The sequence below is a fragment of the Pituophis catenifer genome, unplaced genomic scaffold (assembly GCF_029215685.1).
Source record: "Pituophis catenifer annectens isolate HBS135680 unplaced genomic scaffold, rPitCat1.0.hap2 SCAF_2, whole genome shotgun sequence".
NCBI lineage: Eukaryota > Metazoa > Chordata > Lepidosauria > Squamata > Colubridae > Pituophis > Pituophis catenifer.
In genome coordinates, this window is record NW_027256882.1 from 171,484,364 (window position 1) to 171,556,452 (window position 72,089).

General features: G+C 39.4%; 5 protein-coding genes and 1 pseudogene across 5 annotated transcripts; 4 read left to right on the plus strand and 2 right to left on the minus strand.

The window, feature by feature from the left end:
- The first annotated feature begins 4,995 nt into the window (after positions 1 to 4,995).
- On the plus strand, positions 4,996 to 23,360 carry LOC139310279 (olfactory receptor 5AR1-like). Its single transcript, XM_070934441.1, has 3 exons — positions 4,996 to 5,183; positions 16,556 to 17,080; positions 22,913 to 23,360. Exons 1-3 carry the CDS (start codon positions 4,996 to 4,998, stop codon positions 23,358 to 23,360), a joined length of 1,161 nt encoding a protein of 386 aa, XP_070790542.1.
- Positions 23,361 to 25,338: 1,978 nt separating this feature from the next.
- Positions 25,339 to 33,574, minus strand: HTATIP2 (HIV-1 Tat interactive protein 2). Its single transcript, XM_070935041.1, has 6 exons — positions 33,521 to 33,574; positions 31,818 to 31,992; positions 29,981 to 30,088; positions 28,932 to 29,069; positions 28,074 to 28,135; positions 25,339 to 26,552 (listed from the first exon to the last, which is right to left on the minus strand). Exons 2-6 carry the CDS (start codon positions 31,989 to 31,991, stop codon positions 26,336 to 26,338), a joined length of 699 nt encoding a protein of 232 aa, XP_070791142.1. The 5' UTR covers position 31,992; positions 33,521 to 33,574; the 3' UTR covers positions 25,339 to 26,335.
- A 6,984-nt stretch (positions 33,575 to 40,558) lies between these two features.
- LOC139310810 (1-phosphatidylinositol phosphodiesterase-like) lies at positions 40,559 to 41,422 on the plus strand. Its single transcript, XM_070935042.1, has one exon. It carries the CDS (start codon positions 40,559 to 40,561, stop codon positions 41,420 to 41,422), a length of 864 nt encoding a protein of 287 aa, XP_070791143.1.
- Positions 41,423 to 44,871: 3,449 nt separating this feature from the next.
- On the plus strand, positions 44,872 to 45,815 carry LOC139310811 (olfactory receptor 10Z1-like; annotated as a pseudogene).
- Positions 45,816 to 51,135: 5,320 nt separating this feature from the next.
- Positions 51,136 to 52,071, minus strand: LOC139310813 (olfactory receptor 13H1-like). The gene has a single exon (XM_070935043.1). The coding sequence runs from the start codon at positions 52,069 to 52,071 to the stop codon at positions 51,136 to 51,138; it is 936 nt and encodes a 311-aa protein (XP_070791144.1).
- Positions 52,072 to 70,349: 18,278 nt separating this feature from the next.
- LOC139310814 (olfactory receptor 10Z1-like) lies at positions 70,350 to 71,309 on the plus strand. Its single transcript, XM_070935044.1, has one exon. It carries the CDS (start codon positions 70,350 to 70,352, stop codon positions 71,307 to 71,309), a length of 960 nt encoding a protein of 319 aa, XP_070791145.1.
- Positions 71,310 to 72,089: the final 780 nt, after the last annotated feature.

Consider the following 72,089-nt stretch of genomic DNA (forward strand, 5'->3'; position numbering starts at 1 on the left):
TGAATAAGACACCGTATGAGGTGATGTACAATAGGAAACCTAAATTAGCACACATGCACATATTTGGAGTCACTGCAGATGTGCACATACCTAAGCAGTTGAGGAGAAAGGGAGAAAACGTATCCAGAAGATTAAGATTTATGGGATATGAAACTGGAACCAAAGGGTACAGATTCATTGATAATAATAACAAATTTATAGTCTCCAGAACAGCTGTGTTTCATGAGCAGGCCAATTGGTCTAAACTGCACCTTAATGAAATATTTCCAAATAAATGCAAAGATGCGATATCTTGCGAGGAAGGGACAATAGAAAATCAAAACATTAACAAAAATAAGAACAAAACCAAAACTTGGACAAATAGTCAGCATAAAATAAAGACAGACACATTAACAAAAAAGGAAGCTAGATATTTGCACGACAACCATAGCAAACCTGAAAGAGCTATTAGAAACAATAGAAATCAAATACCAAGTAAATACAAAGATTACATAATGCATATGAATGGAGAACAAATAACACCTAATACATATGAGGAAGTATTAAAACTCCCTCGTGAAGAAAGAGAAAAATGGGAACTAGCTATGAAAAAAGAGATGGAAAGTTTGCAAGGATTAAATGTATTCACTCCTGCGATCGCACCTAAGGATAAAACAATTATAGGTACCAGGTGGATTTATAAAATTAAGAACCTAGAAGGAGGCAATACTTTATACAAGGCTAGACTAGTTGCACAAGGTTATGCACAAAAATATCCAGAAGATTATACTGACACATACTCCCCCACGGTGAGGACAGAGAGTGTTAAAACTGCTCTAGTAGTAGCATCTGCACTCAATCTGGACGTATTTCAATATGACATACAGACTGCGTATTTACACGCAAAACTAGATAAGGAAATATATGTAAGAGCACCACATAGTCAATACACTAATAAGAATGAAATTTGGTTATTAAACAAGAGTCTATACGGATTAAAGCAATCTGGCAAGAGATGGTACGATTGCTTGGTAAAAGTACTAAAGACCATGGATTTCAACGCTACCACTGCTGATAACTGTTTCTTTGTAAAAAAGAGTGATGATCACATTGAATTTGTATTAATTTATGTGGATGATATTTTATATATAGGAAAACACAAAGAGAGCAGAGAAATCTTTGTAAATAAGTTAAACGAACATTTCTCGTTGAAATCTCTAGGTAAAGTGAATAAATACCTTGGTGTACAAATTAACAAAACTAGAAGGGGATTCAAACTTACTCAGAAAGATAAGATCATTGAACTTCTAAACAAATGTAATTTAAACAATGCCAAAACCTGTGACACTCCTATGCAAACTGATTTCCTTAGAAACACTGATGATTCTTCCCCTGAATTTAAAGATAATACATTTTACAGATCAGTTATAGGCTCACTCCTTTATATATCTAATTGGACCAGACCAGATATTGCATTACCTCTCAATTTATTGTCAAGATATGTTAGCAAACCAACCATGTATCATTGGGAAGCTGTCAAAAGAATTCTAAGATATTTGAAAGGTACATTAGATTTTTGTTTAGTATTAGAACCTAATAATGACAAAGAACCAAAAATTACCTGTTATGCGGATGCAGATTGGGCTGGTGATACATCATGCAGAAAGAGTACTTCTGGTTATATTTTTCTATTGAATGATTGTCCAGTTTACTGGTACACTGGTAAACAAGAGCTGGTAGCCACTTCAACCACAGAAGCGGAATATGTTTGTTTATCCAAAGCTGCAAATAACCTTGTATGGTTCAATGACTTGATCTCAGATGTTTGGAAAAAACCTGCATTACCTTTTGTTGTGCATGAAGATAATAAAGCAGCCATTGAAATATCCAGATCCGATGCCATTGGACAAAGGTCCAGGCATATTGATATAAAATTTAAGCACGTAAGACAATTATCTCAAGATGGATTCATCAAAGCAATACATTGTGATACTTCTGAACAATTAGCTGACATATTAACGAAGCCTTTACCTTCTAAACAGCACAAATATTTAACTTCTAAATTGTATGTATTATATTGTCCTGAATCTGAATGTAATTGGTGTTGTATAGCGAACCGGCATTTAGAGGGGGATTTGTCAGATGTAAATGCCTTATTCTCTATTGTGTAAATAATGTATATATGGGACATCAGGGGTTAACTTATTCTTTGGATTTTAATGTATTCATAATTTACCACTCCCATTCCTGGCTCCACCCCTTGTATATATAAGGAGCCACCCTCACCATTTTCCTTGCTTCTATCTTGAATATTCAGCGAATATAGAATGCCTATTATTATTAAAGAGAAATATATTTAAATCTCTAATTCTTATTATCTTTATTGAGTCTGATCCTGAAAATATTGCAACAATATATATAAGTATAAGCATGAAATTGAATACATAAAATGAATACAATTAAAGGGAACATTAGGACAGGGACGGTAGGCATGCTGGTGCTCTTATGCACGCCCCTTACAGACTTCTTAGGAATGGGGTGAGGTCAGCAGTAGACAGTCTAAGGTTAAAATTTGGGGGTTTGGGGGATGAAACCACAGAGTCAGGTAGTGCATTCTAGGCATTGACCACTCTGTTGCTGAAGTCATATTTTCTGCAATCGAGTTTGGAGCGGTTCACTTTAAGTTTGTATCTATTGTGTGCTCATGTATTGTTGTGGTTGAAGCTGAAGTAGTCATTGACTGGTAGGACATTGTAGCAGATGATTTTATGTGCTATGCTTAGGTCATAACCGAAGGCAGCATAGTTCTAAATTTTCTAAGCCCAACATTTCAAGTCTGGTGGCATAAGGTATTTTGTTGTGAGCAGAGGAGTGGGGGACTCTTCTTGTGAAATATTTCTGGACATGTTCAATTGTATTAATGTCAGATATGCAGTGCAGGTTCCAAGGTTGGTGGATAGTTGTGACAGAATCCATTAAACTAGTGTTCCCAAATGTTGGACTTGGACCCTTCAAGTACCGTATTTTTCGAAGTATAAAATGCTCTGGACTATAAGACACACCTATCTTTTTTGGTGAGGAAAACAAGAAAAAGAAATCTGCCTCCCAGCAATTTTGCCTCATTGCAGCAAACAACAAAAACCTGCTTTACTTTCATTTTCGTTTTCAGCATAGCTTGATTAGCACAAGAAAAAGAAAATCTGCTCCCAGCAATTTATCTCCTTGCAGCAAGCAGCAGAAGCCCACGCAGCAATAGGCAATGGCAATCTCTTCAGCCTGAAACAGCTGAGAGTCGGGAGGCCGATCCAAGGACAATCAAATTGTGCTAATTAGCCTGTGCTAAAGCTGAAATGGGCTGTTTCTTCTTGCTGCTTGCGGCTAGGAGGTAAATTTCTGGGAGGCAGAGGCCAAAAGGTGGGGGCCAGTGGGTGGGCGGGGCTACATTCGGTGTATAAAACACACCCAAATTTTCACCCCCTTTTGGGGGGGGAAAGGTGCGTCTTATACTCCAAAAAATATGGTAAATTGGTCTTCCATTCCAAGAATTTCCAACCTATATATTACCCAAAGCCCATAAAGCTGGAGGGAGCTAAGCTGGCAAAGGATGTTGGGAACTAAAAATAGTGGCACAGAATAAGTTCTAGTAATGTCATGATGGCATCGCTGTGAGCAGGGGCCCAGTAATTACTTTCTAGAGCTCACAGGACCTTCATTTACTCTTTAATGTTATTGCTGATCATTTGCAATATTTATGCCATGACCAAGGAAAAAGCAACAACTTTTTATTGTGGACCATGGTGCGTATTAAAGAATAGGGCAAGGAAATGGTTAATGGTAAAACTTTTTTCCTTATTTCTGGTCCTCCCTGAGGGCTTATCAAAAATCAAGTCATAGAAAATATATCATGGTGGTTGTTGTGACTCCGACCCCCGAGCCCGTCTTATCGGAGGGAGAAGACTCTGAAAGTGAAGGAGAGGAGTTGGCAAGGCCTCCCTCTCCAGGATCCTCCTCTCTGGCAATGCCTCAGGTGTCTTCCGAAGGAGAAGAGATAGGCCAGGAGCCAGACATCTCCGAGCAGCCGCAGTTAGACAGCAACGGAGATAAGTCTTGGCTGGATCCCCGCCAGCATCGGAAAGACAAGCGCCCGCAGCAGAGAAGGAGGCATGCCAGAGATTAAGCTGAGTCACTGGACCACACCCCACAGGGGATAAAAGGGCGCATGGTGGCCATTCAGGCTTTGTGACGGACAAAACTGAATAGCTAGCAAGTCATACTGTGTTCCTGAAACTTCGTTATCTGCCTTCCTTGGATTTATTATGGACTGGACTTGACAATTCTTTGGCTTTGTGAATTTATTTTGGTTTATCTGACGGAGGAGGAACACCTCCCTTTGTGAGTAAAGATTTTGGCAAGCAGCTACTGGGTTGCTGCCAATTCTGTTATCAAAGGAAATTCCTGACTGCTGGTTTTATTACCTCCTGGCTGACTGTTTGTGTGCGTGTGTGAGACGGGGACAGAACAGTGGTTGTGAAAGAAGAATTATGCATAATCTAGGACAGCGGTCCCCAATCTTTCGGACCTCAGGGACCACTAAATTCATAATTTTAAATTCCACGGACCACTAATATGATCTGCCTAATGACTGGCTGGGTGGGCGTGGCTAGGTGGTCATGTGACTGGGTAGGCATGACCAACTTGATGTCACTCGTGTCGAGGGGCGCCTCACTGGCCTCTACTCGCCCCTTCCCTTCCAGCCACTCCTCCCCTCCCCGCCCAAGCTCCTTAGGGCCCCAACAGGAAGCAGTTGTTGGAGCTAAGCAGCCACCATGAGAAAGAGTTGACAAAACAGCTCAGTTCAAATTGGATCTGGCCGACAAGAAGGCTCAGCAGAAGCACCTCACTGAGGACTACGAGCATAGGCTTTCCAAGCAGAGGGAAGACCTGTGGGAATGCAAGGCCAGGTACCGGCGCCTGGAGGCTCAGTGGGCTGAGATGGTTAGCCAGTTCTAGGCCATGATGCAGTCCCACTGGAACAAGGCCCTCTGGCTTTTCACCACCAGCGGCACTTCCCTCCAGCCTTCGCTGAAAGCCCTGCACCAGGAGGCTGAAGCAGACCCCACGTTGGAATTTCTGTCCTTCTCCAACCCGCACAAAAAGACCCTGAAGGGGGCAACTCTCTGCAGCAACCCAAACGTTCATTGCATGTATTTGTCCTAGGGGCCGTAGTTTGAGGACTCCTGATTTAGTGCAATATAAAAAATTCAAATATTTTTTCTGAGGACCACCAAAATTTTCTCAAGGACCACCAGTGGTCCATGGATCATCGGTTGATGACTGCTGATCTAGGATGTAGGACATGTGTAGTGTGAGGGGTCCTTGGTGCTCTCTGAGCTTGCTTGTTTTCTTGCAGACGTTTCATCACCCAACTAGGTAACATTATCAGTGCTTGTACAAAAGTGCAGCTTGCTGTCAGTTTATATTCTGTCAGTGTTGGTGGGGTTGGTTTTAGAGATTCTTTGGTTGAGCTGTTTGCTGTTGGCTTCTTTAGCAGTTTCTTGATTGGGGTATTGGTTACTTGATTATTGATCTGAAGTTAATCTTGGAGTTAATCTATGCTGATCTGGGTGGTGATTACTAGTGGAGAGGTGCTTGGGTCTTTTTGTTCCTTTTTGGGCTGGGTGATACTCTCTTTTGCATAGTCTATAGATGTTGTTAATGTCTATGTGTCTATTAATGACTGATTTGTCAGAATGCCAGGCTTCTAGAAATTCCCTGGCATTTTTGGATTTAGCTTGATCTAGGATGGTCATTTCCTCAATTGAAACTATGGTTAAATCTTTCTATATGTTGTGAAATAAAAAAAAAAAATCATCATGTCTTCTGGCTGCCAGTTGGTGTTTGTGGATGCTTTCTTCCAGTTTTCTGCCTGCTTGTCCTACATAAAGCCAACTAAAGCCCTTCAAAACATCGAAAGTAGAACAAAAGACCCAACAACCCCAGAAGAAAAAACAGGAGTCATCTACAACGTACAATGTAAGGACTGCAACCACCACTATGTAGGAAGAGTTGGGTCCCAGGGAGGGAGGAGGTGCATTCCAGAAGAGAAAGAGGCAACTCAGCCAAGATCTTAGATGTGAGAGAAAGAGGGTGAAGACAGCCTTTCCCTAATAGTTCATAGGATATTTTGTAGATGCAGATAGTAGAGTGCTCAGTCTTGCAAGATTTTGTCTATACGTAAAGAACTTTTAAAGAACTGCTATATATTGTTCTTGTTTTGGTGACTGACATCAATCTTGCCAGACTGAAACTGAATTTGCCCTCTTTTCCCTATATGTGAATTGTTGTCATTTGCTGCTGTTCTTAAATAATAAATTAATCAGACCTGGTACTTTTCCTAGAATTTTCTCTTGGTCCTTCCTCCCACCCCCCCAGTTCCTATGAATCACAAACAAACACTCATAGACACATCACAATTAATGGAGTTTTCAGGACAGGTTACCCTCCCCCAGTTCCTGTGAGATCATAAATAAAAGCTCACAGATGCATCACAATTAATGGAATTCTCAGGCCAGGTTATACATCACAGATTTGTACATCTGGCACAGCTCTTGCAAATGACCAGAGAAGTCAAGGTCCAGAACCAAACTGTCTTAAGTGCATTTGTTGCTGATATGTTGCCCATTGGTAGCTCATTGTAGTTAGGGTAAGTCTCCTGAGTAGGGCATTGCTTTAAGAGCCAGAATATGTTGAAACTGTGCTCCTTCTTAAATATTCTTTCACCATTGCCATAGTCACATTATTATACTAAACTCTCTTTCATACTCTTTCTTATATATCCCATATATATATATATATATATATATATATATATATATATATATGCACTACTATTAATCTTCTCATGGTTCCCACCACCCATCTCCTTCCACTTATGACTGTATGACTGTAACTTTGTTGCTTGTATCCTTATGATTTATATTGATATTGTTTCCTGATTGCTTATTTGTACCCTATGACTATCATTAAGTGTTGTACCTTATGATTCTTGATGAATGTATCTTTTCTCTTATGTACACCAAGAGCGTATGCACCAAAACAATTTCCTTGTGTGTCCAATCACACTTGGCCAATAAAAAATTCTATTCTATTCTATTCTATTCTATTCTATTCTATTCTATTCTATTCTATTCTATTCTACTCTACTCTACTCTACTCTACTCTACTCTACTCTACTCTACTCTACTCTACTCTACTCTACTCTATTCTACTCTACTCTACTCTATTCTATTCTATTCTATTCTTTGTGGGAATATTAACATGGGATAGAAGAACAGTAGGAGAGCACTCTTTATGTACCTGAAGAAATGTCATACAGAAGACCATTGCTATACACATATCATTCCAGAGTACCAGACATGGAATACTTGTCTTTATAATAGAAAAGGAAATTCCACTTGAAAAACTTCCTAAAAGAGGAACGGAGAATGATTAAACATAAACTAAATTTAATAACCCAAGAAGAAGTGGCATTAAAAACAAAGATCACAAAACAAAATTATTTTGAGCATGCAAACAAGGTGAGCAGATGGTTAGCTTATAAACTAAAAAAGGAAAGAGACAAAAGAATGAAACAGCATTTAAAGGATGAAGAAGGGAAAATCCAATATAAAAGGGAAGATAAGAAATGAATTATACATACTTTCTTTTCTAAATTATACACACAGGAAGAAACAATAGAAGCAGAAATTAAAAATTACCTAGAGGAAACAAATGTATGTAAACTTACGGAGGAACAGAAAGAAATACTAAATCGATCAATTTCTGAAACAGAATTTGGAATTGCAATAAAAAGGCAAAAAAACAATAAACCGCCAGGACCAGATGGAATACCAGTTGAGTTATATGGGAGTATACAAGAACAGATAGGAGGATTAATGCTGGAAATATTCAACGAAGCATTAGAGCAAACAAACATACCCAAAACATGGACAGAAGCATTAATCACACTCATATATAAGGAAGGTTCAGACCAGCAATCAATACAAAACTACAGGCCTATCTCTTTGTTAAATTCTGATTATAAAATATACATGTCAATTATAGCTGAGAGGTTAAAAACAATTTTAGATAAACATATACATTCGGATCAAAATGGTTTTTTGCCAGGTCGACAAATTAAAAACAACACAGATATATTAGAGTTTTATGATGTGCACGCAGAGAAACAAGTTTCACTGGTTTTCCTTGATGCCCAAAAAGCCTTTGATAATTTGAATTGGAGATTTATGATACAACAATTGAAAAAAATGGAATTTGGGTCAAAATATGAAAAAATGATTGAGAAAATATATTCAAAACAAATTGCAAGGGTAATTGTAAATCAAGATATGACTGATAGATTCGAGATAGCAAAAAGTGTGAGACAAGGATGCCCACTTTCCCCACTTCTCTTTATATTGTCACTGGAACCACTCTTAAAAAAAATTAGAGAAGACCGAGAGATAAAAGGATTGAAGATAAAAAATGAAGAATATAAATTGCAAGCCTTTGAAGACGACATGGTTTTCATAATAGAGGAACCTTTAAAATCAGGCCCTAAATTGATCAAAAAAATAGAAGAATTTGGCGCATTGGCTGGATTAAAAATTAACAAAAATAAATCTAAATTGCTAACTAAAAACCTTACCAAAAAACAAGAGATAGAATTAGAAAATAGTATGATATTCAAATAACTAAAAAAATAAAATACTTAGGGATTTGGCTAACTGCAAGAGGTTTCTCAATCAAAAAGGACAATTATGATAAATTAATACTGCAAATTGGAAAAGATCTGGAAAATTGTAAAAATCTACAAATTTCATTGATGGGAAGAGTTGCTGCAATAAAAATGAACGTCCTGCCCAAAATTCTATTCCTCTTCCAGGTTATACTGATAAGATTAGAAAAAAGCTTTTTTGATTTATTAAACAGTTTGATCTCAAAATTTATATGGCAAGGGAGAAAACCTAGAATTAGATTAAAAATTTTACAAGATACCAGGGACAGAGGAGGAGTAGCCCTTCCGGAATGGGAGATTTATTATCAAGCAGCATGCCTAACATGGTTAAAGGAATGGATGGAATTGGGAAATAAAAGAATATTAACAATTGAAGGACATGATCTACAGGTAGGATGGCATGCGTTCCTATGGGGTGAAAAACATAAAACTCACGGATATTTTAGAAGATATATAATTAGGAATGCATTATTATCAATTTGGATTAAAATCAAAAAGCAATACTATATGAAAATACCAATTTGGATTTCGCCAAATGAAACATTAATACATCCAAATTTAATAGACTGGACCAAGATAATTAGATACAGGGATATTTTAAACGATTTGAGAAAATTAAAAACAAAGCAAGAATTGGAACAGGATTTGAATAGGGAAGTTGAATGGTGGACGTATTTACAAATAAGATCAAAATATACAGAAGATATAAAGATAAATGAGGTACAATTGGAGCAAAATGAATTGGATAAAATTGTATATGGGATGGAACAGAAACTAATTAGTAAAATATATAAATTCTTATTATGGTATAAAATGGAAGAGGAAATAGTGAAAGATACTATGATTAAATGGGCAAGGAACTTCAATCACACAGTAGAATTAGAGAAGTGGGAAAAGATGTGGCAAATAAACATGAAATTGACATTATCAACGGCATACAAGGAAAACCAGTTGAAAATGTTCCATAGATGGCATTTACCTCCAGCCAGAATAGTGAAGATGTTCCCCAGCAACTCACCGAAATGCTGGAAGTGTAAAAGTAATTATGGAACATATTACCATCTCTGGTGGACTTGCCCAGTGGCAAACAAATTTTGGGCCAAAGTCAAAAAGTGGCTAGAGAAAATAACACAGAAATCAATAAAGGGAGAACCAGAGACATCCCTTGCTAGGGATTTTCATAGAAAATTATACAAAGAAAACACAATATTTAATACTACACATACTAACAGCAGCCCACATAGTCTATGCGCAAAATTGGAAAAAGGAAAATCCACCAACAGAAGAAGAGTAAATTAAAAAAAAATTTTAGAATGCACAGAGATGGACAAACTGACAAAAGAACTCAAGGAGAAAGAGGATACAGAATACTATAAAATTTGGCATAGATGGTATGAGTGGTTGGAGAATAGGAAAAATGGGAAAGAGGAATAAAGGAGAGAGAAAGAAATGTTAAAATTAAGGGGGGAAATTGGTAAATTACAATATAAATGACTGAAATGTAAAGATCAAGTAAAATATAGATGAAATAAAGAAGATAGATAGCAATATGAAATAAGATAAAGTTAAAATATGTATAAATAGTAAATATTAAGAAAGGATCACTATGAAAGAGCTGTGAAAAGAGTTTATGTATATAAATGTTGTATGTTTGTGTTTTGTTTTAATGTGTTTACAATAAAAATTAAAAAAAGAAAAGAAAAAGAAAAACTTCCTAACATTAAGAACAAATCAACAGCGGAAGCAATTAGCCATGACCAATTAGAGAGATGGTAAACCATCTTCATTGGGTGTGTTCAAGAAGAAATTAAACAGCCATCCGAGACATTTTAATTTGGATTCCTGCACTGAGCAGTGCATTGCATCCTTCCAAATTCATGATTTTATGAATATTGCCTGAAAACCAATTGTTGGTGAAGCAAAGATTGCCTTATTCCAGGTCTTCATATATGGATGGTCTAATTTTTACACTATGTAAATAACCCAACAAGCAAATAATTGAAATATTATCTAGCTTAATGCATTATTAAGTTAATTTGCTTGTTTTATTGTTTTTCATTGTTTTACAATGTTTTTAGTATTTTAATTGTAATATATTTTTTGAATTGCAAGTTGCCCAGAATCATTGACTGAGATGGGTGGTTATAGAAATGAATGAATGAATGAATGAATGAATGAATGAATGAATGAATGAACAAACAAATGAATTGTTGACAGCTAGTAATTGCTGTGTCAAAAATTTAAAACACAGCTAGTAATTGCTACTGTCAAAAACTTAAAGGACTGAAAGTAACATCTATTTCTTTCACTTCTAAAATAAAAGGCATCCTCTCTCACAGAGCCAAGGATTAAACCTGTATTCGTCAGCCATTGTCCAGCTACATCTTTTACCACATTTAACTGAAATGATTTATGACTAGAAATGAGAGGAGAAAGTTATATCCTGAGCATCTTTACTCCTCCCAATCTCCAATGCTATGATTAAGGAGAAGGTCTTTCAGAGTTATTTAATCTGGACATTTTTTTTTACTGCTGAGGGATTTCAGGACCCAACATTTAAAAAGTCTTATTCTGAGGTAAAATATTTGAAGAATAGTTCATGGAAATAAAACAAACCATCCTCAATGGAAACTCAAGAATGTGTACACTATTCTTTAAAAACCAAACACATTAATATATGTGAAAACTTCCAATATGCCAGTGCTGGCTGGCGAAACATTCTATCTTTTGCAAATTAGCATCATTATCTTCTCAAATGCTGACATCCACCTGCCCCTTTTGTTTCTTGCCATCAGTGATCTGATGATTCTTCTTTTGCAGCTTGCTGATAAATGTTCAATGAGAAATCATGGACAGGTGAGTCAGTAAAACAACTTTATCTTACAGAGCTTAGCTGGAATGTTTTGTTTTGTGTTACACATTATTAAAATTTAAAAAAGATTTTTAAAATGTTAAATTTTTCCAGTTTGCTCTTGATATTTATAAGAAGAAATTGATTTTAATGCAATCAAATAAAGACAGTTAAGAATGCAATCCTATAGTCTCTGGGAGGACATAGGATCCACTTAGATTTTCTGTAAAAAGGTTTCTCCTTTACCATGATCAAAAAGCTCCATTCCTCTCACAGCCTTGTTATTGATTGGATTTATTAAAAATGAAAACAAGGTATGCTAGAAACACACAAAAAATTGAACAGGTTTCAACCTGCTAGAACTAAAGCCTCATTAAATTTTGAATGTGATCCCCCAAATAGGGGAGGAATCATATCAACTCTGAAGCTGAGAAGTTAATTTTTCTTCTTGTTGGAATCAGATCCAGAAATACATTTTTGTTAAATTTAAATTTATTGAATTAAACCCATCCTCCCCCTTATAAGTTGGTGCAAGTCTTGTAGGATTTCTGATCTGAAATGATCCACCACAGATACTCCCCTTACTCAGTGGGTTTGTGCGGGTTGCTACTGCCACTCATTTAAAACAAATTCTAAAAACTGTGATTAATAGAGTTTCAAGGAATCAGTAGAGTACCCATATTATCCCTGGTTCTTTCATTTTTACTTTTCACTGGAATGAAATCAGAAGGCAGACAAGAGTGATAACTGGATTTGGGGAAATAGTCCACAAAATCCCTCAACAGAAGGAATGGAAAGAAGGAATCTGGACCCAAAGTTGGAGAGGCGCTGAAATCAAAGTGAAACAGGGATGAGAGCAGGGAGTAGGAGCCTTAATTCTGGAGCTGTTTTCCTTTCTGCTATTTTAAAACACTGATAATGTCTACTAAAAGTTAGCAAATGCTGTGTGTAATTCATTTCCTAAAATAATCAAACCTCTTTCCAACCTGACCCAAACATAGCAAGGCTTCCTGCCATGCTTGCTACCTCTTCATTTGATCTTATGGGGCAGGCAAAAACCGAGGGCTCAGCATGAGTGAAAGCTTCTGAGTTTGTGCATTGTTGGATTACCCTTGTCATCTATTTACCCCTTGGCGGCCTTTCATATAAAAAAGTGTGTAGATTACAAAATACCATCTTAAAATGGAATCTATTAGTTTCCTAGCCCTTCTCAGTGTACTATTTGTGTTGTAAGCTGCACAGAGTAGTTGGGTATGAGATGGATGGCAAAAATATTTTATAAATAAATAAACTATACCTGATCATTAAGTACACATACAAATAAAATAATTCAGATGTGATAAACAGCTTTTAGGGTTATTTTTTTCATCTAAATGTGTAATTAGTCATATTTATTATACAGTAACTCCCCCTTTTTATGACCCCATAATCTCTTAATTTGTGGTAGAGTTGGAGTGATTGGATGGAACTGACCATTTACTTATTTATTATTTAGTGTATTTATTATACAATAACATCATTTAGAAAATATTAAACTTAAGATGCAAGCTTGACTTAGTATACTTTTTCCTCCTGGGTACTGGAGACAGAGTCTGTAAAAGCAGCCACAGATCTGGAGTCTAACTTGGAGCAGGATGGAACTGATGCTGGGGTTTCCAAAGCCTCTCTAAAGCTACAATGGCAAAATTTAGCAAACTATTTACAATGGAAAATGAAAATGAGGCAAGAACTGCTTAGAATAGAATGAGAAGTATTATGTTATAAAGCAGTGGCCCCCAATCTTTTGGGCACCAGGAACCAGTTCCGTGGAGAGAAGTTTTTCTGCAGACCGGAGGGGCCATGGTTTCATATGCTGCCTGCATTCAATGGATGGGCCTTCGCTTGTTTGTGCGGCCCGGTTTCTGGCATGCTGCAGACCAGTGCTGGACCACGGACCGGTGGTTGAGGACCCCTGTTATAAAATAATGCCAAAGTTTGTAGACTTACATTTTATACTTTACACTTATATTTATTTATTTATTTATTTATTTATTAAATTTCTATACCGCCCTTCTCCAATAGGACTCAGGGCGGTGCACAGCCAAGATAAAAACAAAGCATACAAAATTTAAGAACAATATTAAAATAATTAAATGTTTTGGCCGAAATTAAGATAACCCAATTTAAAATCAATTTAAAATTTAACTCAGGCCAGCCCAGCTTGTTGAAATAAATAGGTTTTCAGGGCCCGACGAAAAATCCGGAGGTCTGTTATTATACGTAACTCTGGGGGAAGGTTGTTCCAGAGGGTGGGCGCCGCCACAGAGAAGGCTCTCCCCCTGGGGGTCGCCAGCCGACATTGTCTGGCGGACGGCACCCTGAGGAGGCCCACTCTGTGCGAGCGTACTGGCCGGTGGGAGGCTATTGGTGGCAGAAGGTGGTCTCGTAAATACCCCGGCCCTAAGCCATGGAGCGCTTTAAAGGTGGTCACCAACACCTTGAAGCGCACCCGGAAGACCACTGGGAGCCAGTGCAGCTCGCGCAGGAGAGGTGTCACATGGGAGCGCCTCGTCGCCCCCATAATCCCCCGCGCGGCTGCGTTCTGGACCAGCTGGAGCCTCCGGGTGCACCCCAGGGGGAGCCCCATGTAGAGAGCGTTGCAGTAGTCCAGGCGGGAAATGACTAGTGCCTGAGTGACTGTGCGTAGAGAGTCCCGATCTAGAAAGGGGCGCAGCTGGCGTATCAGGCGAACCTGATAAAAAGCCCCCCTGGCCACGGCCGTCAAATGATCTTCTAAAGACAGCCGTGCGTCCAGGAGGACGCCCAAGTTGCGAGCCCTCTCCGTGGGGGCGAGTGATTCGCCCCCAATAGCCAGCGATGGCGTCAGCTGGCTATATCGGGACGCTGGAAGCCACAGCCACTCGGTCTTGGAGGGGTTGAGTCGGAGCCTGTTTCTCCCCATCCAGGCCCGCACGGCCTCCAGGCACTGGGACATCACTTCAAGGGCATCGTTGGGGTGGCCTGGGGTGGAGATGTACAGCTGGGTGTCATCAGCGTACTGATGGAACTCCACCCCAAAGCCACGGATGATCTCACCCAGCGGCTTTACATAAATGTTGAACAGAAGGGGCGAGAGGACCGACCCTTGTGGCACCCCACAAGCAAGGTGCCTCGGGGTCGACCGCTGCCCCCCCCGTCAACACAGATTGCGACCGGTCAGAGAGGTAGGAGGAGAACCACCGCAGAACGGTGCCCCCCACCCCCAACCCCGCCAACCGGTGCAACATGATACCATGGTCGATGGTATCAAAAGCCGCTGAGAGGTCTAACAGGACCAGGATAGAGGAGCAACCCCTATCCCGAGCCCTCCAGAGATCATCCACCAACGCGACCAATGCCGTTTCCGTGCTGTGCCCAGGCCGGAAGCCGGACTGGAGCGGGTCTAGATAGACAGCTTCATCCAGGTACCGGGGAAGCTGTTGCGCCACCACACTCTCAACAACCTTCGCAACAAAGCGAAGGTTGGAGACTGGACGATAGTTAGCCAAAACAGCCGGATCCAGAGAGGGCTTCTTGAGGAGGGGCCTCACAACCGCTTCTTTCAAAGCGGCCGGCAGGACCCCCTCACTCAAATGGATGAGTTGCTGGCAAAGAACAGATCAGAAAGACTATATGATTTTAAGTGGATGCATAGTTTAAATAGAATAATTGATAGGCAACAACTGGAGTATCAATGGAAGAAAACTGTCAAATTTGCAGCCAACATTTATGAGCCATTCATAGTACACCAGATTTAGAAACCAAAATCATGCAGGGTAATATTATTTTTATTATAAGGTTGTAATAACAGAATCTTACAAGTCTGAAATGTGCTTCCCCCCTCTCTCCCTTTGTCTTCATGAGAAGTAGGGAGGATCTAGTCTGAGATGCTTTGTTAGGTTATAATTCTGCTCTGGACTCAAGTTACTTTTATCTGCCTGTTGTTGGCAACAATTTTCTTCCTGTCCCTCAAGGCCATTCCTTCTGTCCATTACAATACTGCACATAAAGAAAATTGGTATAAGATGTTCTACCTATTACTCCAGTGTTGATTATGAAAATAGGCAATTCATTACACAATTTGGAAATGTAACAGTCATATTGGATCACTTTTTCATATCGGTTAGTAATGTTGTAAAACCCAGTGATTTTGAAAAAACGATTGGTCAGAGAATGAAACAAATTTTAAAAGTGGGTTTCTTCTCTCAGCCTGCTAATTTTTTAGTTAAATATTATTAATACTAATATTCCTACAGAGAATACTAAACTAAATTTGTACGTAGTAATAACTGCTGGGCATCTTATTGGAAATTATGAACAATCCTTTCTGCAGAAGAATAGTTCATAAATTATAGAAGCCGTGTTGTAGACAGATAAGGGATTGCACTGATGTTGTCTTGTGTGCTTACTTCAAGTTTTCTGACTTGTGTGTATGCATCTCTGTGTACATCAGAGATGGGTTTCAGCAGGTTCTGATCAGTTCTGGAGAACCGGTAGCGGAAATTTTGAGTAGTTGGGAGAACCAGTAAATACCACCTCTGACTGGCCCCGACCCCATCTATTCTCTGCCTCTCGAGTCCCAGCTGATTGGGAGGAAATGGGGATTTTGCAGTAACCTTCCCCTGGATTGGGGAGGGAATGGAGATTTTACAGTATCCTTCCCCTGCCATGCCCACCAAGCCATGCCACGCTCACCAAGCCACACCCACAGAACCGGTAGTAAAAAAAAATTGAAACCCATCACTGGTGTATGTGTGTGTGTGTGTGTGTGTGTGTGTGTGTGTGTGTGTGTCTATGGGCAATTTAATACTTACATAATCTAATCTACCAATGCTTCTACTTTCCTTCCACCTTCTTTTATGGAAGTGTCTTTGTTCGTATTTTAAATTTTGCAGTTACTTTTAAACTTATGCCTATGGTTTCATCTGAAGATCTCATAGGCGCAGCCACAGTTCCTCAGAGGGTGAAAACAGAAGCGCTGTGACCGCTTTCATCCTCCTGGGCTTTACAGAGAGACCTGAATTGAATCCTCTGTACTCCAGCATTTTCCTTCTCCTGTATGTGCTCACAGTACTAGGCAATGGGTGGATGGTCACCTTGATCAGAAGTGAACAGCGTCTGCACACTCCAATGTACTTCTTCCTCAGCAACCTCTCTCTCTTGGATCTTTGCTATTCCACAGTCATTGCACCCAAGGCACTGGAGGCTCAGCTACAACAGGGCAAGGCTTATATTTCCCTTCCATCTTGTGCCGCTCAGATGTTTTGTTTTACTACTCTGGTGACAACAGAATGTTTTCTCCTGGCAGCCATGGCCTATGATCGTTTCCTGGCCATTTGCCACCCTTTGACCTATACTTTACTCATGACCCACAAGAATTGCATTTGCCTTGTGCTGGGGGCTTACAGTTGTGGTTTAGTGGGTTCCATCGTCCAGACTAGTGGAGCTTTCCGGTTATCCTATGTTGCTAGTTTGGTTATCCTGGTTAGGCCCATATATAAGAGACTGTAGGCTTTCTTGTAATAGTAATATTTATTTCTTTTCTTTCTCAGGAACACAATTAGACAAGCACTAATCTGGGAGGAACAAGAACTTATATACAGAGAAGGCGGGGCTAATGGTAAGTACTAACCAATGGTAAGTGACACAATGACATCACATAATGACATATAAACAAGCACACATATTTACAGATATCAGGTTAGGTATTTTCATCTGTAACAAATCCCCCTCTAAAATACCTAACTAATGGTGGGTTATTAAGATTATATATGCACATCAAGTTTGGAAGTCAAATACATATGTTGTTTGGTTGGCAATGGCTTAGTGAGGATATCAGCAATTTGTTCACTAGTATCGCAATGGACAGCTTTAATAAATCCTATACTTGACAGTTGTCTTACATGTTTATATTTTATATCGATATGTCGAGATCGTTGACCTATTGCTTCGGAAGCTGATATATCAATTGCTGCCTTATTGTCCTCATTGATAATAATTGGATAAACAGGTTCATCCCACACATTGGTTAACAAGTCATCGAACCAAGTTAGATTGTTGACCGCTTTGGATAAACAAACATATTCGGCTTCCGCTGTGGAAGTGGCAATTAAATTCTGTTTGCCTGTGTACCAGTGCACCGCACAGCCATTTATAAGAAAAACATATCCAGAAGTACTTTTTCTGGTTTTTGAATCAGTAGCCCAATCAGCATCAGCGTAGCAGGTCAAAGTTGGTTTTTCAGAAATGAATGGTTCTAAGAATAAGCACATATCAATGCTAGACTTTAGATATTTTAGAATCCTCTTAATTCCTTCCCAGTGGTATGAGTTAGGATTGCTTACATGTCTTGACAACAAATTTACAGCAAGGGTGATATCAGGCCTGGTCCAATTAGATATGTATAATAAGGACCCAATAATTGATCGATATAACGTGTTATCCTTGAATGGTTCGTACTCATTATACACATTCCTATAAAAATCAGTTGACATAGGAGTATCACAAATTTTTGAATTAATTAAGTTACATTTTTGTATGAGTTCCATAATCTTGTCTTTCTGAGATAATTTGAACCCCTTATCTGTTTTGTCAATTTGGACTCCTAGATACTTATTTACCTTTCCTAATATTTTTAAGTTGAAATTTTTGCCTAGTTGTTCAGCGAAATTATCACATTTAATTTTGTCGTGTCCAAAATACAATATATCATCAACATAAATCAAAACATATTCAATAGAATCATTATTTTTTTTTGTGAAAAAACAAAAATCAGATGAAGTAGCTACAAAACCCATATTTTTAAGTATCTTTGATAAGCACTCATACCACCGCTTACCGGACTGTTTTAGTCCATAAAGGCTCTTGTTTAATAGCCAAATTTCTCCCTTTTTTGTATCCTTTCCTGGGGGTGCTTTCACATAAATTTCTTTATCTAGATCAGCGTGCAGATAGGCTGTCTGCACGTCAAATTGATATACTTCCAGATTTAAGATAGAAGCTAACACTAGTGCTGTTTTCACGCTTTCTGATCTAACGGTTGGGGAGTAAGTGTCTTCATAGTCATCCGGAAATCTTTGGGCAAAGCCTTGAGCCACCAACCTGGCTTTGTATAGGAATTTACCATCCTCTAGCTCCTTGATTTTATAGATCCACCTAGTGCCAATAGGGGATTTCTCAGTGGGCAGGTCTGTTGGTGTATATACATTTAGTTCTCTCAAACTGTCCATCTCTTTTTTCATTGCTTCCTCCCACTTACTTTTTTCTTCTAGGGGTAGCTTAAGTATGTCATCATATGTGTTAGGAGTCAGGTGTTTAGCTTGGATAGACAGTACGTAATCATCTAATCTTTTAGGAATTATGCCCCTATTGGATCTAATGGGCCTATTCTGGGGATGTTCATCGCTATGCATATACTTAGCTTCTTTTTCGGTTAATTGATCTACTTTCAAAGTGGGGTGTCCTTTTTTCCATTCATCATTAACTATTACTGGGCATTTGATTCTGTTAGTAGATGTGGATTTGGGGTTCGTATCTGATGTGTGATGTTTTGCGTGCGTGTGTGTAATATTTTTTGATTCTGGGTAAATTTCATTGAGATGTAATTTTGACCAGTTCATGTGTTCATGAAACACGGCAGATCTGGATACAATGAAGTGATTATTTTTATCAATGAAGCGATATCCCTTGGTTCCTGATTCGTACCCCATAAATATCAGTCTTTTGGATACTTTCTCTCCTTTGCGCCTTAACTGTGAGGGCACATATACATCAGCAGATACACCAAATACGTGTAAATGCCCAATTTTTGGTTTCCTTCCATACATGAGTTCGTATGGGGTCTTATTGATTGTACTGGACCATAAGCGATTTATAGTGTAATTGGAATAATTAAGGGCTTCAGCCCAGAATGACTGGTTTAAACCAGCATCATCTAACACACATTTAACCATGGTTTGTAGCAAACCATTCTTCCTTTCAGAGACTCCATTTTGGAATGGGGAAAATGGACAAGATTTAAAGTGCAATATTCCTTGTGATTTTAGCCAAATTGAAAATTCGTTGGATAGGAATTCCGACCCCCTGTCAGTCATTATTTGTTTGATTTTGGTATTGTGTTGTGTTTCTACCATTTTAAAGAACTCCTTAAATTTTTTGAAAACCTCACTTTTGTGGTTAAGGGTGTATACAAAACCAAATCTACTATAGTCATCGACTATGGTCAGGAAGTATCTTTTTTTGTATTTAATTGAAGGTTTTAATGGGCCTACTACATCCATATGAATTAGTTGAAAGGTTGATTGTGTGGTGCGAGTGGCTTTTTTGGGTTTTGGCTTGTTTTTAATTTTGGAAGAATTGCACACAGAGCATTCTAAGTAATTTTTACAGTTCTTTATCTTTAAATCTTCGGAACACTCTAACATTTTTCGTATGACTGGAAAGCTCGCGTGTCCTAGCTTTCTGTGGAGTAAGTGACTACAATTATCGTGAATAGGTTTTCCATTGTTTAAATTTTCAGACATATTAGTATCAGTGTTTGATGCATTCTTATCATTATTTTCATCATGGCTATCTGAATTTGGTTTTTCGTTTCTTAATTGATAGTTTGCATAGACTAGTTCGTTATCTTGTGGCAGTAGGTATGTTAGTCCATCATTTGTAAATAGTTTACCTATGTTTCTGTTGTTCTTAGTCATGAATACCTTTCCACCTCTGAAAGTGGTTTCTATTGCATTGTCTATGCTTAACTTTAGGGTTGCCAATATGTTATTTGGAATTTCGGGCACAAATAGTACCCCCTCTATTTTTCCTATACCTTTTATATGCGTGTCTCCTATTCCTCTTACTAGGACTCTATTTTGGTTTGCTACTTTAATATAATATTTCTTTTCAGTGAAGTTACTTAATATTTCTCTATTATGAGTTGTATGGCATGTGGCTCCTGAATCTATGAGCCAGGTGTTGAGTGAATCAGATATCAAAGTGTTATTATTTCTTATTCCATATAGTGATCCTTTCTTATTTTCTCTAGGGTTATTTCTGTAAGTTTGTCTTTCTCTAGAGTGTGGTGATTCTCTTCTCTTATACCTGTAATCTGGGGAGGTTCTGTCTAAAAAGTGTATTCTTCTATCCTTGTGTTTATATGAGTCACTGTATCCTATATTCTTGGGGCAGTCTCTACTCTGATGTCTTTCAGATCCACATGTGAGACATTCATGTGGGTATCTGTCTCTGGCCCTGAAATCAGTCCTTCTTTGATTTCTACCTTCTCTTTGTTGTGTATATCGCTCTCTTCTAAGTCTATCTTCAGTAATAAGCTTATTGGTAAGGTTTTCTAAAGTAATTTGCTCTATACTTAGGTTATCTATTAGTGTAATGTAGTTATCCCAGCTGTGATCTAGTGAGTTAATTATAATGCTTTTCATGGTGTTGTCAGAAATGGTTTCTCCCCTTTGAATAAGGTCTGCTCTTACAGCGTTTAAATTCAAGATATGCTCACTCATGGATGTATCATGTTTTAGTTTGGCAGAATAGAATTCCCTAGAGATTTTTGTGGTAGTGGCTACATTTTTGCTATAGAACAGTCTGAATAATTTTTGATATACTTCAAATACAGTTAAATTATGCTCTATACTGGGGAGTATACTTGGGGAAATAGAAACAATTAACATATAGTATGCTTTGTGGTGGAGGCAGTCTATTTCATAGGTCCAAGGCTTATTTGGTGGGTTATCAATAAAAAATAAAACATTTTCTTTCATATATACAATCTGTAAACACTGATCCCATTCCATTAAGTTACTTCCATCTAATTTCAATTTTATAAAGTCTGGAGGTATTGTCCCTGAGTGTAGTGAGGTGTTATTCATGTTTAGTAGCTGTCCATGATTTAAGACCTCAGCATACTCACAATAAGGCCTGGGTATGGTAGATGTATGTCTGTATTTACTTATCTCTATGTTGCGCTGACTTGTATTTATGTTTCCTTCTTCTTTCTTTGCAGGCTCGTTCTGGGCATGCTCAGTCCTCATTTTTCTCCAGCAGTCGATGAGGGAGGTTCCTGTGTCTGCAGCTCCTGGGGTGAAGTCCCAGACGGCCTTCTGTTGCTCTGCTTTGTTTCCGGAGGGCCTCTGGTGACTGAAGAATGCCTGGGGTGCTGCTCTGCTCATCGGGGAGTCTTCTCTGAGGTCGTCAGTAAGTGGAGCTTGAGGCGGGCCGCCATTGCCAATGGAGCCGGGTTGTTCAGGGAGCTGCTCTTCAGTAGGTAAGTATGATTGCCAGCTTGTCTTTCTTCGGGTGGCTAGGCCTTTCTTTAGACAGTCTATTTCTTTTTGGCCTTTGGTAGATGGTAGTTTAGAATTTTCTATTTCATTTTCTGGTTGTTTGTTTGGTATTGTTAGTTTAGTCCCGAGTGCTGCAGTTAGCACCTGTATAGCATTGTCTATTTCTACTTCAGTAGGTTGAGCTTTGTTTTGTTTAAATAATTGTTTTTTATTTGTTTTTGGACTCGGGTAATCATCTTCTTGGTAGGTTTTGTTTTTTATTTCGTAGTTTGAGGTTTGGAATTCTTTTAGTAATTGGTCAGGCATTTTAGAGGTATTAGGTGGGTAAGATGGCTGCCATGAAAAAGGCGGGAAGCTGTCGCCATCTTTGGTGTCATTTTTGAAGTCAGGGGTTGAATTTCTTACCTTGCAGTTTTCTTGTTTGTTATTTTCGTTATCTGCTGCTGTTCCGTGGTCGTTTATTATGCTGCGGATTTTCACAAGCAGATTTGATTCAGCTGTAGTTGTTTCTATTAATTCTAGTATTTTTCTTTTTACCTCATCTTCTTTGTTTGGTGTTAGCAGTTCATTTTCTTGTAATTGCGTTTGTTTCTTAATATTTTCAAGTGGTGTATATTTGTCAGGAGTTAGTTGAGCTGCCATTCTTTTCGTTATGTATCTGGTGGCAGGTCTTCTTTTGTCGTTATGTGAGTCTTGCATCTTTATGTTCGGTTGGGCCTACCAAACCATCCTCTTGCTACCAATTTGTTGCTAGTTTGGTTATCCTGGTTAGGCCCATATATAAGAGACTGTAGGCTTTCTTGTAATAGTAATATTTATTTCTTTTCTTTCTCAGGAACACAATTAGACAAGCACTAATCTGGGAGGAACAAGAACTTATATACAGAGAAGGCGGGGCTAATGGTAAGTACTAACCAATGGTAAGTGACACAATGACATCACATAATGACATATAAACAAGCACACATATTTACAGATATCAGGTTAGGTATTTTCATCTGTAACATCCTATTGTGGGCCAAACCGTATCAACCACTTCTTTTGTGATATCCCTGCCGTCTTGAAGCTCTCTTGCTCTGATACTCAGCATTCTGAAGTAATCCTTTTTATTTCCACAACTGTCATTGCCATAGTAACCATCACCACCATCTCTGTTTCTTATCTCCGGGTCTTGTGGAATGTCCTCTGGAGCCACTCTACTCAAGGACGACAAAAGGCCCTCTCCACTTGCTCTTCTCACCTGACTGCTCTGAGCCTCTTCTATGGCACTGCTATCTTCATGTATGCCCAACCAAGAAACAAGGATGGATCACAAGATCAAGACAAGGTGGTTTCTCTGTTTTATACCCTGGTGATCCCTCTTCTGAATCCAGTCATCTACAGCCTGAGGAACAAAGATGTGAAAGAGGCCATGAAACATCTGTTCAGCAGGAAGATCCTGGCCATGAGGTAGCTTGGAAGATGGAAATGGTCAAACATCAGCCATAAGTTTGTCTTATGACAGTCTCAAGCATAGGCTGGTGGTGAGAGAAGTCTCATGAACCAGTTAGTGGATTGCCTCGCCCCTTTATCTTTGTTTATTCAGGGTCCCTATAGTCCATATGTAAGTGGCTAAGGATTAGATGTCTTATTTCTGAAAGTTTGCTGAGGTTTAGGTTTTACAGGGCTCTATAGGAATTTAAGGGACGCGGTGGCTCAGTGGCTAAAGACGCTGAACTTATCGATCGAAAGGTTGGCAGTTCAGCGGTTCGAATCCCTAGTACCACGTAATGGGGTGAGCTCCTGTTACTTGTCCCAGCTTCTGCCAACCTAGCAGTTCAAAAGCATGTAAAAAAAATGCAAGTAGAAAAAATAGGGACCACCTTTGGTGGGAAGGTAACAGTGTTCTGTGCGCCTTTGGTATTTAGTCATGCCAGCCACATGACCACGGAGACGTCTTCGGACAGTGCTGGCTTTTTGGCTTTGAAACGGAGATGAACACCGCCCCCTAGAGTCGGGAACGACTAGCACATATGTGTGAGGGGAACCTTTACCTTTATAGGAATTTAGCCCTGAGGGTTCCTTCTATGACTTACTGTCACACATTCCTTTCCAGGAAGGCATCAAAGCCAATCTTAGGTTGTCTTTGAGCTGGCAGCCTTTGAACTCTATTCAAATTCAGCTCAGTGGAAACACTTTCAGCTCCAACAATATCTCATTCATTTCAGCCAGTGTGTCCGACAACATAGTCCAAAATAAGAAACCAATTGCATATACTTTCAGTTTAACAGCTATAGTAACAAAATCTTGCACATCTGAATACAGTATGCTTTTTCCTCCCTCACTTTATTTTTTGTATGAACCAGGGAGGGCTTGTCCGAGATGTTTTCTCAAGTTATTTTCTTGATCCAGGCTCAAGCCCCTCTTATCTGACCATTGCCTTGTTAGCAGTTCTTCTTCCTGTCCTTCAAGACTATTCCCTATGTCCTCTACAGCCAGATCCTTCTTAATGTCTTTCATCTCTGTGCTGGGCTGAAATTCCTTCTTTGATCTTGAAATGCTGTCATGGTTGGCAGGCAGGACTCTTTCAAATGAATGGAGGGAAATGAGGCTACAGGATCCTGCTTTTTCCAAGTAATGAAGGCTTATCTTTCTAGTCAGTCTATAGAATAAAATTAAATCACCAGCATTGATGAACTGTTTCTTTAATAATGTTAATAAATCCAAATCTCTACCTGATCCATGACCTATTGGTCATTTTTATACTTGTTCCATGCAGATTGGGATAGGAATACGGCAGGGAACTAACAAGAGAACATGCAAATCAGACAGCCTGCATTCAGAAGTTTCGAAATAATTTACATAGTCAAAGAAGACCACATTGGCAGGAGTGGACCTGCTCTGTGATAAAAATTGCAAAGTGCAGCCTACCTAATATAGTTTGACATCTATTTTTCTGGAGGCACCAGCTTAAAAGGATTTCCAGGGAGGAGTGAACTTGTCTGGGCAGATCAGGTATAACTGAAACATGAAGTTTCACTGAAACTGAAGCTTTGTCTTACTTATTGCAGGTGTGCAATAAGAAGTGAAGCTTTAAACCTTTTGTCTATGGAGATCTCAGCCATCCAGGTCATGGTTTCCCAAAGGTGCTTTTTCAAGAGGCAGCTTCTTAGAGCTGGAGAAGCTTCTTGGATGAGAAGCGAAACGTCTTCAAAGAAAATCCAGAAAGTCCAGTTGCCTCTTGAAAAAGCACCTTTGGAACTTAAAACCTTTTAAAATCGACCTTTTCCTTGATCTACAAAACATGATTATTTGATCTTTTTACTACCTCCATTCTATGTTTAGCGTCTGCCTTGGTTAGTGATCATTCACAAATACAATGGTAATAAAAATCATTTTTCCACTTTTTTTTTTACATTTATTAAATTTATTTGTCACCCATTTCACCCCAAGGCAACTCATTTACAATTTTTGTGCACCTGACAACAAAGCCTTTCAGGGTGAGAATAACATGGTATAACAGTATGAGAATTTTATATGGCAGCAAGCAATGGACTTTGTAGCGTCTCTTTCTTATCTCAAGTAAGTCATGTTTACTTAATGACCATTTTGCTTAATGGCCTGGTTGTTGGACCAGAACTCAAGTCACTAAATGAGGGGTTGGTGTATTACACAGGCACTTAGGCAACAAATAAGCCAGTCTCTGCAGCAACATATAAGGCCTGAAACAGTGGTGGGTTCCAACCGGTGTTACCACTAGTTCTCTTTGCGCACGCACTTTGTGTGCGATCGCTGCGCAAACGCATTAGATTTCTGACCAGATGAGGTGCAGCAATCCACTCTGCCGCGCCTATCAGCTGGGCTAAAAAACGACAAATAAAGGTAGGTATAACGCGGGGGCGGGCGGGCGGGCCCAGCTCAGTCATAGAGAACCGGTTCGGTGATGTCACATCATCACCACTACTGGCTCACCCGAACTGGGTCGAACCGGGAGCAACCCACCACTGGCCTGAAATGAGATTAACAGAAGTTCTTCCTAACTTTCCTATAAAACTAGTGAATTTTGTTACAAGGCGCCTCTATATACAGTAGCTACTGTGTAAATGTTTTTGCATTCTGCTTGATATGCATTTTTTAAGTTGCACTTTTAGCATGTTAGTGGTTAATCAACAGCTCCCACACAATTCCATTGGTAATTAATTTTATTAAGAGGCAGGATACATGTTTAAAGCTTCTGAAACAGCACCAGTGACATTAAGGCTTCTTTTTTTAGTTATTTCTGGATCACATGCTTCTGATGCAACAATCATATTAAATGCAATTCATAGGCATTGATTATTCAAAGACCCTCTGAAGTATAAAAATAGATGATTAAATCTGGGCTTGGGGGAATCAGTGAAACCCCTTCATTATAAAGCTATCCAAAAAACATCCCTTCTTCTCCACTGATTACTTTGACTGACCAAGGGCATGGATGGCTGCATTTTCCAGCACCTCCACTTTCTGCCCATCTTTTGCTGGCATCACTGCAAGATTGGCCATTGCTCGGGCCACTGTTGTGGTAGGAATAGACATATACGTGGGAAAGAAATGGGCTACCACTCCTAAGGCTTTCCTGGCCATCCATTCACCAGGCCGAGATTCCTGGCGATCACATAGCAACACCCTAGGGAAGAGAGGCAGAAAAAGAACTTATTTTTTTCTCAGTTATACTATATGATACCTGGATTTTATTGCTCTCAACATAGCACCAACAAGAAGGTAATATTTTCTTATTTGCAACAAAGAAGTGCGAAGTAAGATAAATGCAAAACAAGCCACAGGAGGATGAGATGGGAATAGTGGGTTTTAATACATGAAAGCCATCCTTATGATGAATTATTGTTTGGTTATTGATACAACACTCGGTAAAATTTGCACGCCTGTCAAGAGAATATACTGAAAAGTTTGATTACAAGTGTAACATTATATGGTACCGTTCTAATGCTTAAGATGGTGCTTCTAGCTGAATTGATTTTTGTCCCAGAACAATGTATTGGCTCTTTTGTATGAATGGAAATATTCCAATGCATCTCCTTGGTTGTATAATAGAGGGAAAAAGCACATTTCAATAAAGCTCTAAGAATTTTGTTAAAAAGTTATGCACTGCTTTATCTTAAAACACACTTAAATCTGTACACTGCTGGAAAGAAGAAAAAATCCTGTGTGCACTCAGCAGTTTATTGGTTGATTTCACTTCTTTTTCTTCAAGGTTGGGAAATAATAAGTTCAAGATCAGAGAGATGGTGAAGAAATAAAATCTCTTGACAAGACAACATCTGTTGCTGGGGGGGGGGTGCCAAAGCTAACCAACTATAGAGAAACTATATTTAACTAGATTGTGTTTCAGTAGGGCACACATATCTATTCAAGCTGGAAAAAGACAGTTACACCAGGATAGCTGCATATTCACTTCAGCTTAGAAAGCAATGGCCTTGGGAGAGGTTGTTGTTAATTCCGTCTATTAGTCTGTGTGGTTCGAATAATATGTTGAACAGCCACAGGTGAAGGAAAATGGTTCACACCTGCAGTGTGATGTGAATGTGAATTTTGAGTTTGCCTTGGAAGGGCCAGGGCTTAAATTTCTGTGCATCAATAAAAAAACAAAATAGGGTAGCCACTCATTCACTTATTCATTTGCATGTTAATCTGCTTCACAGCATTGTGGCTTGGACTGCATCCCCAATTACATACAAAATGAGCTCTTGAATCTGACTCTACATAAATGACGCCTGTGGATTAGGTTCTCAAATTTACTCAAAACTATCACTCGTATTAGTTTTGGCCGATTTTCCTAATCATGTGTGAATGGAAGCATACTGGTACTTCCATATTTGGAGATGAAAGCATAATTTTGAAATCGGATACATTGCAATGTCTATATCTATGCTACTTATTTAGTGTACTCTTGACTTTAACAGCCCACAAAAGTTAAGGTTATTAATTTTTAAAGCAACAACTAAACAAGCAGTTGAATTAATTAATTAATTAATTTTGTTACAATGAGAAACTTCAAATCTTAACTAATTAGCAACACTCACAACTAATACAACTTCCTATGTGATGGAATGAGCATCCTTCTACTTGCCCATGAACTAACAGTTTGTCCTTCCAACAGATTCATGCTTCACATATGCAATATACTTACGCTGGTCTAAATATGGAGAATCGGTCAAATCCAAGTGCCTTAATCCTGTTTTCTACTTCACCCTAAAAAAAGGAAGGAAAAAACAACTTCCATTGGATGAGATCTCTGTCTTGTACATAGAAATCCACAAAAGCTGAAAAGTATACACATCAAGATAAGGCAGAAGGAAGGATTGCTGAAGATTCTCATATGACGGGAGATATACCTTCTTAAGCACTATTAGGTTCCGCTCTTAGAATTATAAGCTGCAGACAGAAACTAACTGCAGGCTCTGTAATGGCTAGAATTTGACAAACCATAGATCCTCAGCCAGGAAACATCTTTCACATGAAAATGTATTACATTATGCTGCAGGTCATAGTGCAGCATTTTCTTTTGCACATATTACTTGAACAACATGGAATAACAGCTATAATAAATAACAGTATCTCCTGGAGTCATTGCTCTAAAAGGGACTTGCTTCCTTTGCTGAAGCAATATTTATTGGAGCTGTTGAGACTTGCCACTGAATGTATCTAGCAGGCATCAAGTTGCCTCTTATGGAATTAGAGTGGTAGACTATGCTTGGGAAAACCCACATTCAACTTCCAGCTCTGCCTAACTATCTCACAGGGAGTTTTCCTCAGTCTTAAATTAAGAGTAAAGAACCAAGTATATAATCATTACCTTCTTGGGGGATACATTAAATAAGAAGCTCTTTCTCTGTCTAATCCCAAATGGCACTAGAATGGAAGAATGGAAGGTCTGGCATTTTGTATGTCAAGATTAAACAGAACCTGGGCCCAACTAAGGAGAACTCTGAAATCTGGTGGTTCTCTAACCCATTGCTTATCTCATTTTGCAGCCCATCAGACATACCTTGGTCTTTAGATAGAGGAATCTGCTGGAGCTATCTGCACCTTTGCTTGACTCTAGGATAAAGTGGCGGCACCCACCAGCTTTGGCTAGCTTTGCTGCATGTTCAACATAATCACGGTCAACACGCACAAATCCATCCTGTATTTATATGTAGAGAAAGTAGCATTTACTTATTTGAAAACATCTCCCTTTCTAATGACCTGCAATGAGTTAGAGCCTATATGACATATCAAGAAATGACATATAGAGAATTATCTAACCTGAGACTTCAGGGCTGTTTCATCTCCAAAATCATGTTTATGACAATCAGGCACCTCAAAAATTTATATTAATTTTAATGTGGAAGAAGGAAAAAAATTAAATACATGCTGATTGGAGAATAATATAATGTATAATTATGCTTAATTAAATGTAAATGCAAATTAACTGAGATCAAATTTATTTTTTGATGTATTGGATCCACCCCCACCCTTCTCATGCGCTCAAATTAAGTGCATCCTTTGGTTCACCAGAGGTGCAAGATAACTCCAAAAAAGTTAAATGTAAACAGCCAGTACAACGCACAACTTAGGTGACTTGGATAAAATCCTGTGTTAACTATGAAATCTGGAAAAGACAGCATGCAAATTGGGTTACCATGGGCAAAAGATAAGCTAAATTGATATGAACTTCTAGCTCCTTGGAAGAAACACAGAAGAGTGAAACTTCTAAACTCTGCACACTTGTTCCACATCAGGCCAACTCAATCCCTCAAAATGCCAAGCACCCACTTCAATCTCCTGTCTCTCAGATCCCAAGGAACTTACTTTTCCCAGTTTGGTTCCTCCAGGTATACTGAAGTGCAATGACAATCAGTCCCCACAGACACTCGAATTATAGTTCAATATAGTTGGAGAATGCCAAGCTGAGAAAGACTGACACAATCTATGAAACACAACTTACCAGCAAATTCCACTCTAGAATGTATTTTATACCTCTTAACTTCCTCTCAGTCTTCCACCTTTCTCAATTCCTCCCTGACCCAGGTATTTCCCCCTTTTCCTCCTCACCGCTCCAGCTTTGGCTCTGCTTGTCCCCAAGCAGCAAAATCCGACGTCATGTCCTTGGAAGGCAGCAGCAGATTCATCTAGCTTCTCAAAGTCAACAACTTCTTGGGCCTAGAAACAGACACCCCAAAAAATCAGACATGAATGAAAGAAAGAACAGGAGACTCCAATGGAGAAAATGAAATATATGTGTCTCCTTGCTTTCCAAAACAAATGAAGGCAGAACATCTCCTGGCTCACAATGAAATTTCAAATCATGTTGAGAAATTATCAAACGATCAATAAAATGCACATATTAAAATGCACAACTTGGACAAGGCAGAGAAGGAAAGCTGAAGTTTCCATCCAGATGTGGTGTGATAAGAGGGAACATAGAAGCAAATCTTTTCTGCTAGGCTCCTTTCTTGTGGAATAAACTATACTCTGAAATAAGAAAAGCACCTTGATTGTTGATGTTTAAGAAGCAAGTTAAGTTATGGTTATTCTGGACAGCTTTTAGGAACTGAAGAATTGATAGATTCATGTATCTGAGGTAAGTAATGGATATTGCAATAAATTACTGTGTTAGATTGTGTTACGATATTGATTATATATTACGTTCTTGTTCTTTTTTATTTAACTCTACTATATTTTGTTATATTGTCTTGTATATCTATGTATTTCCAAAGCACCTGAGGGCAGGACAAGAAGCAATGGATGGAAACTAATAAAGAAGAGACTTAACTTAGAACTAAGAAGAAATTTCCTGACAGTTAGAACAATTGATCAGTGGAACGACTTGCTTCCAGAAGTTGTAAATGCTCCAACACTGGAGGCTTTTAAGAAGAGATTAGACATCCATTTCTCTGAAATGGTATAAAGTTTCCTGCTTGAGCAAGGAGTTGGATTAGAAGATCTCCAAGGTCCCTTCCAACTCTATTATTCTATATATCTATATCTAAACAGTTATGTTCTATTATTCTATATATCTATATCTAAACAGTTATGTAAACCACTTAGATTTAATTGAAAGAAGGAGCATAGAAGTAACTGAAATAAAAGTGCCAGCAAGCTAATTTAAGAGCTACACCATATAAAAAAGAGGCTCCAGTCTCTTGAAATACAGGCAATTTAGTATGATGGATATTATAGTCTAGCACATAAAAGACTGAAGACAATTTGGTTCCTCCAGTTCTTTTTTTAATATGGCAGTTTTCTTTATGGCACTATATTCTTTACGTTATTTATGTACTACCCTGTTTTCCCCATAATAAGACATCCCCTGATAATACGCCCAATCGGGCTTTTGAACGCATGGCAATAAGGCCAAGCGCTTATTTCAGGGTTTAAAAAATATAAGACAGGGTCTTATTTTCGGGGAAACACAGTATATTATGTCCCACATAATATAGATTTATATTTTTTTAACCATTTGAAGACAGTTATCAAGCAAGTGTTGGTAAACAAATAATTATTCGATAGGCATTTAAAATTGCTTGACTGTTTTATATTTTGGATAGAGTATTCAATAGTATTTTCAATTACTTATGTTTTTGAGAAACTTGTAAAGTGTATAGGATATTTAACATATAATTTATGATTATAAATAAATTTCATCCACATTACTGCCAAGGAATGTTGAGAGGCAAGACTGGATTTTCAGGTAGCATAAATTTACAGTATTTTTTTTCTGAGCACTAGGTTGAGGATAACTATAATAATATATATCAAAAATCCATGTGGTTAGCATTTAGAATGCAAATTAGGTCCTAAGAGACCCAGGTTTAAATCTCTATCCAGTTCTAAAGGGAATGAGAAAGGGGACAAAAACATAAAATAAAAAAAAAGTTTTGTTTCATACCACATTACTGTAAAGAGTCCCTTCAAAATTTAGCTTTCGGCGGCCAATGAGAGTCACTCGAGAGAATTTTTCCTGCTTTAAGATTTCAAGTAGCAATTCTTTCCCAGTTTCTCCAGAAGCACCCAAGATGAAACAGCTTTGTTTCTTCTGTTCTTCTGAACTGGGAACCGCCATACTGTTGGTAAGAAGCAGCAGTGACTTTTTTTTTTTTTTTTAAAAATGGCATTTACAGTTCAGTTCTCTACATAATGCAGATTTTAACTCCCAAGAGATTCAGTGACAGCTCCTCTCCCAAATAAAACCATACAGGATTGCAGCTTCAACTTCACAAGAAATCAATTATTTGAAAACTGATAATGAAAATGGAAACACAGCATTGTTGGAGCAAAGTAGTGTTTAATTTCTCCAAAACAAACCAAAGCAAAACCATACTATACACCAAAAACAGAAACAACTTTTACAATTACTGCCAGCCCATCATATGATCATGGCATGCCATATGCAAGATCTATGACCTGAAAATAAGGATGATTATGCTGTCAGTAAACAAGGCAATATTATACCTATATACAGGTAGTCCTCAATTTATGACCACAATTGAGTCCAAAATTTATGTTGCTAAGTGAGACATGTGAGTTTTGCTCCATTTTACAACTTTTTTGCCACTGTTAAGTGAATCATTGCAGCTGTTGAGTTAGTAACCCAGTTGTTAAGTGAATCTGACCTCCCCGTTGACTTTGCTTGTCAGAAGGTCGCAAAAGTTGATCACACGACTCTGGGGCATTGCAACCATTATAAATATGAACCAGTTGCCAAGCATCTGAATTTTGATCACATGATCATGGGGACGCTGCAACGATCATAAGGGTGAAAAATGGTCATAAGTCACTTTTTTCAGTGCTGTTGTAACTTTAGACAGCCACTAAACTAACTGTTGTAAATCAAGGATTACCTATACTGGTGTAGACTCTTATAGTAAGATTATTATAGTAAGATAGGAGTCTGTATTTCGGAGAAAATTACTATGATTTACCTTTCCATAAGTGAAGAATGGACACTTTTCTTCTTTCTCAGAAAGCCTACAATATTGTATTCCGCATTTTTTAAAATTGAAGAGCGACCCAAAGAACCAAGAAATTTCCCAGAACTTGTTGAACTACATATCCCACAATCCTTCCCTACCGTCTTGCAGTTGCTGGGAGGTGTTGTTCAGCAACATCCCTAGAAATCGATCCGGGCTGTCATTTACAACAGGGAGGAGCCGATTGCAATTAAAAACAAGGAGCTACTTTTCCTTTAAGAAAAGATTTCGCTCCTAATAAAAGTCACTGAAGAAAGACTGGCCGCGCTGTCTTTCTTTGACAACTCGGTTGCTTCCCCCCCCCCCCCGCAAGAAAGGGGTCCGGCGGGGAAACATCGCTCTCGCACCAGGCAAACAACCCTCCCCGCCTTCTCCTCGCTGTCCTTCCCATTTTAATTCAGGCAAAACATCCAGCAACTAGCCACCGCCCCCCCCCTTCCGGGGCTGCTATGGAGAGCCTCCTACCTAGCCTAATTAGAGAGGGAAAAACCCCAAACCCTGCTGCAACCCTCTTTACACTCAGAAATACCGCGCCAGTGGCATTTCAGGCGTCTGGACGGGCCACCCTCGGGAGGGGGCTTCGCTGGCGGCTGTCCCTGAGGAGGAAGCGCCAATCGCTCACCTGCGACGAAACCTCGGAGAGAAGCCCTGGCAGAGGCGGACTCCCGCGTGCCGCCCCCGCCCGCAAAGGGACGCATGCGCAGAATCGTGCTGCCGCTTTGCTTGAAAGGGATTCCCCCGTGGGGGAATGAGGGAGGGGGGAGGATCTCGTTTATGTTCAGGGAGGAGGCGAGGTCGCTGCCGGTGGCTCTTCTTCCGAGCGAGTTTACCTGAAGGACATTTTACGCCCCCTCTTCCAAATAATTGATCTTTTTGGATTTTCTGGGGAAAATAACCGATGAGTTTTCCCCCCTCCGTAATGTTTCTTTCATGGTTTAGATTATCTGGAGTTTGCAAGCCACCCAGAGTCTCATACAGAGGAGAGCTACAACGAATTTAATAAGATAAATTTAGAAGTTTTCTTTTAAAATAATTAATGAAGCATAGAAGTGTGATTTTTTTTTTTGTCTGCAAGGATGGCTACTATAACTGCAATGTAGCAACTATTGGTTTTTTTTTTTACCTAGCTGTTACTCGTTTTTTTTCCTTGAGAATGTCAAAGGGAATGCTGTTTTGTGATTAAAACTCTTCGATGCAGCTGTACAGCTAAGAATTCTTAATTTGGAGATGGATTAATTGAAATTAATTAAATTGAAATGATTTTCTGTGATCAGACATGCACTGTTAATTGATGTTATTTTTTTTACTCTTGATTTTTTTTTCTTTTAGCCAAGAAAAGGAGCTCCAGGACAAAGAACAAAATTAAATGAAATGCTCAGAATTAAAATGAAATTTAATTTGTATGTTAAAGCAGGGGTGAAATCCAGCAGGTTCTGACAGGTTCTGGAGAACCGACAGCAGAAATTTTGAGTAGTTCGGAGAACTGGCAAATACCACCTCAGGCTGGCCCCAGAGTAGAGTGGCAATGGAGTTTTTGCAATATCCTTCCCCCAGTAGTGGGGAGGGAATGGGGATTTTGCAGTATCCTTCCCCTCCCATGCCCACCAAGCCACGCCCACAGAACTGGTAGTAAAAAAAATTGGATTTCACCACTCTGTTATTTGGTACTATTTGGTACTATTTGTACTATTTGGACATTCATACATTGTTATTTGGAAGTTCGGAAGAGTTTCTTTAATTTCTTATTCTTAACATTTTCATCTATTTTTAAATGGATAGAAATTCTCAGCATTATTATTATTTTTCTAACTTAAGTAAAAGGAAACATAATAGATCTTCCCAAATTGGAGTTAGTCCAGTTTGATTCCTCTGTTTGTTTAACCTTAATAATTTGTTACAAGAAAACTGCACACAATCTCTAAATTAATTAAGCAAATTTAGAAACATTTCATTCTATCAAGACTCATACTAAGTACAGCAAAATAGCAATAGCACTTAGACTTATATACCGCTTCATAAAGCTTTATAGCCCTCTCTAAGTAGTTTACAGAATCAGCCTATTGCCCCCAACAATCTGGGTCCTCATTTTATCAACTTTGGAAGGATGAAAGGCTGAGTCAACCTTGAACCCCTCAAGGATCAAATTCCTGGCAGTGAGCAGTGTCAGCCTGCAATCCTGCATTCTAACCACTGTCCTACTATGGCTCAAATGATGACTTAGTACATCAAAATAAAGAATTGCAGATAGGATCTTTGGTACTGTCTATAGTTGAGATGCCTCAGCAGCCATAAATTAACTGGAAGCCAAATTATAATGAATTGAAATCAATAAACATAATTTAAACTGTAGAGGTAAACCTGAGGATGTTGGAAAAGATCTGTCTTTTAGGTAGAAGGAAAATTGAAAAAATTACTCAAGACATAGCCTAACCTCAACATAGATAAAACTCTGGAAATTGAAAATATCCATGGAATAAATTATTGGGTAGCATAAAGGAGAAAATTGCCAAGGAATATATTTGTTAAATTCACATATCTCAAAGCTATAAAGGCTGTAATTGAAAATATGAGAAACTGCCTTAAAACTTGATGATACAATTTTGAGATTTTATCATATGTGCTTTGTAGATTAGATTTATGAGATTTTTAACAATTGTTCTTCAGGACAAAAAGTTTAGATAGAAACAGACAACTCAAGTTTGTCTGAAGGTCTTTGTGGATGGAGGCAAAGCTTTTGTATACTTTTTTGATGATGGTAACAGAATGTTGAATCTTTATTGGTAACAGACAGGGAAATAAAAACCAAGAACAGGCAGACCAAAGATTGGGTCAAAATAAATGGCCAATGGGAATAAAGAACAAGAACAGATATAGTATCAAAAACAGATCCAAGCAGCTGGTGCTTCTTCATAAATTAAATGTAGAACAATAATCAGTGATCAAATATTTTAATATTAATAAGATGAATAACCATTCAAAATAAAAAAAGGAAAACAGTGTGTGTTATATGCTTTCAAGTATTACATATTAAAAATGACGGTCTGAGTGTTGGAATTAATCATCTTGGTCAAAAATGTGTGGCCTCTGATAAATGGAAAAAAATGGGTGTAGCTATATATGTGAAAAATTACCATGAATTCTAGAGAAACAAGTCCTACATCTATCTATCTATATAAAAAAGGACCTATATATGTATGTATCAGAGGTGGGTTTCAGCAGGTTCTGACCAGTTCTGGAGAACCGGTAGCGGAAATTTTGAGTAGTTTGGAGAACCAGTAGTAAAAAGTCTGACTGGCCCCACCCTCATCTATTCTCTGCTTCCCAAGTCCCAGCTAATTGGGAGGGAATGGAGATTTTACAGTACCCTTCCCCTGGAGTGGGGTGGGAATGGAGATTTTACAGCATCCTTCCCCTGCTATGTCCACCAAGCCACACTCACAGAACCAGTAAAAAATTTTGAAACCCACCACTGGTATGTGTGTGTATATATAATTATATATATATAATTTGGTACACAGATGACTTACTCTCTGGAAACAAATACTGTGGGGGTAAGACACCCTGGTGTGTGTGTGTGTCTGTGTGTCTGTGTGTTCCACCATAACTCTGGAACGCCTTGAGCAATTTTAACCAAACTTGCTAGACAGATGACTTACCCTCTGGAAACAAATTCTGTGGGGGTAACACATGCCAAACAGCCCTCGGGGTGTGTGTGTGTGTGTGTGTTCTAGCATAACTCTTGAATGCCTCAAGCAATTTTAACCAAACTTGCTACATAGATGACTTACTCTCTGGAAAAAAAAGTATTGTGGGGGTAACACATGCCTAACTGTTGTAAATCAGAGGTCCAGGCTTTTGCTCTGTTTCAAGATGTCTCCAAGATGTCTCTCCCGACTTCGTAGAGAACTTTATTTTTATACAGTTTTACACAAGCAGACAAAAGGTAGCACAGTAACAGTATTCTGATTGGATAGAAGTTATTCACCCCCCTCTCAAGTTGCCATCTTCTCTAGGTGAGCTTATATTAGATCATCCACATCCGAGCCAATTATGAAGTAATGCAGTAAGCAGGAAAGACCCACAGATCACCAGCCGGCAGTGTGCTGCTACAGCCTGGCACTGTGACCCTTGACCCACTGACCTACACCTAACACACTTCAAGGTGTCTGTGTGTCTGTGTCTGTGTGTTTGTGTGTGTTCCAGCATAACTCTGGAACAGCTCAAGCAATTTCAACCAAACTTGGTACACAGATGACTTACTCTTTGGAAAAAAATACTGTAGGGGTAAGACACCCCTAACACCCCTCGGTGTGTGTATGTGTGTGTGTGTGCGCATGTGTCTGTGTGTGTGTTCTAGCATAACTCTTGAATGCTGCAAGCAATTTTAACCAAACTTGCTACACAGATGACTTACTCTCTGGAAAAAAAGTATTGTGGGGGTAACACATGCATAACACCCTTCAAGGTGTGTGTGTTTATATGTGTGTATGTGTATGTGTATGTGTATGTGTATGTGTATGTGTATGTGTATGTGTGTGTTTGTGTGTGTTCCAGCATAACTCTGGAACAGCTCAAGCAATTTCAACCAAACTTGCTACACAGATGACTTATTCTCTGGAAAAAAATATTGTGGGGGTAACACATGTCTTAACACCCTTCAAGTGTGTGTGTGTGTGTGTGTGTGTGTGTGTGTGTGTTCCAGCATAACTCTGGAATGGCTTGAGCAATTTCAATCCAACTTGATACACAGATGACTTACTCTCTGGAAACAAATTTGAAAAATTTTTGAAAAAAAAATTGAGTCTTACATTCTCAATCACGATCAATAAGTCACAGGGTCAATCTATTAAGTACTGTGGAGTGGATTTGAGACCACCATGTTTCTCCCATAGATAACTTTATGTTGCTTGCTCAAGGGTGGGTTCACCACAGAATTTATTTATTCTTGCTCCTAGAGGTGAAATTAAAAATGTTGTTTATAATCAAGTTTTGTCTTAAATTAATATTATATTTAATTTGAATAATATTTTACTTTATAATTTGTTTACTGTGCTTATACATTTAAAACCCTGTAAATAAAATTGCTTTAATTTGACACTAAGGATATAATTCATTCTTTTCCTGACTAATACAAGATTGGAATAAATAAATACCCAGGCAACACCGGGTAATCAGCTAGTAAGGAATATTACACATTCAGATTGAATCTGGGGAAAAAGGCTGGAAAGCAGATGCACGAATGTCTGGGAAGTTACGTAGTCCTGTATCTAAATGATTGTTCCATATTGGTGGTATTGAAACTGAGCCCAATATTTGGATAGCTGCTCATTAATCTTAAAGACAGCTGTTTACAGTTTTTTCCCCTCTGTCCTTCACAAGCTTTTGTTGCTCAGGATCTCCATGACAGAACCTCAAAAGCAACTAAAATGGTATACTGATAGTCCTTGACTTACAACAGTTCATTTAGTGACCATTCAAAGTTACAACATCACATTGTAAGTGTGAAAAACAGAAAAAAGTTGCTTTTGACCATTTTTCACACTTACGACCATTGCAACCCCATGGTCACATGATCAAAATTTAGATGCTCGGCAGCTGGTTCATATTTACAAGCCCTGGGATCATGTAATCACCTTCTGCATCTTTCTGACAAGCAAAGTCAATAGGGAAGCCAGATTCACTTAACAACTGTGTTACCAACATAACAACTGCAGTGATTCACTTAACAACTGAGGCAAGAAAGGTCATAAAATGGGACAAAATTCACTTAACAACTGTCTCACTTAGCAACAGAAATGTTGGGCTCAATTGTGGCGGTAGGTCGAGGACTACAAATAGATGCCATTTCTCTCAAACAATGAATTGTATTCTAACCGAAGTATCTTCCGGCTGTTTACAATGCAGCCCACTTGGAAATGATTAAGTTAATCATTAACATTAAAATAAAAGGGCGTTGACCTGATATTTCAATTCAGTAATTACAAAGCTCTGACAGGTTTTGGCATAAGCTGTCAAAAATGAACCAGTTATACCAGCCCTAGTTGACACCCACTTAATGATGGTTTTGTTGATTATTTTATAACATTCTAGCGAGTAAATCCACCTCTGAATTTGGGAAGCTGGAAGACAGACAGATAAGAGAGGATCACGATTTCCAGGTAGGTTAGTAGGCTTCAGATAGAAGTTGGGATTTACCAGTAATTCAAAACATTAAAAACCTATTGGCTGAACATAGATTGCAGCGATATTAGATAAGATAGAGCAAATGTGAAAAAGGTCAATAAACCCAAATTTGAAAAAAAACACCTGTGCTACGCTATGGAAAGCCATGGCACTGAATTTTAACTTTGCATAATTAGGTGGTGCTTGTTTGGATGACGCATGCATAAGTCTTGGGATATATGTGGATATGTACATGTATATATATGTAAGATAGCCTCAAGTCAATTTCCACTCCTGATGGATAAATGCATACAAGTATGCAATGTGTTTGGCAATATTACAGGAATTTTAATCCTTTGCTTTCCTTTGGGATTTTTTTTTAAAACTTCCCCATTTGACATGTAGCCCTTCAATTTCCTGGTGGTCTTTAATCTGAGCCTGATGCAGCTTGGATTTTAAAACCAGGCAAGATCAGTGAAATTGTTGTCAATCACATTTTGGTGGTTCTATGCAAGTTAAAAACTATTTTTCTAGAATTCAAAATTAGCAAATCCTCCTAAAGAATTATGTTTCTAGTGTTCTCAACATTGATATTTAAGTGTTCAAAATATTTTATTTAGATCTTTTGTAACCAAAACTTGAAACTTCATTTCCCCTGCCCTGCTCTTATTGTGTTATGTGACAGGTGATAATTATAGCCGTATGAATTAATTGACAGGAGGAACATTATACCAGCCCTGTTAATATCAAATATCTATGTACCTCATGCCTGTCTACACACCTTCAAATACCTTCAGTATTGAACAACAGATATTCTCCAGAAGTGTGATTCTTGCATAGCAAACTAATTCACAGTTTTTCATAAAAAGAGGCATGATTGGTTCTCAGTTCCAAATGGAGAATAAAAAAGAATAGGAATAATTACCTTAGCCAACTGGTTTTTTTTAAAAAAAGTTTGTTTTCAAGTCATACATGCTGTTGTTAGAGATATTTATTAAATAGCATATACCAATCTTCTCCAACTTAATGTTTGGGAGAGTAGGTTCCATAACATATATTATATCCTACATTATACACCTCATACATCCCATCCCATGTTATATCCCATACATTTATTTTATACTCTTTTAATTGTTTTTATGCTTTATGTTGTATGCCTCCCAGAGTCACTTGTTGAGATGGGCAGCTATAGAAATCAATAACATAAATTAATGTTGATTCCAATGTTAGAATCTTGAATCTGGAGGACACTGGGTTAGGAATACTGTAGCTTTCCGAGCCCACGAGCTGGTATATTATTCAAGTATCTATATTTGAAGATGCACAGTGAGACAAATGAGAATTCTGTGATTAAACAGCCAACTGTCCTCAGGTATGCTGAGAGATGCTGACCAATTGCCAGTAGAAGTGCATTCAGTTGGAAATCTTTCTTAACCTAACTTAGCTGACATTATAGCAGGATGCTCTCTGCTCTCATGATTTTTTTTCCCCTTTCCAGATGGACACTATGGAATGTGGAAAGAGGCAGCAAACAGAGGCATTTGACAATACTTTCTGGCCTGTCTCTTCTCTCCCTGACTGGATGTCTGGCTTACCTGACCACCTTTCTCTTTCCAAAATCTCCATCCCTGGCACTCATGACTCCATGAGCGTGCTTGGAGGCCTAAATATCCGTTGTCAGACTTGGCCACTTGAGGCTCAGCTAGCAGCTGGCGTGCGTTTCTTGGATATTCGTTGTAAGCTGGAAAATGGCCGTTTCCTTATTTACCATGTCAACACTTTCCAGGAGGCAGACTTTTCTGATGTCCTGGAAGGAACCTTAAGCTTCCTCAACCAACACCCAGGGGAAACGGTACTTATGCGGGTTAAAGAAGAACTCCCATTTATTCCCAATGTAGATTACGCTTCTCGCTTCCAACGTTATTTAGCTGAAGAAGGCCAGAATAAAATTTGGACAAAGGAAGCCATTCCCACTTTAAGGCAAGCTCGGGGGAAGATCATTATTTTGGAGGAAATTGAGAAAGAGGTGCTAGGTGTTCCATATGAAGAATTGAGTGTTAGTGATGTGTGGCATGTTTTCTGCCCTGAGTGCAAATGGGAGCGAGTGAAGGAGCATCTTGAGTTGGCAACCAGTGGTGACCCAACTGTTCTGCACCTTACCTTTTGTTCCGGTAATGGCCTCTTCACAAATCCTGAGAAATTAGCCAGAGACATCAACCCACGCTGTTATCAATATCTCAAGTCTCAGGCTGGACCAGCTCTGTGTTGGGGTGTGGTAATCCTGGATTTTCCTGGCACAGGATTGATTCAAACAATTGTGGAAAGTAACTTTGGAACACAGCATGATGATGTAACTGTTTGACATTTGTGATGAAATGGTTGAAGAGGAGGATTCTAGAATGTGAGCTTGTTGCCAAGTGCCCAAAATGGGATCACATGACTAGGGAATAGTTGTGACTGTTGTAACTTTGAAATCAGGTCGCAAGTAGCTTTTGTGACATAATTTTGAATGATTGCTAAGCAATCACTCATAATCAAAGACTACCTGTATTAAAAAGAATCTACAGCCAATCTTATTGTTTTCTGCGGGAGAATGGTAATGTGGTAACCTCTAGATTCTTTGATCTATAATTACCACATTAGGCTGGGAGAGAGTTTTTAGAACAGCGGCCCTTAACTTTTTGGGCACCAGGGACCAGTTCTGTAGAGAGAGGTTTTTCCACAGACTGGAGATAGCGGGGTGTCGTGTGCTGCCTGCATCCCACAGATGGAGCTTCACATGTTTGTGCAGCCTGGTTTCTGGCATGCCGTGGCTTGGTGAGGACACTATGACTCCTCAGCTTTTTCACTGGACTTTACTTATAAATTCCCATTTCTTCCCGATCAGCTGGGACTTGGGAGGCAGAGAATAGATGGGGGTGAGGCCACTCAGAATTTTTACTACCGGTTCTCTGAACTACTTAAAATTTCCGCTACCGGTTTTCCAGAACTGGTCCGAACATTCTGCAATCCACCTCTGGTTCAATTTTCAGGCAACGTTCTGAAATCGCTATAAACTTTCCCACTTGTCTATCTTTTAGTAACTACTTATGAACTCACCAGAAGGACTTTGACAAACTCCAAATGTTTTGTTCATTGCAAGGTAACCATATCAATTGGGAATATAATCTTTCTTGAAATGTCTATTAAAGCATGGCAAAATCTTATACATGAAAGTGCTGTGGCAACCCTGGAAAAAGGTTGAATAGAGTATTTCCTAAGCAATGTATACCATAGGATAGGATTTCATGCCACACATAGCTTGTATGGAAGTCCTACAATGTTCATCCAGTTTAAGATGTGAATCACAACTAAATGTCTAATTTAACATGGATTTGGCATCAGGTTCAAATCTGCTTGAAAGCAGCATACTTAAATGTCTGGTTTGCTTTTAAGTATGAAGAACATTTGTATATTCATGGATGATGATTGCAGTAGTCAATAACATTCAGAAGACTGTGAATGCTCTGCTCCTTGTCAATGGGATTTGATTCTTTGGGAAGACTCAAAGCAGTTAGCAGACAAACAAATCAACTTAAAATTAAAAAGAAAGAACCCCCAAGTACATTTACCAAAAATACTTCCCATTGGATTTAATTGGATTTATTTCAGACTGATCATGGATGGGAATCTGTACCCAAATTTCCAATTACTTAAACATTTAATCTCTTGTAAGACTTTTAAAGACTGCTTAAACATGGCTTCATCCTTTGCAAGTGATCATGCAATATAGATATTTGCCAATGTGGCAATGAGTTCAATGCTTTAGAAAAGAAGAATGCTCAAATGTTCAAGCTATAGACTGGCGTTCTGTCTGTCTAGTCATTTTTTCACCAGTCCATCCATCCATTTGTTTGTTTGTTATGTTTGTTATGTGTTACTGTTAAAGAGATTCACAGAAATAGGTACAATTGAAAGCATGATAGAAAAGGGGAAAATTTTATGTAAGTCCTGTAAATTAAAAGGAATCAAAGTGTTAAAAGCAGATAAACACCCACTGTCATTTTCCATGGTGGCCAAATCTTCTCCCCCTCCCCCACCTTTGACTAAAAGTTTCCAGATTGGCTGTGGTACCATTGGCTCCATGAAAAGAGAATCTGTCTAGGTAAAAGTAGTTTTTGTTGCAGAATGTGTTAGACATAGTCTTTGAGACTAAAAATATCCTTCTGTTTCTTTAGATGGCATAGTAACTACAAATTTAGACAGCTGATTAATATGCTTATTTGGGTTCATTTGCATGCAGTTCATACAATAGTGACCTTTCTTTGGCCCCTTCAAGTCAGTCTTGACTCCTGGTGTTTGCCCTGGACAATTTCCTGCAATTTCTTGGCAAGATTTCGGAAGTGGTTTGCCATTACCTACTCCCTATAGTTGAGGGAGAATGATTCACCCTGGATCACCCAGCTAACTTAAAGCCTAAAGTGGGACTAGAACTCATAGTCCCCTAGTTTTAATCTGGTGACTTAATTTCTATACCAAGCTGGTTCTCTAATGGTAACTTGGACATCCTTATTTTGTCCAGATATCTATTTCTAAGTCATAATTGTCCATCTTGGAGAATGGAAGGAATGGATCCTTCAACTGATTGTTAGCCACTCTATATACCTCAGTTCCTTCAGCCATGAGAAGAATGCAGATCAAGATTTCTGAGTGTGTGTCAATGAATGGGGACATATCTGTGAGGTTTTTTTGTTTGTTTGTTTGTTTGTTTTTTCTTTGTTTTTGTTTTTGTTTTTTTTTGTACTGCCTGTAATTCTGCACTGGAAGATATATTGGATATTTCCAATTTCACACCAAAAAAAGCTAAATTCTGTTTTGAAAACAAAACTCCAAATAAGTTAAAAGGAAAAGCCAGAAACCAAGGGGACATATGACATACCCTCATTTTTGAGCTATAGTACAGTTCCCCCCCCAACTATGTCTCTCTCAGGAAAGTTATTTTTGGGATGGGGTAAGGTCTGAGCAACGACAGACAGACAGACATTAGAACATTCAATTCAGTGCTGAATGAAATATGTTTGAACCCAACTCATATATGATCCCTAAAATTCAAGGGTGACGATCTCAGTCCTGATTCAAATTATTTGTATAATGCCTGAGAAAGTTGCATATGGTCCTTTAATCAGGCCCTGAATATTTGAAGCTTTCTATGGAATCTCTGTTGATAATCCTTCAAAATCTACCAAACAATAAAAAATTTAAAATTATAACTTGAAATCCTAGGCTCAGCACCAACTACAATAAAGAGCTCTTAAAAGAAAAATACAATTATGTTTCTGAGGTAGCTGAATTTCTATAATTTTGAAACACTCACTTCATACATATAGGCCTATTAAAAAAAACACACACAAGCAAAAGAACTTTTAACATTCTTAAAAAGCCCTATAGACACTATGTAAAGACAATTGAAAAGGTAAGTGACAAACAGGCTATAAATCCCTCTGATCCTGGGCAACAAACATGAACATTCTTGGTGGCAGACAAGCTTACATCATTTTTATTTTTATTAATATCAATTGTGTATTTTTCTTATGACCTTCTAGGTGACAATATTTAGCCAATCATGGCTGATCACCAAAAACTAAATGTTTGGGCTAAGAGAAGATTAGAATAACTCTTCAGAATAGATAGGGAAGTGGGAAAGAATTCCCAGTGGGAAAGAATTCACATTTGTATTGCTCCTAAGAAAACATGCCTATTAGTAGAAACTGAGAACAATGTGAAGGAGACTTTGCATCCTAAGAATATCAGCTTCCAACTACAAGATGTAGGATGGAGATGCACAAACAGAATAGTACCATGGAGGATAATTTTGTGATGCTTGGATTTAGTACCACTGGAAATTTACAGTTTGTGCTTTTCACTTTGTTCCTTCTAATGCATCTCATCACGCTCTCAGGACACCTGGCCATTGTGGTCCTAACTTTACTTGATCCTGCCCTCCACATCCCCATGTATTTCTTCTTGCGCAAACTGTCTTTCCTTGGGGTCTGTAATATTCTGGTCATTGTGCCTCAAATGCTTGCCAACTTCTTGGACAAGAACAGAAGTGTATCCTTGACTTCCTATGCAGCACAGATGTACTTCTTCGTTGCCTTTGAGGGCTCTGAATGCTTTCTATTAGCTTTGATACTTGGCCATATGCAACCCATTGCACTACACTGTCATCATGAACAACAATCTCTGCAAACAATTTTTGGTGATAGCTTGTATCAGTGGATTCACAATCTCACTGGGACTCACTGCTTTGATTTTCAGTCTTCCTTTTTGTAGTTCACATAATATTAACCACTTCTTCTGAGACATCCCGCCAGTGCTGTTCCTGGCATGTAATGATACACATGACAAAGAAGTGGCTGTGTTCCTTCTCTGCACAATGATTTTACTCATTCCGTTCTTGCTCATTCTGACTTCCTACGTCTTTATTGCCCATTCCATCCTCATGATCAAGTGTGCTGAGGGCCGGAAAAAGGCCTTCTCCACCTGTGCTGCTCACTTGATTGTGGCCGTCCTCCACTATGGCTGTGCCATCTTCATCTACATCCATCCAAAGGCCAGCTATTCCCTGAATGAAGACAAATTGGTCTCATTGATCTACACCAATGTGAGCCTATGATGTACCCCATGATTTACAGCCTTCGGAATAAGGAAGTAAACGTGCATTTAAGAGACTATGGGAAAAGAAATTTATTTCCATGGGAAACATAAACAGATGAAACATTGACGTGCCACCTTCTAGGAGAAAAAAAATCTGATTATTTTTTCCTTAACCAAGAAGAAATGTTAAATCAATAACTGTTGCTTAGGGGAGGTTTTTTGGTACTCCAATGCAGTAGATTTTATTCTTGAATCAATCCCAAACTTCTTGACTTTATTCATGCTTTGATCCCAGAGAATCTACTTCCATCCTGACTGTCAAGATCTGCAGCCCCTTTTTTGGTACCTATCCCTCTGAGTATATTTGAGAGAAATTACTTTACTTGTAATTGAGTGCAATAAAATTAATTTCAGACATTGCAACCTTGCACATCACTAAGGTGAGAGAATTTCTAAATCAGATACTTCACAACTAAATTCTGAATAGTAGCATTTTTAAAATCTACGTAGATTGTTTAGAATAAAACTTTAGGAAATGACTATGAGACCATCAAAATTGTATAGATCTAAGACTGCCTGAATCTTCAGGAATCCTTGTTTCCCTGAATATTTATCTCAGACTTTCCCCAGCATTAACAACCTTCCAGTTGTTTTAGGACTACATTTCCCCAAATCCTCAGCCATTAATCAGGCTGGTTGCCAAGAGTTCTAATTCCAGCATATATGGAAGACATCATACTGAGAAGCGAGATTGAAAGAAGTCACGTTCCTATTTATCTTTAAAATAACTGTTTTTAATACACCTATGGTTTAGTAGCCCCATTTAATGAGATAGATATGCTTCCCATTTAATGAGATAGATATGCTTCCTTCCCTTGTTATTTTCTCTAGCAAAATACAGACTTCTAAACAATATGGTGGAGATTGGGTCAGTGAAAAAAAAAACCACTAAGTGAGAAGGCTGAGACAGGAAAAAACCAAGCAAGAGAAAGGGGATAGAGATAAGACAGGAAGTGCATTTTGGAGGGACGTGGGATGAGGATCCAGAAGAATAATTATCCACAAATGAACTGGTGTTGAAAAAGTTTTCAAATTTTTTCAAGCTATGGAACCTGTTCATTAAAAAAAAGTTTTAGTGATAGACTTTTCTTGTTTTTGCCTTTAGACTATCATAGAACTTCATCAAGTTCTCAGTGAATCCTAAGTTTCTACAGTACCTAGTTTTAAACATTATGTCATTATGTTAATCCTATGGCCCTGATTCTCAATAAACGACTCTCAATAAATTCTTCAGTTATTTTTTTAAAAAGTTCTTATATTGTTCGTTAATTTAAAGTCTCAATCGTTACCTTATTTTTCAGAGGGGTGGAGGGGGGAGAGAGGGCAATTTGTTCTGGGAATTAATGTACAATTGGTGACGCTAACTATAGCTGCCTTTGCTGCCAAGATGTCAAATCAATTTTTCAGAATTTAAACCTGAAGAGAGTGTATACATTGAATGTTTAGAAGTGGCTCTAAAACTATATCATCCACAAGAGTAGGTTTTTTAAAAAATGAAGATGGTGGACTTGACCACACTATCAAAATCTCCCTCTTTTTGTATGTATTGTCCATATTTCATACATGTACTAAAGTCAGGACTTTAATCATGCTGTCATGTCCACTATCACAACTTTTTCAACTGCAAAGTGTTCGCTTTTGCTGTTAGTACCCTTCATAATGCCTTCATAAGATCACACTTGGAAAACTATATCCAATTTTGGTCACCACAATATAAAAAAAGGTGTTGAGACTCTGGAAAGAGTGCAGAGAAGAGCAACAAAGATGATTAGGGGACTGGAGGCTAAATCATATAAAGAACGGTTGCTGGAATTGGGTATGTCTAGTGTAGTGAAAAGAAGGACTAGGGATGACATGATAGCAGTGTTCCAGTTTGAGGGGCTGCCACAAAAAAAGGGTCAACCTATTTTCCAAAGCACCAGAAGGCAAGACAAGAAGAATGGATGGAAACTAATCAAGGAAAGAAGCAACCTAGAACTAAGGAGAAATTTTGTAAAGTGAAAACAATTATCCAGTGGAACAGCTTGCCTTCAGAACTTGTCAGTGCTCCATCACTGGAGGTTTTAAAGAAGAGATTGGACAGCCATTTGTCTGAAATGTTATAGGGTCTCTTGCTTGAGCCAGGGATTGGACTAGAAGACCTCCCAAGTCCCTCCCAAGTCTGTTATTCTGTTCTGCCACTAGGAACCACAGAGATCATATCCAATTTATTTATTTATTTATTTAGCGTATGGTTGGTCACACACAGTATTAAAACACTTCATTTTTACAGGTTAAAAACAATTAAAACAATAAAAAAGCAGTAAGAAAAACCTAAAAGAAAAACAGAAATAACATTTCAAAGTTTAATGTCGAGTTCGGAGATCCAGTCAGTAGCTGCCGTTGTTATGCAGAGAAAGTTCCTAGAATCTCCTGGATACCTTCTGTTAGGGCATTCCCTCACTATATGCTGGATAGTCTGTCGAGGGGCCCCGCAATCACATTGTGCTGAAGGTGTCTTTCCCCATTTATACAGGGAGTCAGCACACACCCCATGAGTTGTTCTAATTCTATTATATGTCACCCATATGTGTCGGGGTAGGCTAAATCCTGGAGGTATACTACTAGGACTGATATGCTTGGAGACATCTTGGGGGGAACAGCTATTCCATGCCTCCATCCACTTTTGTGTGGTGTTCTGATGATCGGCCATCAACTTACGCGCTGTCAAGATTGGTGGATTTCTTGACTTTAATCGTCATCTTAAGAGATCAGGAATGTATCCATGTATGGGTAGACAGGAATTTAACAGGATCTTACTTTACTCCCGAATGAGAGCTTCTTGTCGTCGTAAGTGCGGGGGGAGTATGTGACTAAGAACTGATAACCAGTAAATAGGTGTAGATTTTATGCACCCAGTAATTAGCCTCATCGTATGGTTAAGTTGAACATCAATAAGTCCTGTATGTGAGCTGTTTATCCATACAGGTGCACAGTATTCCGCTGCAGAGTAGCAAAGCCCGAGGGCTGCACATCGGAGAGTTGGGGCTGAAGCTCCCCAAGTTGTTCCACATAGTTTTTGTAGGATGTTATTTCTGCTGTTAACCTTGGCAGCCATATTCTGGATATGTTTCTTAAAGGACAGGTCCTGTCTAAGGTGACCCCCAGGTATTTTGGTGTTGCCTCGTATGGGAGCAGTTTGTTATTTAGGTATACATTGAGTTCTCTTTTTGCCAATTTGTTGTTGAGGTGAAAACATGATGTAACTGTTTTATTTACACTTGGGATTAACCTCCATTGGTGGAAGTATGTGCTCAAAGTTGTAAGGTCGGCTGTAAGTACGCCTTCTGTAGCTTCGATGTCCTTGTGGCTATATCATATCCAATAAATGACCATGATATTTATACAATCATAAATCACACCACATTTAATTTGCAACTGAATGGCTACATGTATCTCTTGGGGTGGGAAGCAGGGAAACATGAAATCATTTTCCTTAATCAAAGCAGAACTGAAGAAGATCCAGACTCTTCTACTTGAAGAAAAAGTCAGATAATAATTGCCCATAGTTATTGCAAATAAATAGCTAAATAAACTGGATTGGTTCTGATTCCATGTACCATTTTGCAAACTCTTTCTCCTTTGTTGCCCTCAAATTGATCAAAATTGCTTTTGTATTGATTCCATGCAATGCCAATTCCTGGTAGCAGTCCTGTGTATCTATCTGGTACCACATGTAGAAGTTGATGTAAGGAAAATGAGGCAGCCATTAGAAAAGTTTTAGACATCATTATTCCTGAGATAGTAGTTGTAGTAGTAGTTGTAGTAGTTGTAGTTGTAGTAGTTGTTGTCTTAAAAGTCAGGAATACAGAACTCTTAATTTAGCAAATACAACTGGGATTGACAACAGTTATTAAGTGAAATAGTTGCTAAGTGAGCCTGCAATTGTGCTTATGATCTGGATTTAGATTTTTTAGTCATATTTGGGCTCGGTGACTTTTAAAAGCAAGTAAACTAACATGGAGACAATTTCTTTTTTCTTAGTGATAAAGCAAGATATTTGGACTGACATTGCAAAATGTTGCTCTAGTTTTATTCTGGAATAGTTGATACCCTATATTACATACTGAAATTTCATCCTATATTGATATGATTGCCACTCCTATGCAATCTTTCTGTTATCAAAAAATAGATGCAGATACAGATAGATAAATAAATAAATAAATAAATAGAGAGGGGGGATTTATCTGAGGTTTTTTAAAAAATTCAATCAAAACAAGTTGAATATCATCAATCAAAATGTTATTTAAAAATAAGATAGCTTGAATAGGCTGGCTTTAAACTAAGTCTGATTAGACAGATTTAGCCAAAATTTAGGCACTGCCCCACATCCTCCCATTAAAAATAAAGACCACTGGAAAAAAAACAAAAACCAGTTCACATTTTCTCAACCTTTAAAAAATCAACTTTTCATATTCTTAATATATTTTATTACATATTACATTATATATGAAAATTCTTCATTAACTGCATAGATTGATTTTGCCAGAGTTATTTAATTATCTAAAAATGTTAAGAAAAAAAAACCAAACTCATTGGAAAAGAACACAAGAACTGATAAATTATCTTACATTTTGCTGTAGTTCCAATTGTCAAAACTTTTAATAAATTACATAAACTGGTCAGAGGGGCTACTTAATATGCTGTAGATATATTTTGTGTACTATGATTTAAAGGTTATTACTTAAAGGTGTATTTTTTAATTTTAAATTAATGTAGCATTATCTAAAATGTACATTTTTGTAAGTACATAAAATGTTAAATTAATCATTCTAAAAACATAAATCTTTGCATCATAGTAGGTGGAACTTCACATCAATGGTAGGTGGCACCATCAGTATTTATACCACCATATTTCCTTGAATTAACAAAGAAATAGAGTATGTAGTTTAAAGTTTATTGCACTATATTGAAGCTCCATGCCTTATTTTTATACCAACAACAAACTGAGCCTTCTGCCAGTTTTCTTGTCAAAGACTATATTCCTTGAGAGCAAATACACCTCGAACTCTCATTATAGAAGCAATAACTGGCTGAACATGGTAGAAAGAAGAAAATTTGGGGGAGGCCATATTCTTGTAAGATCAAGAGTACTGAGATGTTTTGATGATCATACAGTTCAAACGTGACTCTCCAGGGTTGTTTTCAGACTGCTGATACCACAATTTCTTCAGCCTTAGCCAGCATGAGCAATAAGGAAAGAGGAGTGGGGTGACGTCGGCGTCAAATGATAATACTTGGAGAATGACACTTCATAAAGTCCTCTCTTATAGAATGACAAAACTATATATAAAAAAGGACTTGCTTGTGGAAGATCTATCAACCTGGTTCCTGGGTGGTTTATTCCTCTACTTTCTTCCCAGACAGTCTGCAGAAGGCTCCCTTCACTTCCCTGTTCCTCAGGCTGTAAATGATGGGGTTTAACATGGGGATCACAACTCCATAAAAGACCGCCACTACTTTTTCCCTATCAGAGAATGTCTTGGCTTGAGGCCTCAAATACATGGCCAAGATGGTGCCATAATAAATGCTCACTACAGTAAGATGAGATCCACAGGTGGACAAGGCTTTGTTCCAACCTTGTGCCGAATGGAAACGCAAAACAGTGAATCCAATTCGGCCATAGGTCACCAGGATAAAGAAGAAGGGTAAAGCTAGTGTAATGGCACTCGTTATTATCATGTTAATTCCACTGGCATGGGTATCAGAGCAAGCCAGTTTCAACACTGCTTGCAGTTCACACTTGAAATGATTCACCACATTTTTCTGGCACAAAGTTGCCTGCATAGTGAAAAAGGGGACAATAGTAATAATGAAGGTGCTGACCCACAGGCTCACAATCAACCGGATGCATACATTGCGACTCATGATCAGGTTGTAGCGCAGAGGGTAGCATATTGCCACAAAACGGTCATAAGCCATCACAGCTAACAAAACGGATTCAGTGATAGCTAATAAGCCGCTGATGCTCATCTGAGCAAAACATCTGCCCCATGGGATAGTAGGCCTGTCCATGAAGCAGTGGACCAGCATCTGTGGGACAGAGGTGGTGATATAGCTGATGTCAATAAAGGAGAGATTGCTAAGGAAAAAATACATAGGTGTGTGGAGGTGAGAATCTATGATAATTAGCAGCAATATGAGGCCATTGCCGGCTACAGCAATGAGATAGATAACCAAGAAGAGGACAAACAATCCAGCACGAACTTTGAAGTTTTTAGAGAGTCCAATAAGCACAAATTCAGTCACTGTGGTTACATTTCCCCATTTTTCCATGTCACCTGTAAGAGTGAAACAAATTTAAAGGTAAAAATACTATACGTTTTTCTGGAATTCTTCATAAATATTCCACACAAACATTGGGGTTAAGAATAGGAGAATTGCTTTTAAAAGAGGAAACTAGCTTTGGGAGGAAATGATTCGAGGTTAGATATACAGTCGATATATAGATACCTCAAGTGGGGAAAAAAAGCCAAGTATAGAATTCTTTTACATAATTTTTCTGTTCTACTTTAAGACTTCTCGTGAGCCATAGAGACCACAGTCTTCTAGATTTCCTATTCCCACACAGTTATCTCCTTTTAGCTGATCCTTCTATCTAAAGTTATAGAGCATTCTAGTAATTTTTGTTTGCATTATTTACTAGATGACAAAAATGATTTTCTTAAATATTTTTTAAAATCTGCACCCAATTTAACACTCACAAAGGATTGTCACATTGTGTGCAAATTCCTCTCCAGATGGCTAACAATTGCCAGTGAATGGGTTTTTGTGTGTACGTATTTTGGCCATGGTCTGTAAACATAATAGCCTAATTCCTTTCTTCATAGGTGTTTGAAAGATAAGAAAATTTGTTATACCACTACTGTATCAACAGTAATACAAATTTTGAAGATCTGCCTGAGTTTTTCAGATAATTAGATATTCCATACATTGCAGGAATATACAAACACAACATACATGAACACTTTAAACCCAAGAATACACTAAGGCAGAAGGTTGTCCATCCCAAGGATAAAACACCCAGACACAAACTGAGCAAGCTGGTATATGCAATACAATGCAATGAGACATCTGCAGATCTGTACATTGGGGAAACAAAACATCCACATCACAAGTGCATATTTACAACACAGAGAAACAAAGCCATCAGGACAAGATTCAGCAGTCCGTCTGCATTTAAAAGACAAAGGTCATTCTTTTGAAGACAGCAAAGTCCATATTTTGGACAAAGAGGCCCACTGGTTTGAAAGAGCGGTCAAAGAGATCATCTATGTCAAAATTGAACAGCCCTCTCTCAACAGAGGGGGAGGGATATGACAAGATCAATCTCATTTCTACAATAAAGTCCTTTCAGCAGTTCCAAGAAGGCTCCACAGTCATTTGCACTACTCAGGTAACCCGGAGGACACAGGTAAACTTCCAAGTGGCCTCAACGACTCTCTAGAAGAATGCAAATGACCAGCTGTCTGAAAGGAATATAAATTCATTCCCCACTATCCAGTCAGAGCTGAAGAAGCTTCTTGGATGAGAAGCAAAACATCTTTAAAGAAAAAAAATAAGAAAATCCAGTTGCCTCTGGAAAAAGCAGCTTTGGGACTCCAACTCTAAAATCCCCAACAGGAAAATAAGTATAATAATTTAATACATGGGACAGTAATCATATTAACTATTAAATTAACAGAATTTAAATGAACTGAAATATAAATTTGTCTTAGCATCAGTAAGAATAGCCCCATTGTTTCTGCTTGCCCTACTAGATCTATCAGTGACATTGTGCTCCGTGTCTCTTCCTTCAAACAACAGGTCCATCTTCTCTGTGGCAGGGCTTATCCTGTGGAACAGCCTCTCTCTAGAAACTCAAATGGTCCTGACTCTGTTAGACGTTGCAAGGCACTGAGGATCTGACTGTTCTCCTAGGTGTTTGACCAGAAAGTTAATCAAGGTCTACTGGCTAATGTTGTTTTTTATAAGTTAAGATTATGTTTTGACTTGCATGTTGTGTTAAATTATGTGCTAACTTTGTATGCCCCCAAAAATGGGCAGTCATATAAATACTATAAACTAACTAACTTTTGTGCTGTAGTCATCATTAAGGTTTGGATTGTGGTCTCCAGTATTCCTGCCAACCTTCACATACCTCCACCCTGAAATGTTATACATACCTGTCTCCCAGCTCTGAAAGGTTCTTTATTTCAAAGGGAACAAATGTGATCTGCCCAAAAAGTCCAAAGCCAAAGAACTAACCCAGTGTCTCTGTTGGTAGCTGAGATACCACTTAAATACCTTATTTGCTACTCCTTCAGCAGGTCCATAATTTGTAATCTGAGATCAGCAGAAGGAAAGTGCCAGTCACAGTTTGATTCCATGAAATCATTTCCCTTGAACCCTGATACCTAAATCCAGCGAACCCATATGTCGTATGTTTACACACTATCCAGTTGCATATGGACAGGTTCTGAAAATTAATGATAAAATTACGCTTCCTAAAACAACAGATGCCCCACAACATATGGGAAAGGATAACTTCACTGTAGTAATTTCAGTGCTTGCTTAGATGAGAATTGCAGTGTTGTTCCTCAAATGTTTATATGGTCTCTGGAGATATTCGGATTCATAACGTCATAACTGAAGATGCGAGGTGACTTTGGGGACTTGGATGGTCACCTCCTGAGATTATTCACCAAAGAGAAGATAGAACAAATATTACACGCATATACATCATTGTGTACCAGCCAAGTTACAAAAGTTACTTGAAGAGTTTGTGAGATTATTCAAAGTACAACATGTGCTGGGGATGATAAGACTTCTAGTCATGTCTAGTTCCTTTGTTGCAAAATTGGCTTGAATATAATTGAATTAAAGCAAAGCACTTTTTGCATCTGTATTCACCTGGAATTAGAACTATGACTGAGAAATTGCAGCTCTAAGGAAATAAGAAATCAATGTTTTATTATTTATTTATTTATTATTCCAATTTATATACTGCCCTTCTCCTGAAGGACTCAAGGCGGTGTATAGCCAAAAGTAAAAACACACAAATATAAAATTTAAAAACCAATTTAAAAGCATATTAAATAATTTGGCCCAGCTATTCAAATAAAACACTCGTTTTAAAATTTAAAAATTAAAAAAATTAAAAAATTAGGCCAGCCCGGCTTGTTGGAATAAAAACATCTTGAGGGCACGGCGAAAGGTGTGCAAGTCGGGAATCCTCCGTATCCCGGGAGGGCAGTTCGTTCCAAAGGGCAGGTGCCCCCACAGAGAAGGCTCTCCCCCTGAGGGTCACCAGTCGACATTGTTTGACCGACGGCACCCAGAGGAGCCCCTCTCTGTGGGAGCGTACTGGCCGGTGGGAGGCTATTGGTAGCAGCAGGCGGTCTTGTAAGTACCCAGGTCCTAAGCCATGGAGCGCTCTGAAGATGGTAACCAGCACCTTGAATCGCACCCGGAAGACCACCGGAAGCCAGTGCAGCTCATGCAGGAGAGGCGTTACATGGGAGCGCCATGTCGCTCCCACAATCACCCGCGCGGCCGCATTCTGGACCAGTTGGAGCCTCCGGGTGCTCTTCAAGGGGAGCCCCATGTAGAGACCATTACAGTAGTCCAGACGGGAAGTGACGAGGGCATGAGTGACTGTGCGCAAGGAGTCCTGATCCAGAAAGGGACGCAACTGGCGAATCAGACGAACCTGATAGAAGGCCCCCCTGGCCACAGCCTTCACATGCTCTTCTAAGGACAGCTGTGCATCCAAGTTGTGAGCCCTCTCTGTGGGGGCCAATGACTCGCCCCCAATACTCAGCGATGGAACCAGCTAGCTATACCAGGACGCCGGGAGCCACAGCCATTCAGTCTTGGAAGGGTTGAATCTGAGCCTGTTCCTCCCCATCCAGATCCTCATGGCCTCCAGGCACCAGGACATCACGTCAAGGGCATCATTGGGGTGGTCTGGGGTGGAGATGTACAGCTGAGTGTCATCAGCGTACTAATGGAACTTCACCCCAAAACCATGGATGATCTCACCCAGTGGCTTCACATAAATGTTGAACAGAAGGGGCAAGAGGACCGACACTTGCAGCACCCCACACACAAGGTGCCTCGGAGTCGACCTCTGCCCCCCTGCCAACACAGACTGTGACCGGTCAGAGAGGTAGGAGGAGAACCACCGCAACACAATGCCCCTTACCCCCAACCCCTCCAACCGGTGCAGCATGATACCATGGTCGATGGTATCAAAAGCCGCTGAGAGATTTAATAGGACCAGGATAGAGGAACAGCCCCTATCCCGAGCCCTCCAGAGATCATCAACCAATGCGACCAATGCTGTTTCCGTGCTGTTCCCAGGCCTGAAACCCGACTGGAACGGATCTAGATAGACAGCTTCATCCAGGTATAGGGGAAGCTGTCACGCCACCACACTCTCAACAACCTCGTCACAAAGCGGAGGTTGGAGACTGGATGATAATTTGCTAATACAGCCGGGTCCAGGGCAGGCTTCTTGAGGAGGGGCCTTACCACCGCCTCTTTCAAGGCAGAGGGAAGGAAACCCTCACTCAAAGAAGCATTGATAATCCTCTGGAGCCAGCCTTGTGTAACCTCCCGGGAGGCCAGCACCAACCAGGAAGGACACGGGTCCAATAAACATGTGGCCGTGCTAAGTCTGCCCAAAATCCTGTCCACGTCCTCGGGAGTCACTGGGTCAAACTCCTCTCAGATAACATTCTCAAGACCCACCTCCATCACCCCGCCTGAACCTACCTAGTCAGAGTCCAGCCCTCCCGAATCTGAGCGATTTTGTCATGCAGATATTGCACAAAATCCTCAGCCCTACCCTGTAAGGGGTCTTCCCTTGCTCCCAGATGGAGCAGGGAGTGGGTCACCCTAATCAGGGTGGCTGGGCGGTTATCTGCAGATGCGATAAGAGTGGAAAAATAGTCAGTTTTTGCCACGCTTATCACCACTAGGTAGGTCTTAATATGAGATCTCACCAGTGTTCGGTCGGATTCGGAACAGCTGGCCCTCCAACCGCTCTCTAGGCATCTTTTCTGGCGCTTCATTTCCCTCAGCTCTTCAGGGAGCCACACGGGATCAGTACCGGGTCAGAGGCTGCAAAGGCACGACACAATCCAAAGCTCCAACGGCCACCCTATCCCAGGCGGCCACCAGGTCTTCAGCCGAGTTCAGCAGAGCCTCAGGGAATGGCCCAAGCTCCATCTGGAATCCATCCGGATCCATCAGGCGCCTGGGGCGGAACCACCTAACTGGTTCCGCCTACTTGCGGCGGGGGGTAGTGGTACAGAAGTCCAATCGAAGGAGTGAATGATCTGACCATGACAAGGGCTCAATGACTAAGTCCCCTACTTCTAGATCATTCAGCCACTGTCCTGAGACAAAAATCAAGTCCAGAGTGTGTCCCCCCATGTGAGTAGGGCCATGAACTAACTGGGTCAGTTCCATAGCCGTCATGGAAGCCATGAACTCCCGAGCCGCTTCCGACATTTCACCAACAGATGGCAGATTGAAATCCCCCATGACCATAAGTCTGGGGGTATCAACTGCCAGCCCGGCTATTACATCGAGTAGCTCGGGCAGGGCCGCTGTTATGCGGCAGGGAGCCAGGTACGCCATCAGCAGGCCCATCTGAACCCCACAGCCCCACTTCACAAGGAGGGACTCACATCCAGCTATCTGAGGTACAGTGGCCTCCCTCGGACCAAGATCTTCCTTTATCACAACCACCACCCCACCACCCCTTCCCTGAGCCCTCGGCTGATGGAATGCGTGGAAACCTGGTGGGCACAGTTTAATGAGGGGAACCCCCCCTCCTGATCCAGCCAGGTCTCAGTAACACCCGCCAGGTCCGCACCCCCCTCCTGTACAAGATCACAAATGAGGGGGGCTTTATTTACAACGGACCTGCCGTTGCACAACATCAGCCGAAGGCCCGGGCCCTAAGGGTCTGAGCAACCCAGGGAACAAGAGGGCCTTGGGGGCTGGAGCGCGCAATTGCTCGAAGATAGCGAGTGTGCACTCCCCTAACATGATATGGCCCCCTGCTCCCGCCATATCTGACCCTCCCCCTCACAGTACCAATGGAACAGCCATCACCCGTATGGAAACTGGCCCCCTCCTTAATCCCCGACCCCGCATCCCCAATGACGTGGCCCCCTGCTGGACTAGGCCCTACCCCCCCACAACCCTCCCGCCTTTCAGATCCCCTTAAAATTTGATTAAAAACTCTAATTAAAAAACCCCTCAAGCCCCCTTTAAAGCATGCCACCACTCGGGGTTCCAAAACCCGTCCTTGAGGTAGGCCTTCGATAAATAGGAAGGCCATGTCTGCAAGAGGGGGGCATCTCGCAGTGAGAAGAGATCTGCTGAAATATAAGCCAGTCTATAAACATGGGAGGTGGTTAAGGGTGACTATGGGTGCTGGAGATGGTAGTGCCGGGAGGAGTAGATGTAATGCAGCTGAGTGTAAGGCAACCGGGAAAGTCAACAAGTGGCTGCAACGATTTTGTCTGGAGGGAAATTAGCCACAGCTGCCCTCTCACGGCAACTAGGTGGCAGAAGAGCCGCCAACAGAGTCATGGTCCATCCTTCTGGAATGAAGCAGCAGAAATTGTCCAGGACTTTCACCACCGAGGCCCATAGCCCGCTGTCCCTCTCCGCAATGCTGAGGCCGATAAAAAGGCGATGGAAGGAAGCCAAGATGTAACAAACACAGTACCAGAGGGAAGGAGATCAGATGGCAATAAATATAAGGAGGGTGATGATATAAGGTCCCAAAACAGCTGAGGCTGGCAAGAATGGTCTGGCCAAAGTAGGTCAGGGCAGCAATCAAGGGAGGCCACAAAAAGGGGTGGGGAAGGATTTCAAGGAGGAGACAAGAATGGAAAATTGCCAATCCCCCTCTGGTCCACTCCCAGCACCCCCAGATCTTCTCTGGGTTCACTCACCCCTGAAGTCATGTCCTATCCTCTCAGGGCAATTTTGCCCAGATCTTCCGAGGCCATAAGTCACTCAAGGGGTTACAAAACCCAGTACAATCTCATCTGGGAAATGCACCCCCACAGCCTTCAGCTGGAGCCAACTGCCAAACACTACGGACCTCCGCCATTGCCCCATCGCCAGTTTCGCTGCCATCCGCCGCTCTCGTCCCCCCACAGCACCTGACGCTTCTACAAGCCGCCAGAAAGGAAATTGTTGAAAAGAAAGTCAGATATGAAGCAACTGTTGAGGGAACTTTAATCAGATCACTATAGTTTAGAAAATACATCCCTATTAATTATAAATTGTTGCTTGATTTTGTATAAAACAGAATCTGATGTTAATCAACCCAAGGCAAATTCATTCAAATGAATTTTCATTCATTCATTGGTCTCTGTGTTGCCACTTAAACCCTACCTTAAGACCTTTGAGTCCTCCAAGAGCTCAAAGCTACTAGGTTAAAAAAGAACAGTGCACACTTTGAAAAACAATCTGCTATGCAAGAATGAGGTATTCAAGGGTATTATTTCAGAAGTCACAAAAAGTAATGTTCAAATTTGTACTTATTTCATTGACCCATGTCAACTTATTTAAATTTTATTGATTTAGAATTTTCTAGAACCTTTAACAAATATAAATTTCAAAATAACAAAATCATCAGCTCCAGATTCAGTCTGGGCTGAAGGCAATAACAATATCTGAAAGTCTTTGAGTGAGATTCATGATGAAAGAAATACATGAGCCAAGTGTCTCTGGAATAAGTTGGCTTTGAAGAATTTTAGAAGTCAATGGATTTAGAACATAGAACATAGTACATCAGAGTTGGAAGGGAGCTTGGAGATCTTCTAGTCCAACCCCCTACTCAAGCAGAAGATCCTATATTATTCTGGATAAATGGCTGTCCAATTCTTCTTAAAAACCTTCAGTGATGCACCCACAACTTTCGAAGGCAAGCTGTTCCACTGGTTAATTGTTCTCTCTGTCAGGAAATTTCTCCTTAGTTCTAGATTACTTCTTTTCTTGATTAGTTTCCATCCGTTTCTTCTTGTCTTGCCTTCTGGTGCTTTAGAAAATAAGTTGACCCCCTCGTCTTTATGGCAGCCCCTCAAATGTTGGAACACTGCTATCATGTCACTCCCTAGTCCTTCTTTTCGCTAGACTTGTTGTGGTTGATTGTGAAGTCATGTCTGATCAATTGTGTTCCCATGGACAACATTCCTCTAGGTCTTCCTGTCCTCTACCATCCTCTGGAGCCCATTTAAGCTTACACCGACTGCTTCAGTGACTCCATCCAGCCTCCTGATTCTCTGTCTTCCCCTTCTTCTTTTGCCATCAATCATTCCCAGCATTAGGCTCTTCTCCAGTGAGTCACTAGACTAGACATACCCAATTCCTGCAACTGTTCATATGAAGAATGGTTTTTGATAACACAATTAAAATGTTTCATCTGAAAAATAATAAAATCACTCTACTCTGTACAGTGCAGAAGGCTTTTCTCTTCCTACACTGAGGGACATATTTCATTCTACAAAAGATGGACCATCATCATATCCCATATAAGACTGCCATCAATTGTTTTTACAGCCATCTGCTGCTATGCTCCATTGCCTATGTCTTGTGTTTTCGTTAGACCAAAAGTTTAACTGCTTGTTTCCAGTATATTTTCAACTTTAAAAATTGCAGACTGGAAGGAAGTGTTCTCTGTTTCAATGAAAAGCTTCTGATAGTTCTGTTTGAATAATTCAGTTGCAACCTGCCAGTTCTTGTGCTTTCTACTCTGCAACTTCATTATGGTGAAATAATATCATAGAGAACATATCAAAACTTAGCTTTGCTACGGTGTATTTCTTATTCCTTGGTTGTGTGGGGTTGACCAGTTAAAAACTAGGGGTTATGATCATTAGCTAAGAAATAAAATGTATGTTTAGTATTAGGGACCACTTCTTCCCAATTACATCTACCTGATTGGACTCAAAAGAACCAACACCAAAACCTAGATGGCCTATGTTTAACTCCCATTCTTTGAAGAGGAAAACATTGTTTAAAAATACATATCTTCACAATACAATCACTTAGGTTAATGGGGAGAAACTAATCCAGGATCAGTTAATGAACATTCTGGCTTTGTGGGATTTGAAGGTATTATGCAACACGCTTCTTTCAACTTTTTAGAGAGTAATACTTTTTGAGGGTGGGGTAGGGGAGATTCTTGCTCATTCTTATCCAGCTACGTGATGAAGCTACATGATGAAGCCCTCTGGGATTTCTGGAAAATTAGCACTTGGAAATCATCACCATCTGAGCCCTGAAATAGATGTCATGTATTTACAACTTTGCAGGAAATATCAGCATCTTCTTCTATTTAGAGCCATAGTGATGCAGTGGTTGGACTGCAGTATTGCAGGCTGACTCTGCCCACAGCCAGGAGTTTGATCCTGCTGGCTCAAGGTCTACTCAGCCTTCCATCCTTCCAAGGTGGGTAAAATGAGAGCCAGGATTGTTGGGGACAATAGGCTGACTCTATAAATCACTTAGAGAGGGCTGTAAAGCACTATAGTGTGGTATATATATCTTAACAGCTATTTCTATTTATGAATGGTCTGAGTTTAGAATAAGGAATACCTTCCTCTTATATTACCTCCAGACTAACAACTTCTACTGTAGGTAGTTTGGGCATGAAATATGAACTCTATAGCTGCTAAAGTTTGGTCAGTGGAATGATGAACCTTCTTGGAGGAAAAAAAAACCCAGAGTAAAAATAATTTGGCATCTGACAAGCCAAAGGAAAAATAAATATTATTTCTAGGGTAGAGGAGAATAACTCTTTTCTCCTGGAAAAGCTGAGATAGTGGACTTTCCAGGCAGAGACTTCTTTTGCTTTCATTGTAAAGAATTGGGTCAAGTTGACATTTCTCTTACCGTACCTAATTTTCAATCAGCGGTTGGAAGTTAAAACAGAGGAATTGGTGTTTATAGTGCAAATGAGCATGATACTGAAGTTTTGCCATTCTACCCACTCAAACAACAATTGTGAGAACGGAATAACCACGGAGGATGTGACTGAGAGGCACTATCTCATAATGTGCCAATCACAAGGGGCAGTGAGCATTAGGAATTCCCTCTCTAAGTCCTGCCAACTCTTTCTTTATGAGATTCAGGCACAAGATCATTTTCTTCCCAAGTCTTCTTTTTCCTCTTGAATTTTTCCCTGCTAAACGGTAAGTAACTAAGTGCTGGGTTTTCCACCTACCTCATTTCTTTCCTGTAAACAAAATATCTTCCTGTTATATGTGTCAAATCTGATTCAATGATCTCTGCACAAGTTGGACCCCACTCTCCAACAATAACATCTGTGACCACCTTGCTTCCTTTTAGAGGGGGGAAAAATGGAAAAGATTCTAATACTCTATTAATGGCTGCTGTAATAAGGCAGTTATTGTAATGTTTGCCCTTTTGCAATGACCAGTAATTAGCTTCAGTGCTCTTTGTGTGTAGTAGAATGATTGTGGTATAGTGTAATGGTTAAGGACTTGGCTCATGGAGGTGATGGATTATTTTTGGATTAATCATTGCTGCTCAGCATAATTTATCTTGCAGAGGTTGTTATTGCTGACATAGAATTAGGAAAGGCCTTCCATCAGCTGGTAGAGGAAAGATATAAATGTAATAAATACATGAATTAACAAGAAAGAAGAATAGGCATATTTAATTTCCAAAGATCAGAAGAATATGCACAGGATTTTCAACTCAATCACGCCATTTTCCTCAATATTCTCTGAAAGTCTTTTTCTCAAACTGGCACCCTCTAAGTGTGCTGGACTATAGCTTTTTTCTCCAGCCAGCATGAATTGTGATAATTGTGGAAGATGGCAAATAATATCTGATATATTGTGAGGGTGCTAGGTTGGGAAGAACTATTGTAAAATAAAAATAAAAAGTAAAACTACTATAAAACTACTATAATGCTACTATATTCTGCAACCGTATATTTTAGATCCCTATTTATCCTTTAAGGAATATTTCCCCTACTCTCTGTGTAAGAAATTTGGTGGTCTGGAAGCATTAGATATTATTTTAGATACAGCAATTTTATTTCTCTTTCCGTGTAAATGTGTGTGTGTCTGGACGCAGCCATATTTATGTGTGAATAGATTTCCAGCCATTTCTGATTCCTATTTCTTTCAATCATAGCTACAGTGCTTTTCTACATTTCCCTTCCAAAACGTATTGTATAAACATTTAACTGAATTTTAATGATATCTTTATGGATTTGGGGAGAGTTGATATCTAGAGGAACTTGTAAATAGAAGGAACAAAGCAAGCAGCATAAATTTTAAGACAGTTGGAGATGAAACTGAAATCACACATAGGAGCTGGCAGCCCTGCTTAGAATCTGAAGGCAGAATACATATATATCTGTATTTACACAAATAACAGAATAACAAAGTTGGAAGGGACCTTGGAGGTCATTTAGTCCAACCCCCTGCTCAAGCAGGAGACCCTATAGCATTCCAGGCAAATGCCTGTCCAATCTCTTCTTTAAAGCTTCCAGTGATGAAGCACCCACAATTTCTGAAGGTGAGCCGTTCCACTGGTTAATTGTCCACACTGTTAGGAATTTTCTCCTTAGTTCTAGTTTGCTTCTCTCCATGATTAGTTTCCAGCATTGCATCTTGTCTTATCTTCTAGTGCTTTGGAAAATAAGTTGACTCCCTCTCCTTTGGGGCAGTCCCTCAAACATTGGAACACTGCTATCATGTCACCCCTAGTCCTTCTTTTCACAAGACTAGACATACCCAATTTCTGTAACAGTTCTTGATATGTTTTAGCCCTCAGCCTCCTAATAATCTTTGTTGCTCTTTTCTGCACTCTTTCCAGAGTCTTTTTTATGATATGGTGACCAAAACTGTATGCAATATTCTAAGTGTGGTCTTATTATTCTCTCTCTCTCTCACCATCTCCCTCTCAGCCCTCTCTCTCTCTCTCACACACACACACACACATCTGTCCATCTGTCCCACCCACCATTAGAAAATAGCTTGTTGCTATTTTATGTTCATTGCCCTTCTTATATAGATTTCATTCTCCTTCTTATATGGATTGATGAATGCATTGACAATATTTATTAATTACAGAACACAGAATGGAGAGAGCACAAAAGCATGGAGACTGGATTTATTTTCCTAGGATTCAACACTAATGGAACTTTGCCGATTGTGGTTTGTTTTTTTTTTACTTTGTTTTCCTCATGTTCCTCATTACACTGTCAGGACACATGACTATTATGATCATATCTTTAATTTTTACATACCCATGTATTTCTTCCTCTGCATCTTCTCTTTTATTGAGATCTTCTATACTCTGGTCATTATGGCCCAAATGCTGATCAACTTCTTGGTCAGGAATAGAAGAATCTCCTTGACAGAATGTGCTACACAAATGAATTTATTTATTGCTTTTGGAGATGTGGAATTGTGTGGCATAATGCAATTGTGGTTATCTTCCACTATGATTGTACCATTTTCATCTACATCTGTCCAAGGCCAACTATTGTCTAGAACATAGCAAAGTGATCTCGTTGATCTATACCAATCTCATACCTGTGTTGTACCTTATAATTTACAGTCTCTATAACAAGGAAGCTGAGGGAGCACTTAAGAGAATATGGGAAAGGAAATTGATTTTCATGGAAAGACAGTAATTATACAGCTAGTTTTTCAAGAAGGAACTGAGGAAGCTGGTAGACAAGAAACAAATGGCTTTATATTTGTAATACTGGCCTTTTTCAGTAGTTACTTGTACAAAAGAATTCTGAATAATTCCAATAGGATGATTAGACTCAAAAGAACTAATATGCCATATTTATTTAGTCTTTGCAAATACAGTACAGGTAATCCTCAAGTTATGACCATAAATGAGCCCAGAATTATGGTCATAAGTCACCGGCCACTACGCTCACATAGAGTGGGGCTCCTCAGGGTGCCATCGGCCAAACAGTGTCGACTGGCAGCCCCAAAGGGGAGAGCCTTCTCTGTGGGGGCACCTGCCATCTGGAATGAGCTCCCCCTGGAGATACGGAGGATCCAGGATTTATGCACCTTCCGCCGTGCCCTCAAGACCTTTTTATTTCAACAGGCTGGCCTGGCCTAACTTCCCTTTTAATCGTACATTTTAAATTTGTTTTAAAACATTAGGGGTGTTTTAATTTGTTTTGGGCCAAATTATCTAATGGGTTTTTATATTGTCTTTTAAATTTTGTAGTTTGTATGTTTTATCTTTTTGGCTGTTCACCGCCCTGAGTCCTTCGGGAGTAGGGCGGTATATAAATCCAAAAATAAATAAATAAATAAATAAATAAATAAATAAATAAATAAATAAATAAATAAATAAATAAATAAATAAATTGTGGTCATTAAGTGGGTCTCCATATGATGGGATCAAATTTTACAACTTTTTTTGCAGTACTAATTAAACAAATCCCATGTTCGTTAAGGGTATCCATTTTACCCAATGACTACTTATAACCTGGAATTAAGGAGAAACTTCCTAACAATGAGGACAATTAACCAGTGGAACTGCCTTCAGAAGTTGTGGGTGTTTCATCATTTGAAGTTTTTAAAATGAGACTGGACAGCCACTTGTCTGAAATGGTATAGGATATCCTGCTTGAGCAGGTAGAAGATTTCAAAGGTCGCTCACAGCTCTATTACAATTGACTGATTGATATTTTTTGCTGGAAATTAGAAGTAAATACCAGAAACTGGTAAAAAATGTCAAAAATTGTAGTCACATGACTGCAGGGCACTGCAAATAGCTCTAAAAGTGAGCCTGTTGCCAAGTGCCCAAAATGGGATCACATGACTAGGGAGTAGTTGTGAGTGTTGTAACTTTGAAATCAGGTCATAAGTAGTTTTTGTGACATAATTTTGAATGATTGCTAAGCAATCACTCGTAAGTCAAGGACTACCTGTATTAAAAAGAGTCTACAGCCAATCCTATTTTTTCTGCACTAGAATCTGGAGGGTAACATGGTAACCTCCAGATTCTTTGATCTATAACTACCACATTATACTGCTGGTTGGGAGAGAGTTCTAGAGCAGCGGCCTCCAACCAGGACCGGTTCTGTGGAGGGTGTGCTGCCTACATCCCACGGATGGAGCTTCTCTTGTTTCCGTGGCTCGGATTCTGGCATGCCACAGCTCCATGACAGTCCATGGACTGGGGGTTGGGGACCCCTCTTTTAGAGGACACTATGACTCCTCAGCTTTTGCACTGGACTTTTCTTATAAACCCCCAATTTGCTCTGAAATCTTGGATCTAAATTTGGAGGCTTCACCTCAATTACATTTCTATATCCCAATAGTTCAACTTTCAGGCAACGTTCTGAAATCGATATAACCTTTCCCACTTGTGTATCTTTCAGTTACTACTTATGACCTCACCTGAAGGACTTTGACAAACTCCAAACATTTTGTTCATTGCGAGGTAACCAATCAATTGAGAATATAATTTTTCATGACATGTCTATTAAAGTATTGCATCTTATACATGAAAGTGCTGTGGCAACCCTGGAAAAAGGTTGAATAGAGTATTTCTGAAGCAATGTCTACCATAGGATATGATTTCATGCCACAAGTAGCTTGTATGGAAATCCTACAATGTTCATCCAGTTTAAGATGTGAATCACAACTAAATGCTTAATTTAACATAGATGTGGCATTAGGTTTAAACCTGCATGAAAACAGTCTGGTCTGCTTCTGAATATACAAAGAACATTTGTACAAAGAATATTTGTATAGTCATGGATGATGATTGCAGTAGTCAATAACATTTGGAAACCTATGAATGCTCTGATCCTTGTCAATGGGATTTGATTCTTTGGGAAGAATCAAGGCACTTAGTAAACCAAACAAATCAAATTAAAAAAGGTGGAGCTCCTAAGTACATTTACCAAAAATATTTCCCACTGGATTCAGTTGGAATTATTTCAGACAAATCATGGATGTGAATCCGTGCCCAAATTTCCAATCACCTAAAATTTAACCTCTTGTAAGACTTTTAAAGACTGCTTAGACTTGCCTTCATCCTTTGTAAGTGGTCATGCAATATAGATATTTGCCAATGTGGCAATGAGTTCAATGCTTTAGAAAAGAAGAATGCTCAAATGTTCAAGCTATAGACTGATTGATGTGGTAGCTTTCTGTCTTTCCAGTCATTTTTCCATCAGTCTATCCATCCATCCATCATCTATTCCTTTCTTGCTATAGTCACAAAAAGTATACCTATCCTGTGAAAATTTGTTATGTGCTATTGTTATAGAAACAGGTAGAATTGAAAGCATGATGGGGAAGGGGAAAATTTTATGTAAGTACTCTAAATTAAAACAAATCTAAGTGTTAAAAGCAGGTAAACATCCTCTATCTTAAGATATGAGGTGGCGCAGTGGTTAGAGTGCAGTTCTGCTGTCTGCCTGCAATTTGGCAATTCATATCTCACCAGGCTCAAAGTTGCCTCAGCCTTCCATCCCTCTGAGGTGGGTAAAATGAGGATCCAAATTGTTGGGGGCAATATGCTGACTCTATAAACCGCTTAGAGAGGGCTGTAAAGCACTGTAAAGCAGTATACAGTCAGGTCCAGAAATATTGGGACATCGACACAATTCTAACATCTTTGGCTCTATACACCACCACAATGGAGTTGGAATGAAACAAACACAATGTGCTTTAACTGCAGACTGTCAGATTTAATTTAAGGGTATGAAAGTCCAACGGTGTAGGACTTACAGCAGTTTGCATATATGCCTCCCACTTGTTAAGGGATCAAAAGTAATGGGACAGAATAATAATCATAAATCAAACTTTCCCTTCTTAATACTTGGTTGCAAATCCTTTGCAGTCAATCACAGCCTGAAGTCTGGAATGCATAGACATCACCAGACACTGGGTTTCATCCCTGGTGATGCTCTGCCAGGCCTCTACTGCAACTGTCTTCAGTTCCTGCTTGTTCTTGGGGCATTTTCCCTTCAGTTTTGTCTTCAGCAAGTGAAATGCATGCTCAATGGGATTCAGGTCAGGTGATTGACTTGGCCATTGCATAACATTCCACTTTTGTCCATTTAAAAACTCTTTGGTTGCTTTTGCAGTATGCTTTGGGTCATTATCCATCTGCACTGTGAAGCGCCGTCCAATGAATTCTGCAGCATTTGGCTGAATGTGAGCAGATAATATTGCCCGAAACACTTCAGAATTCATCCTGCTGCTTTTGTCAGCAGTCACATCAATAAATACAAGAGAACCAGTTCCATTGGCAGCCATACATGCCCACGCCATGACACTACCACCACCATGCTTCACTGATGAGGTGGTATGCTTAGGATCATGAGCAGTTCCTTTCCTTCTCCATACTCTTCTCTTCCCATCACTCTGGTACAAGTTGATCTTGGTCTCATCTGTCCATAGGATCTTGTTCTAGAACTGTGAAGGCTTTGTTAGATGTTGTTTGGCAAACTCTAATCTGGCCTTCCTGTTTTTGAGGCTCACCAATGGTTTACATCTTGTGGTGAACCCTCTGTATTCACTCTGGTGAAGTCTTCTCTTGATTGTTGATTTTGACACACATACACCTACCTCCTGGAGAGTGTTTTTGATCTGGCCAACTGTTGTGAAGGGTGTTTTCTTCACCAGGGAAAGAATTCTTCAGTCATCCACCACACTTGTTTTCCATGGTCTCCCGGGTCTTTTGGTGTTGCTGAGCTCACCGGTGCATTCCTTCTTTTTGAGAATGTTTCAAACAGTTGTTTTGGCCACGCCTAATGTTCTTGCTAGCTCTCTGATGGGTTTGTTTTGTTTCTTCAGCCTAATGATGGCTTGCTTCACTGATAGTGACAGCTCTTTGGATTTCATCTTGAGAGTTGACAGCAACAGATTCCAAATGCAAATAGCACACTTGAAATGAACTCTGGGCCTTTTATCTGCACATTATAATTGGGGTAATGAGGGAATATCACACACCTGGCCATGGAACAGCTGAGAAACCAATTGTCCCATTACTTTTGGTCCCTTAACAAGTGGGAGGCACATATACAAACTGCTGTAAGTCCTACACCGTTCACCTGAGTTGGATGTACATACCCTCAAATTAAAGCTGACAGTCTGCAGTTAATGCACATTGTGTTTGTTTCATTCCAACTCCATTGTGGTGGTGTATAGAGTCAAAGATGTTAGAATTGTGTCGATGTCCCAATATTTCTGGACCTGACTGTATGTCTAAATGCTATTGTTATTGCTATCTTCTTCCATGGTGGCCAAATCCCCCACTCCCTTTAACTAAAGGTTTTCAGACTGGCTGTGGTGCCATTGGGTCCATGAAAGGAGAATCTGTCTAGGTAATAGTAGTTTTTCTTACAGAAAGTGTTAGACATAATCTTTGTGCCTAAAAATATCCTTCTGTTTCTTTAGATGGCATAATAACTACAAATTTAGGCAGCTGATTAATATGCTTATTTGGGTTCATTTGCATGCAGTTCAGACAATGGTGACCTTTCTTTGGCCCCTTCAAGTCAGTCTTGACTCTTGGTATCTGCCCTGGACAAGTTCTTGCAATTTCCTGGCAAGATTTCGGAAGTGGTTTGCCATTACCTACTCCCTACAGCTGAGGGAGAATGATTCACCCTGGATCACCCAGCTAACTTAATGCCTAAAATGGGACTAGAACTCATAGTCCCCTAGTTTTAAGCTGGTGCCTTAACTTCTACACCAAGATGGTTCTCTAATGGTAATTTAGACATCCTTATTTTGTTCAGCTATCTATTTCTAAGTCATAATTGTCCATCTTGATTCAAATTATTTGTATAACGTATGAGAAAGTTGAATATGGTCCTTTAATCAGGCCCTGAATATCCTTTAATCCTTCAAGCAGTCCCTAAATATTTGAAGCTTTCTATGGAATCTCTGTTGATAATCCTTCAAAATCTACCAAACAATTAAAAATTAAAAATTATAACTTGAAATCCTAGGCTCAGCACCAACTAGAATAAAGAGCTCTTAAAAGAAAAATACAATTATGTTTCTGAGGTAGCTGAATTTCTATAATTCTGAAACACTCACTTCATACATATAGGCCTATTAAAAAAACACACACACAAGCAAAAGAACTTTTAACATTCTTAAAAAGCCCTATAGACACTATGTAAAGACAATTGAAAAGGTAAGTGACAAACAGGTTATAAATCCCTCTGATCCTGGGCAACAAACATGAACATTCTTGGTGGCAGATATGTTTACATCATTTTTATTTTTATTAATATCAATTGTGTATTTTTCTTATGACCTTCTAGGTGACAATATTTAGCCAATCATGGCTGATCACCAAAAACTAAATGTTTGGGCTAAGAGAAGATTAGAATAACTCTTCAGAATAGATAGGGAAGTGGGAAAGAATTCCCAGTGGGAAAGAATTCACATTTGTATTGCTCCTAAGAAAACATGCCTATTAGTAGAAACTGAGAGCAATGTGAAGGAGACTTTGCATCCTAAGAATATCAGTGTCCAACTACAAGATGTAGGATGGAGATGCACAAACAGAATAGTACCATGGAGGATAACTTTGTGATGCTTGGATTCAGTACCACTGGAAATGTACAGTTTGTGCTTTTCGCTTTGTTCCTTCTAATGCACCTCATCACACTCTCAGGACACCTGACCATTGTGGTCCTAACTTTACTCGATCCTGCCCTCCACATCCCCATGTATTTCTTCCTGCGCAACCTGTCTTTCATTGAGGTGTGTTACACTCTGGTCATTGTGCCTCAAATGCTTGCCAACTTCTTGGACAAGAGCAGAGGTGTATCCTTGACTGCCTGTGCAGCACAGATGTACTTCTTTATTGCCTTTGGGGGCTCTGAATGCTTTCTATTGGCTTTGATGGCCTATGATAGATACTTAGCCATATGCAACCCATTGCGCTACACTGTCATCATGAACAAGAATCTCTGCAAACAACTTTTGGTGATAGCTTGTATCAGTGGATTCACAATCTCACTGGGACTCACTGCTTTGATTTTCAGTCTTCCTTTTTGTAGTTCACATAATATTAACCACTTCTTCTGCGACATCCCGCCAATGCTGTTTCTGGCATGTAATGACATACATGACAAAGAAGTGGCTGTGTTCCTTGTCTGCACGATGATTTTACTTGTTCCATTCTTGCTCATTCTGACTTCCTACATCTTTATTGCCCATTCCATCCTCATGATCAAATGTGCTGAGGGCCGGAAAAAGGCCTTCTCCACCTGTGCTGCTCACTTGATTGTGGCCGTCCTCCACTATGGCTGTGCCATCTTCATCTACATCCGTCCAAAGGCCAGCTACTCCCTGAATGAAGACAAATTGGTCTCGTTGATCTACACCAATGTGACGCCTATGATGTACCCCATGATTTACAGCCTTCGGAATAAGGAAGTCAAAGGTGCATTTAAGAGACTATGGGAAAAGAAATTTATTTCCATGGGAAACATAAACAGATGAAACATTGACGTGCCAACTGCCAGGAGAGAAAAAAAATCTGATTATTTTTTCCTTAACCAAGAAGAAATGTTAAATCAATAACTGTTGCTTAGGGGAGGTTTTTTGGTACTCCAATGCAGTAGATTTTATTCTTGAATCAATCCCAAACTTCTTGACTTTATTCATGCTTTGATCCCAGAGAATCTACTTCCATCCTGACTGTCAAGATCTGCAGCTCCTTTTTTGGTACTTATCCCTCTGAGTATCATCATCATCATCTTTTAATGACCCTATAATCTTTTGAGGGGTGGAGTCTGGGCAACTGAATGGAGCTGACCATTTACTGGCTGGATGCCCTTCCTGTTGCCAATGTGGAGTTTTGTTTAACAGATATATTCACTTTGTGCCCAGAGAGAGAAATATCAGCTTCTACTTATGATCCAACACACAGCCTCCTGATTGTGGGCAAGAGCTCCACCTCTAGGCCACCACACCACACTCTCTGAGTATATTTGATAGAAATTATTTTACTTGTAATTGAGTATTAAACATTCTAGGGAACTATTTGTGCTAAATATTCAAATGGTAGTCTATTATGCAGAAGCAACTAAGATTGGAAAAGTAACAGGAAAAGTTTTTGAAAATGGGAACTTAATCAGTAACTTGCAATAAAATTAATTTCAGACATTGCAACCTTGCACATCACTAAGGTGAGATAATTTCTAAATAAGATGCTTCACAACCAATGTCTGAATAGTAGCATTTTTAAAATCTACACAGATTGTTTAGAATAAAACTTTA

Bases quoted from the DNA above. Each gene is read 5' to 3' on its own strand.
- HTATIP2 (XM_070935041.1), bottom strand. From the start codon at position 31,991: ATGGCGGTTCCCAGTTCAGAAGAACAGAAGAAACAAAGCTGTTTCATC. The intron at 30,089-31,817 runs GTATGAAACAAA...GTCTGTTTCTAG, and splicing joins GGACTCTTTACAGTAATGTG to GCCCAAGAAGTTGTTGACTT. The intron at 28,136-28,931 runs GTATGTCTGATG...TCCTTTTTTTAG, and splicing joins TCCTCTATCTAAAGACCAAG to GGTGAAGTAGAAAACAGGAT.
- LOC139310814 (XM_070935044.1), top strand. From the start codon at position 70,350: ATGGAGATGCACAAACAGAATAGTACCATGGAGGATAACTTTGTGATG.
- LOC139310810 (XM_070935042.1), top strand. From the start codon at position 40,559: ATGGACACTATGGAATGTGGAAAGAGGCAGCAAACAGAGGCATTTGAC.
- LOC139310813 (XM_070935043.1), bottom strand. From the start codon at position 52,071: ATGGAAAAATGGGGAAATGTAACCACAGTGACTGAATTTGTGCTTATT.
- LOC139310279 (XM_070934441.1), top strand. From the start codon at position 4,996: ATGCAGTCCCACTGGAACAAGGCCCTCTGGCTTTTCACCACCAGCGGC. The intron at 5,184-16,555 runs GTATTTGTCCTA...TTTCATCTGAAG, and splicing joins AACCCAAACGTTCATTGCAT to ATCTCATAGGCGCAGCCACA. The intron at 17,081-22,912 runs ATCCTATGTTGC...TTCATCTGTAAC, and splicing joins ACTAGTGGAGCTTTCCGGTT to ATCCTATTGTGGGCCAAACC.